This window comes from Cryptomeria japonica, chromosome 4 (genome assembly GCF_030272615.1).
Source record: "Cryptomeria japonica chromosome 4, Sugi_1.0, whole genome shotgun sequence".
Lineage (NCBI taxonomy): Eukaryota > Viridiplantae > Streptophyta > Pinopsida > Cupressales > Cupressaceae > Cryptomeria > Cryptomeria japonica.
Genome location: NC_081408.1, coordinates 752,886,150 through 752,958,238, shown reverse-complemented (window position 1 = coordinate 752,958,238; position 72,089 = coordinate 752,886,150).

The following is a 72,089-nucleotide window of genomic DNA, read 5'->3' as shown; positions in this document are numbered from 1 at the left end:
TCTCTCATCAAAAAGGAAAGTTAAGTAACCTAGATGATGCCTTCTAAATTCAATTTTCGTACATCTTAGAAAACTCACTTTTTAGGGTGACTCAACCACCACATGGGAGTTGTCACATGCCTAAAATTACTGCTAACCCTTAGGTATACCTTATGGGCTTTAGGAAACACCTTTAAACTATCCCTAGGAGTCCATTTAACCCCTTTTAAACCCATCTAAAGTTAACTTTCGGGTCAAACCTAAGTTGACCACCCCAAATATTCTCTACCCAAGGAAAATATAGAACCACATTAAATTATTTGAAAAAGCTATGGTTAAAACAACTCCCTCCAAGAGAGAATTCAAAAATCAAGACATAGATCAACACATGTCAAGTGACACAATAAAAAATACTCTTACAAAATTATAGATGAAATTTTGTCTCTTGTTGGATTTACACAATTTAATAAATTCAATTTAACACACATGCCACATTCACTTTCACAAATCAAATACGATACAAACGGGGTGTTGTCTCTCCAAATAGACAAACCCTGGTTTTATGAATGTACATAGGTCTAGGTTTGGTTCTCAATAATGTCTCCATGGTCACATGGATAATTTTCTTATGCAACTCAATTACACATTAGTAATTTCAAATAACCTCATATAATATAAAACACATGAATAAGATTACACATCAAACACTCTGCATACAATATACATTTAAACAAATCAATACATCTTACATCCAAATAAATCCACATAAGCAATTATCATAATCCCCATAATTTTAATCCATACATAAAATATTCATCCTATTTCTATCATCATAGTAAAGTCTTGCAATTCCAATAATGACAAATATCATCTCAAATCTATCCTATTCTAGAATCATATAAAGTTCTATATCATAAAGCATATAAATGAAGCATCAACATTCATCAATGTTATCCAAATCATGGAATCATATAAGTTCTAAATCCATAATTCATAAAAATAAAGCATCCATAATAATCTCAACATAAAAAGCACTTAAATTCTAGAATGAGTTGGAGTAGGGCCTCACACCCTCCCCCTCTAGGCATGAACTTCCTCCTGGAGTTCATCAAAAAGATGATGGTACTGTGACCTTATACATGTTGTGTCCTCCCATGAAGCTGTAACCTCATCATAGCAATCCCACTGGACCCTAACCTGGTCCAACACTCAACCTTGAAGGGCCAACATCTGGAGTGCCAAAATGCAAATGGGCTCCAAAGCTAGCTACTCATCCGACTGCACTTGCAAGGCATCCCAATCTAGAATATGAGACTCATCATAGATATACTTCCTCAAAACTGATACATGAAACACATCATTGATGTGTGATAGGTAATACTAAATGGTAAGCAACTGGTCCTATCCTCTCAAGGATCTCAAATGGTTCTACAATGTGAGGTGCAAGCTTAGAACCCTTTTCATAATGGATTGGACTCTTATGCGGTCGCACTCTCAAGAAGACTCTTTCTCCAACCAAGTAGGTATGATCTATCCTCTTTGCATCTACATATTTCTTTTGTCTATCATGTGCCTCTCTAAGATGCTACCTAATCAAATCCACCTGATGTTCCATATCCCAAACTATCTCAGGACCAAGAGAAACTCTTTCCTCTATGCGGTCCCAACTCAACGGTCTCCTACAAGGCCTGTTGTATAATGCTTGATAGGGTGGCATCCCCAAAGAAGTGTGATGCCCATTCTTATAGGAAAAATCCACTAAGGGAAGGTACTCTTCCCATCTAGTCTGATGATCCATGACATACATGCAAACCATATCCTCTAACACCTAGTTAACCCTCTCTGTCTAACCATCCATTTCTGGATGATAGGCTATACTGAAGTTGAGCTTAGTGCCCATAGCTACCTGTAATGCTTTCCAAAAGGAAAAAGTGAAGAGGGAATCCCTATCAAAAATAATCTTGCATGGAATGCAATGAAGTCTGACAATGTCTAGCAAGAACACCTGTGCTACTGTTGGTGCTGTGAAGGTAGTCTTAACTGGTGAAAAGTGGGCCACTTTGGTCAACTTGTCAATTGTCACCAAGATGGCATCATGGCGACGAGATGACATAGGGAGACCAATGATGAAATCCATGGATATAGTATCCCACTTCCACTCTAGTATAGCATGAGACTGGAGTGACCCACTTGGATGGCGGTGCTCCGCCTTGACTCTCTGACACTCAAGGCATTGGGCTACTAAGTCAGCAATGAGCTGCCACACTCCTGGCCAATTATATAATTGTCTCAAGTCAGCATGCATCTTCTTAACTCTGGGATGAGCTACATAAAGAGCTCTATGAGCCTCTGTGACAATGAACTCTCGTAATCCCCCAGAAGAAGGTGCATAGATGCACCCTCTATGGCATAATAGTCCATCGAACTCCAAGGAGTAATCCACATATTTCCCATCTAGAGTTTCCTGAGATCGTATCACTTGATAGACCTCTAAATACCATCCATCCTCTAGCAACTGCTGCAATATATGATCTCTAAAATCCATGCCCATAGATATGGTGTATACCTCATGACGTCTCCTACTCAAAGCATCTACAACTATGTTTTCTTTCCCTTTGATGTAGTGAACGTCAAAATCATACTCGCACAAGAACTCCATCAATGTCCTCTGACGTGCATTAAGGTTTGTCTAAGTGAATATGTACTGAAGACTCTGATGGTCTGAATGAAGCGCAAAATGATGACACAAAAGGAAGTGTCTCCACCTCACAAGTGCATGCACTACTATTGCAAGCTCTAGGTCATGAGTAGGGTAGTTAAGCTCATGAGTCTTAAGTTTCCTAGACTCAAAAGCTATAGCCCTACCATCCTGCATAAGGACTGCTCCTAAACCCTCTAGGGAAGCATTTGTGCAAACCATGAAGTTAGCTAAGGGATCTGGTACTATAAGGATAGGTGTGCTAGTAAGTGCCTTTTTGATTTTCTGAAAGGCCATCTCGCACGTCTCTGCCCACTCAAATTTCTTCCCTTTACGCTGAAGAGAAGTAATAGGATGTGTGACTCTAGAGAATCCCTCAACAAAGTATCATTAATAACCCGCTAAACCCATGAAGCTCCTAACCTTTGTCACACTGGTTGGCACTGGCTAATCCATAATAGCTCTGATCTTGGATGGGTCTACTGAGATCCCATCACTAGAAATAACGTTCCCAAGGTACTTGATCTCTGAATGAAAGAAAGCACACTTTGACAAACTACTGAACAACTAATTGTCCCTCAAACACTGCAAAACCTGCCTTAGGTGCTCCTCATGCTACTTCTCATTCTGAGAATATATCAATCTATCATCAACAAACATAATCATGAAATGATCAACAAATGTAAGGATTACCCCATTCATGAGGCTCATAAAATGGTTGGAGCATTCGTAAGACCGAATGGAACCACAGTGAACTCATAGTGGACATATCTAGTGCGAAAAGCAGTCTTGTGGATATTGCTTTCCACTATCCTCAAATGATGGTATTCTGACTTTAGATCAATTTTGGAAAATACTTGGGCACCCTGAAGTTGTTTAAATAAATCATCAATTGTGGGCAAACGATATCGGTTCTTGATGTTTACTTTGTTCAACTGACGATAATCCATGCATAATCAAATAGATCCGTCCTTCTTCTTTACGAAGATGACTAGTGCACCCCAAGGGGTTACACTAGGATGAATGTGACCCTTCTCTAAGAGTTCCTCAAGCTGCATCTTGAGCTCATTAAGCTCATTTGTGGTCATCCTATAAGGTGCTCTTGAAATTGGCTTAGCTCCTGGTACAAGGTCTATGTGAAAGTCAATCTCTCTATGAGGTGACATTCCAGGTAGCTCTGAAGGAAACACATCTAAATATCCCTTAAGGATAGGATGGTCATCAATCGATGTTTCCTTTTCATCCTCTTCCTCTCTATCACTGATGGTGATGGAAAATAACTAACATCCCTTTTGTATGCTCCACTTAACCTACATTGCATAAATCATACGAAGAGACACGGGTCTCTAAATCCTTTTGATTACTATGGGTGAACCCTAATCATTGTGACACTCGATCACTTTCAGGTGGCAATCCATCTTGGCTCTGTGGGCATAAAGCCAATCCATGCCAAGTATGATGCCATATGATCCAAGTGGTGTAACTCTAAGGTCTACTAAGGTGGTGGTATTGCCAATCTGAAGCTGACATGCCCTAACCTCTGATTCCACTGACACTCTAGCCCCTGAAGCTAACTCCACTTCCCAACTGACACCTTGTCTAGTTGCCACTAGCACGCAATGCTCCACAACCAATGGAGATATAAAGGAGTTAGTAGCTCCTAAATCAAATAATATAGATACACTATTAGCTCTAATCATACCTGCAGCCTCAATGACTGTGGCTTGGTGCTCTGCCTAGTAGTTGTCAACTGCTGCGAAGACTCTATGGGACCTGCCCATATCTCCAATTGTAGGCTTTGATGCTACCATCCTCTGATTCCTTGCCATCTGACCCTGAAGACACTCTCTCACCATGTGGCCCATGGCTCTACACATGAAATAAGCACTATGTGCCTGAAACTAGATGCCCTGAGGCCTAGAAAAGGACTGTCCCCGTATCCTACTAGAATCACTCTACCTGCCCCTAGAGGACTACTGAGTCCTCGTCGGAGGTGTGTAAGGAACCTGAGATTTCTGATCTCACCTCTGACCCTGAGACTACCATTTCTTGGGCTTTGCACCCTGTTGACTCTACGGAGGCCTCTGCCTCTGGTTCTACTGTGACTGTTGCGGAGGAGGGGGTTTGGGAAACCTCGGTGTGTGCCTATTATTACCCTTTGAATGGGGTTTCTGAAATGTGTACGTCAGGGGTATTCGGTTCTGAAACTGACCCCTTGTATCTTGTGGCCTGACCTAAATCTCCTCTACTATCAAACCCTTCTCTAGTGAAACCTGAGGGCTCTTTGGAGTGGACATCCTCACTGGTCCTGCTATGCCGACATTCAGCCCTCTGAAAAAATGATTGATGAGAAGCTTCTCGTCTTTCAAGTAGTCCATGTATGGAAAGAGCTCGAAGAATTGGAGGTGGTCCTAGTAGGTGCATAGACTCAGGCTCATTCCTACCCTGACCCTCTATAGGAATAGGAGGTGGACTCCTAATCTATTCCCTATCTATCGATCTATGACTCCCCAAGTTCTGATTTCCAACATGATGATCCTTGGCTAGAAACCTATCCTGGACTATACCAATCAGGCTCTCGAGTGCTTCTAAGATGTTTCAGTTTGAGTCAACTGGCTGTTCAGGAGGAGCCTCTAGGTTCACTTCCTCCCTATCTACCTCTTCGCATGCTATGCATACATGCCTAGGTCCCCTTCTGCGTTTGTGAGCTTGTCGCATAGTCAGAGGCATCCTTAAGAGAAAATAAAATAAAATAAATAAAATAATAATTTTTTTGGAAAAATATTTAACTAATTAAATTTAAATATCATAGAAAATTAATATAATAAAATTAATTAAAGAGAAACATAATGCAGAAAGGTTTCTCGTGTTGGAAACCTTGCTCTGATACTAAAATGTCATGCCCAAACTTTTGGGCACGAACGGGATAAATTTTTTTTGTTTTAAATCTCAAGTTGCTATAATCTGAGATAAATTATTTAACCTTAGATTAATGACAGAAATCAAAATTTAAATAGCATCTAAATAAAAAAAATATTAATTAAATTTGCTAGGCTATTTGACTTTAGATTTTATATTCTGCAATAAGTAAATGATTGACAGAGAACCAATAAAATTAAATAGAAACTATAGACTATGATATTATTTACATTTCTAGATTTTAATTTTTGCAAATAAGTAGATCGCAGAATTAAACAAACCTTAACAACAACTTTATTTATCTAGAATCATTTAAATTTATCCTTAGAGATATGCAAATATGAAATAAATTGAACATTTATTTTCAAAGTAACATGCATGCAATCATTAAACATTTAAGAACATTACAAGCTAAAACCCAATAGAATTATTTCATTTATGCAATAATAAATTAACAAAAATAATGCATTTATTTAAGGCATTTTTAAAATACAATATAGACATTATTACAAGAGGGTGAAATACCCAAACTAGTCTCTCATTTGTATTAAATGAGGACTCAAATTAAAATAAATACATTTTCTTTTTAAAGTAATTATAAGATATAGTTTCCCTTTACATTTCTGTAACTTAAAATATGAAATATTCCATTCCCCAAATCTTTTTCTACAAACAATGAATCCAACAACTTCTACTTGTCTTTATTTTTCTTCCAACAACCTACAATTAAATCATTGGCTATGACCATGGAGTGCTCACCTCCCAGCCTAGGCTTACTAGAAGCCACCCCTGAGCTTGGAGAACCAAGCCCTAGATAGGTTACAAACATGAAAACACAACAAGCTGGTGAAAACAATCACAACAACATATTCCCAACCAAGGCTACACTTCACCACGCAATGTGATGTCTTTACACGGATGGTAGTGGACCAAATACCCTGAGGAGACTACAAGTATGGTAAAACACAAAGCCACCTCATGTCAAAAAAAGATATATCATAAGTATAATACCCCATATCCTTATGCCCCCCAAGGAATTCATACCTTATTTCCCTCATTATGACCCACAAATGCATAAACAAGCCATGTAGCAAGGGTCACATAAATATCCCTTGAGATCACTCTCATAACGAGAGTCTCTCACTCGAGGCCTATCAAACTTCTACCATCCACAAGACCATCCTCTCTCCCAAGAGTAGGAGGCCTTGGTTACTCCCAAAACATAGAATGCATACAAGGAATCAAAGACATAACGCGTAATAATTTTCACAAAATAAAATGCAAGAGAACAACTTTTTGCACACAACAATCTTTCTAAAATAACATGCAACATGAAAGAAAACAAGAAGAAGTTAAACCAACCTTCAATCTGCCCAAAGGTATGCTAGTCTAGTTGAGGATGAGTGGCCTAATTCCACAATCCTTGTTTCTCTACACTTAGCCAAATTCCTATAGCAAATATTTTCCTTTCAAAATTGCATTGTCTCCAAAAATGGAGCATGGGTGATTACCCACAAAATCTCTCTTTCTTTCCTAAGAAGACCTCAGTGAGAGTTCTCACAGGTTTCTAAAATTGAAAATGGAAAAAGTCCGAAAAAGATCGAAAGGGATCTCTCATCAAAAAGGAAAGTTAGCTAGCCTAGATGATGCCTTCTTGTAGATGTCTAAAAATGGTCAACACTTGTGGAGTCATACTTTAACATTTGTGCATTGCCTTATTTTGGGGTTCTTGTGTCACATTAACATTTCTTCTATTTTGCACACTTTGTCTTTATCATTTGTGAGCATCGAGTCCTTCTGCATTCCTCAGTTTTATCGCTTTCAAATTAGGTCTTGTCGATAGCAATCTTCAGTCATGATTTTGGTTGATCTTATCTTGTCGCATCATGGTTCGTGCTCATTTATCATCATTTTGGACATCGTCAATCCTAATCGATGATAGAATTAGGGTTTTTTCCTCTTGTCAATCTTTCGATCATCTTTATCTTGTTAGCAATCATTTGCGATTATCAACTTGTCAATCTCGTCATTTTGTGATCGATTCATCATTGATCCTTGTCCTTGTCAATCTTGTCATTTTGCGATCGATTCATCATTGATCCTTGTTCTTTTCAATCATGTCAATTTGGATTGATTAGTCATTGTTCCTCATCAATTGGCGCCTATCAATTTGATCTCCTTGCCAATCTTGGTCAATTTTTCATTGATTTTTGTCAACCAATCTCAATCATTTATTAACATTGGTCCTTTGTCAATTAGAATCATGATCGCACCTACATTAATTTCTTGTTGTCTTGACCTGATTCCTTGTCCTCTTATTTCTGGGGTTTTATGATTTGTTCATTTAATCCTTTTCTTCTTCTTTGTGGGTTAAATAAATCCATTTATTTAGTCCTAGGTCTCTTTCATGAATTAATTAATGGATGAAAACCTATTAATTAATTCACCTAATTTCTATTTCATCTCTTTCCTCAATTTTCTAATTTGCCAATTTCTCCTAATTCTTAATTTCTATTTCTCCTATTTTCTTTAATTTTTCTAATATTTCCCCTAATTTCATTCGCTCATTTTCTCCTATGTTTATGTTTCCATTTGTTGCAATCATGGAGGCTGTTTTCTCTCTTCCCTTTTGTCATGGGAATGGCATTTCAATCTTGTCATAATTTGTCATACACCTTGCATAGAAAATGTCACACATTTTCATAATTTTCTCATTCTTGATTTGAATTTCCTTTCAAATCTCTTCATGATAATCTTGTCCTCTCTCCAATTTGTCTATAAATTGGATGATTTTCTTCAATGAAAGGGGAATCAATCACATTTTCGAGTAACCTTATGCTGTGAATTTCATCTCTCAACAACTTGCTTCCCACTTGCATTTTGCATTAGTAGGTGAGATCCACATCAAATTTGAAGGTGAAAGAAGAACAATGGAGCCACATGAAGGAGATATCTGCATCGGTTTGCTTCAATTTCATTTGATTTGAATATCTTGTCTTTATGTCTTCATTGATTGGATTAGGATTACTTTCATAGCAGCTTTAGGTTTTGTGGTTGTCCTAATTGCTATTGTTTTGATGATTTTTAATTTCCTGATCTACATTTTCTAGTGAACCCAATGTGAACTAACCCCTTAACCATGTTTTGACTGCTTTTGAGCTGTTTGCAAGTGAAAAACTCAAGAAACAGGGCAACTCAGAGCTCTCTGGATACTTCTGTGCCTATGTTGAAGTTTTTTGCTCCTGTGTTTGAGTTTTCTGCGCTTGTGTTGAAGTTTTCTGTGCCTGTGTTAATAATTTTGCACCTGTGTTGAAGTTTTATGCACTTGTGTTGATTGGTTCTGCACCTGTGTTGAGGCATTCTGCACCTATGCAAGGCTAGAAATGGAGGTGAAATCAGATGTTTTTACTTACAAATTTGTTTGTTTTCATTTTGTTTCTTGTATTCTGGTTTTTCTTTGGTACTAATTCTCTGTGCAACATCTTGGTGTTACATGTGACAAAGACTAAAAATGCAACTACTAACAAATCTTATGTAGGACACGGTCAAAGGCTCTCATTAAAACATCTTGCTTGTGATTTTTAAAGTAGTTGCACATTTTATTTCTTAAAGGTTAATGAACACCATGCATGCTTTGTCTGTTTTTAATTTGATTGCATGTTTTAACCCTTAGAACTAGGCCTGCCTCCCGATTCACCTGGCACTTTGCACAAGCATTTGTGAGAGGGAATGACCCAAAGTGGTGATGAGCTAAAGCCAAGCTCTTCCAAACCACTCTAAATAACTATGGATGCAACAAAAGTTGTAGACAACAGGTGCTGGAATGGTATTGCGATGATTTATTCACCGGATATCACCCGAATGGATGCCCTTACTAGAATCTCTTGTTTTTAGATGCCAAAATCCTTCTATCTATTGGCTTAGGCATTGTGATATGCGCATGCTGAAGACACCTCTCATGTACTCCTTAGTTAGAGATAGCAAGTTCTTGGGAAGTGATACCCCTTGAACTCAAAGCTTGGTATGCCTGAGAAGTGAGTGCATTGTAAGGGGGAGCCAGTGCTACCAAGCATCTAGCTATCCGACTAAGTGTTGTATTTTATGGTTAGAGGATTCAATAGATATTGCCCTTGCCAGCCATAGGATTTATTGTGAATGTGCTTGATTGTCTTGAGTCAAAGTCAAACAAACATTTTGTCTTCCATGATTGTCAAAGGTTAAATCAAAAACAAACTTTCAAAAGTGCTCATAGTCAACTTGGGTTTTCAAAATCAACAACCTTCAATTCAAAACAAAATCCAAACAAAAGTCCAAATTTTTCCAAGTATTCATCCAACATTTGAACATGGCTTATCAAAACATTGAATATCTTTGTTTCAAAATTCATGTCACTTTAGGCTAGGTTTTGCATAGTCCAACTTAGGTCCTAGGGCATATTGTCATCTCCCTTCAGTTTAGTCCTTTTCATTGCAAGCATCCTCATTTTGCACTTAGGTTTAGATTCATTTCCTTAAGTTTGCATTTCATTGTCATATCCAAGCTAGATTTCCATTTATGTGACATTCGTGCATTATCCTTGTCATTCTAAAATTAGGTCTTGCCTAGGTTGCATTTTTCATATTCCAAGTCATTGGTCTTCGCATATCCTTGTCATTGTATTGTCATCTTGTCTTGGCTTCATCTTGTCATATCATATCCTTAGATCATTTTCATGTCATATCCCAAGTCATTGTCATAATCATTGCCTTCTTGCATTTAGTCTCAAAAAATTGGTTTGTCAAACTTAAAAAATCAAAACTTTGGATGATACCCTAAGTTGTTGTTAGGGAGTCTTGACCTTGTCTAAAATTTGTCCTTTCATTAATATCATTTTTGTCAAACCTAGCTTAGTATCCAAGCATATAGGTGAGACATTGTCAATTTGTCCTATTGTCATTTGGTCCTTTTTCCTTTAAGGTCTTGGCTTCATTTCAAGTTCCCAAGGTTGAGTCTTTAGGTTTGCATTCCAAAAAGTTTGTCCAAATCTTGAAAAATAACAAAAACATAGGTTGCATTCTTGCCATAGATGGCATTTTCATCTAATTAGGTTTCATTTAGTTGCATATCATACATCAACCTTTTAAAATCAAAAAAATACCCAAAATATTGCATTTGCATAGTGACATGCCTGTTGAAACAAGGTCAAAATCTAACATATCAACCCATTGACAATGTATCAAACTCACAGTTTCAACCTAGTCAAACATTACAAATTGAAGGTTCATCAAACACATCATTACCACAATATGGAATGGTTCGAATTGGACCACCTCCATTATATGAGCCAGTGTTTATATCCATGAAACTGGGATATGGGAGTGTTCCACCAATGCCAAGGGAAAATGCACCTTTTGACTAGAATCAACTGAACCTGCAACATGAAATTCAAACTCAAACATTACATGAGGAACAAACTCTTTCACAAGGATTTGGTTCAGATCAAGGCATTCAACAAGAAATAAATCCAAATGTTTTACTAGATTCTTCATCATATTTTGATGCTTCTGATGATGTTGATATGCCCCTTAAAGATCCAAAGGTGACAAAAAGGATGGATAAATTCTTGAACAAGGTCTTTAAGATGTTTCCACAAAAATATCTTGATATGATGAGTAATGTGACCTCCTCAAATGAGCAAACTAATGTGTAAAAACAACAAGGCAGTGATCTATTAAGTTTCTCTCCACATCCAAATGAAGAAAATGTGCAACAGGAACCTCAACACACATTCTTGAGTAAGCATGCTTCAACAACTTTGACAGTGACTATTCCACAAAAGTCAACATTCGAAACAATAAATAATCCATTGTTTAATGTAACACCTTTAACATGAGATCAAATGATGGCCACACAAATGTTGACAGGTGTCCCTCAACAAGAAGTGATTCCTTGAATACCTAAAAGTGGATCCAAATCTAAGATGGAAGAAAGCTTTACGACTGGAATGCCTGATCTTACGAATGTTCAAAACAATTCTACAATGCAACAAAGTTCATATGTCCCATCAAGTTCAATACAGTTGCCAAATACTCAAGTACCCATCATGCAAAATATTGTGATAGATCCTTCGATAGTGGCAACACAAAGAGCCACAAATAGTGGTGTGCACCAACAACAAGTGTTGCAACAATTGAGGAATGCACCAAAGGCACAATCGAATGCACAAACAAGCAATGCACAACAACAACAATATCGCATTCAACAACAAGTTGCAGTGTCTTTTGCACCATTACAAGTCAATTCAAACTTGCAACCACCACAATGGATTGGACAAACAACACAAGAAGTAAATGCAAGTGCCATACCCCATCTAAAGGAGAAACAAAAAAAACCTCCCAAACAAAGCTTTTTGCAAATGATGGGATTTACATCAGGACAACAACAATTGGCACAAAGTTAGCAAATTCTGATTCGTCAGCATCAATAGCAACATGTGCCTTAATATGTGCTAGGAAAAACAAGTTATCATACATCACAACCACAACTGATGTCCATACAATATCAACAACACCCTCAATTGCAATATCAACCAAGGCTACAAATGATGATCCCATCACGAGAAGCACAACAAAAGGGTCAATTTCAAGGCATGGCACAACCACAGCAACAAGAGTTGTATCAATAACTTTATATGCCAGAGACACCAAAGACAGCAATTTTAGAGCATCAACAGCCAATGGAGAGCACGATGTATCGACAAAGAGTACACCCAAGAATGAATGATGAACTTCCAAAATCTTTGCTATCTGACACAATTGCACAATAGCTTGAGAAGTTGCAATGAAAAATCGACGCATTCCAAACCAAAGGGACAAAGAAATTATACATAGATCAAGATTTATGTCGTAATCCATTTGACAAGGGCTTATACATGCCTCCCTTTCCTAATCATTTTGAGGCACCTAGTTTTGAGAAATATAAAGGGATAGGCAATCCAAAAGACCATATTCGAGTATTTTTCATAGCATGTACTAAAGTGAGCTACAAGGAAACATATCTGATGTGCTTATTTGCACAAAGTCTCATAGGACAAGCCATGGATTGGTATTCACATTTGCTAGGGAACATAAAGAGATGGCTGGAATTGGCTCAAAAGTTTATATCCCACTTCACATTCAACATTGACAATGAAGTGAACATGTTAGATTTATGCAACACAAAGCAAAAGCAAGGTGAACCATTAGTGACTTTCTTACAAAGATGGTGAAGCTTGTACAGTCATTCTTCCCTAGATATACTGAAGAATAACAAGTGAACATATTTATTCAAAATTTGGTCCTAGAAATGATGTATGAGCTCAAACTGAAAAGTCCTAGTACCATTGAGAAGCTCATTAAGAAAGGGATGAACATTTAAAATGCTCTTGTACCTAAGGGACTCATTAAGCTCAACAAAGATAGTGACAACACAAATAATTCAGGGGACAAAAATAGATTTTGGTACAAAAACAAGAATGTCACTAATGATGGAGTTGTCGATGCAAGAGTAGTGAATGCAAATCAACCCAAGTTCATGATAAAGAAATTGAGTGCTCCTAATATGTCAGCTATGCAATGAAATTAGACACAAGCAAGTAATGTTATTCAACAGCCGCAATACCAACAGTATAATCAACAACAAGGTCAGCAACAAAACCAGCAACAAAAACCTTTTAGATCAAGGGATGAGCCTCCTCGACAATTTACACCATTGGGAGAGCCTATTGAATTAGTAATGAAACAATTGATACAAGCAAATTTTATCAAGTTACCAAATGTCAAGGAAGAACCATTGGTAAAGCCGCATTGGTGGAATGATAATGCATATTATGAATACCATTGGTCAAAAGGACATAAAACCGCATCATGTTTTCAATTGAAACATATGATTCAAGACTTGTTAGATCAAGGAGTAATTGAGGTAGACCCACCCAATGCAACCTCTAACACTGATCATACAATTTTCAAAACTCCTTTGCTTGATCATGACAAGGGCCAAGCATCTTCTTCAAACTCTACCCAAACAATGAATCTTAATTATGCAAATACTAGTTATAACAATGTCATCAATAGTTTGCGAGCGTCAAATGTGTATGTTTCCACCATAAGAATAAAGGGACAAGGTCCTTCTTGCACAGTCGCCACTTGTCGATCCAAAATAGTCCTGAAAGGAGCTCCTGCAATTCCTCCCAAATCAACTCCTACGAGTTAGTATAATCTCCTAGATCATCTGCGAAAGACACCTGCACAAATATCAATTCTTGAGTTGTTGAAAATGTCCCATATGCATCACGCAGTCCTAGATAAAGCTTTAACTGAGTCCACCATCCTGACAAACATTGATGTTGACCAGTTTCAAGCCTGAATTAGACATCTCATTGTTTCCCAACACGTTGCCTTTTCTGATAATGATATTTCCCCTGATAAGCTCCCTCATAATGATCCTTTACATCTTGAAGTCTTTTTCCATAATTGCAAGATCCAATGAGTCTTGATAGATGGCAGAGCAGGTCTTAACATCTCTACCTTGAGAGTAGTAATTGGTATTGGTTATACAAAAAAAGGAAAAAGTTCAAAAAAGATCAAAAGGGATCTCTCATCAAAAAGGAAAGTTAACTAACCTAGATGATGCCTTCTAAATTCAATTTTCGCACATCTTAGAAAACTCACTTTTTAGGGTGACTCAATAGCCACATGGGAGTTGTCACATGCCTAAAATTACTCCTAACCCTTAGGTATACCTTATGGGCTCTAGGAAACACCTTTAAACTACCCCTAGGAGTCCATTTAACCCCTTTTAAACCCATCTAAAGTTAACTTTCGGGTCAAACCTAAGTTGACCACCCCAAAGATTCTCTACTCAAGGAAAATATAGAACCACATTCAATTATTTGAAAAAGATATGGTTAAAAAAACTCCCTCCAAGAGATAATTCAAAAATCAAGACATAGATCAACACATGTGTCAAGTGACACAATAAAAAATACTTTTACAAAATTACACATGAAATTTTGTCTGTTGTTGGATTTACACAATTTAATAAATTCAATTTAACACACATGCCACATTCACTTTCACAAATAAAATATGATACAAATGAGGTGTTGTCTCTCCAAATAGACAAACCCTGGTTTTACGAATGTACATAGGTCTAGGTTTGGTTCTCCATAATGTTTCCATGGTCGCATGGATAATTTTCCTGTGCATCTCAATTACACATTAGTAATTTCAAATAGCCTCATATAATATAAAACACATGAATAAGATTACACATCAAACACTTTGCATACAATATACATTTAAACAAATCAATACATCTTACATCCAATTAAATCCACATAAGCAATTATCATAATCCCCATAATTTTAATCCATAAGTAAAACATGCATCCTATTTCTATCATCATAGTAAAGTCCTGCAATTCCAATAATGACAAATATCATCTCAAATCTATCCTATTCTAGAATCATATAAAGTTCTATATCATAAAGCATATAAATGAAGCATCAACATTCATCAACATTATCCAAATCGTGGAATCATATAAGTTCTAAATCCATAATTAATAAAAATAAAGCATCCATAATAGTCTCAACATGAAAATCACTGAAATGCTAGAATGAGTCAGGGTAGGGCCTCACACCCTCCCCCTCTAGGCATGAACATACTCCTGGAGTTCATCAAAAAGATGAGGGTATTGTGACCTCATATGTGTTGCGTCCTCCCATGAAGTCATAACCTCATCATAGTAATCCCACTAGATCCTAACCTAGTCTAGCTCTTGACCTTGAAGGGCCAACATCTGAAGTGCCAAAATGAGAATGGGCTCCAAAGCTAGTTGCCCGTCCGACTCCACCTACAAGGCATCCCAATCTAGAATATGAGACTCTTCATAGATATACTTCCTCAAAACTAATACATGAAACACATTGTGGATGCATGAAAGGCTAAGTGGTAATACTAAATGGTAGGCAATTGGTCCTATCCTCTTAAGGATCTCAAATGGTCCTACAAAGTGAGGTGTGAGATTAGAACCCTTTCTATAATGGATTGGACTCTTATACAGTTGCACTGTCAAGAAGACTCTATCTCCAACCAAGTAGCTACGATCTATCCTCTTCACATCTGCATATTTCTTCTATCTATCATGTGCCTCTCTATGATTCTCCCTAATCAAATCCACCTGCTATTCCATATCCTGAACTATCTCAGGACCAAGGGCAACTTTGTCCTCTATACGGTCCCAACTCAATGGTGTCCTACAAGGCCTACCGTAAAATGCTTGATAGGGTGGCATCCCCAAAGAAGTGTGATGCCCATTGTTATAGGCAAACTCCACTAAGGGAAGGTACTCTTCCCATCTGGTCTAATGATCCATGATGTACATGCAAAGCATATCCTCTAACACATAGTTAACCCTCTCTATCTGACCATCCGTTTCTGGATGATAGGCTGTACTGAAGTTGAGCTTAGTGCCCATAGCTACCTGTAATGCCTTCCAAGAGGAAGAAGTAAAGATGGAATCCCTATCAGATATAATCTTGCATGGAACGCCATGAAGTCTGACAATGTCTTGCAACAACACCTATGCTACTACTGGTGCTGTGAAGGTAGTCCAAACTGGTGAAAAGTGGGCCACTTTGGTCAACTTGTCAACTATCACCAAGATGGCATCCTGGCGATGAGATGACATAGGGAGACCAATGATGAAATCCATGGATATAGTATCCCACTTCCACTCTAGTATAGCATGAAACTGGAGCAACCCACCTAGATGGCGGTGATCCGCCTTGAATCTCTGACACTCAAGGCATCAGGCTAGTAACTCAATAATGAGCTACTGCATTCCTCACCAATGATATAACCATCTCAAGTCAGCATGCATCTTCTTAACTCTAAGATGTGCTGCATAAGGAGCTCTATGAGCCTCCGTGACAATGAACTCTCACAATCCCCCAAAAGAAGGTACATAGATGCACCCTCTATAGCGTAATAGTCCATTGGACTTCAAGGATTAATCCACATATTTCCCTTCTAGAGTTTCCTGAGATTGTATCACTTGACAAACCTCTAAATACCATCCATCCTCTAGCAACTGCTGTAATATACGATCTCTCAAATCCGTGCCAATAGATATGGTGTATACCTCATGACATCTCCTACTCAAAGCATCTGCAACTACGTTTTCTTTCCCTTTTATGTAGTAAACATCAAAATCATACTCGCACAAGAACTCCATCCATCTCCTCTAATGTGTATTAAGGTTCGGCTGAGTGAATATGTACTAAAGGCTCTAATGGTCTGAATAAAGCTCAACATGATGACCCAAAATGAAGTGTCTCCACCTCACAAGTGCATGCACTACTACTGCAAGCTCCAGCTCATGAGTATTAAGTTTCCTAGACTCAAAAGCTATAGCCCTACCATCCTACATAAGGACTGCTCCTAAACCCTCTAGGGAAGCATCTCTATAAACCATGAAGTCAACGGAGAGATCTGGTACTACAAGGATAGGTGCGCTAGTAAGTGCCTTTTTGAGTTCCTGAAAGGCCCTCTTGCACTTCTGTGTCCACTCAAATTTCTTCCCTTTATGCTAAAGAGAAGTAATATGATGTGTGACTCTAGAGAATCCCTCAACAAGGTGTCTGTAATAACCTGCTAAGCCCATGAAGCTCCTGTCCTGTCACACTAGTCGGTGCTAGCCAATCCATAATAGCTCTGATCTTGGATGGGTCTACTAAGATCCCATCACCAGAAATAACGTGCCAAGGTACTTGACCTCTGAATGAAAGAAAGCACACTTTGACAAACTGCCAAACAACTAATTGTCCCTCAAATATTGTAAAACCTACCTTAGGTACTCCTCATGCTCCTTCTCATTTTGAGAATATATCAATATGTCATCAAGGAACACAATCATGAAATGGTCAAGAAATGTACGGAATACCCCATTCATGAGGCTCATGAAAATGGCTGGAGCATTCGTAAGACTGAATTGAACCACAATGAACTCATAGTGGCCATATCTAGTGTGAAAAGCGGTCTTGTGGATATCGCTTTCCACAATCCTCAACTGATGGTATCTTGACTTCATATCAATTTTGGAAAATACTTGGGTACCCTGAAGTTGGTCGAATAAATCATCTATTCTGGGCAAAGGATATCAGTTCTTGATGGTTACTTTGTTCAACTGACAATAATCCATGCATAATCGAAGAGATCCATCCTTCTTCTTCACAAAGATGACTAGTGTACCCCAAGGGCATACTCTAGGATGAATGTGACCCTTCTCTAGGAGTTCCTCAAGCTACATCTTGAGCTCATTAAGCTCATTTGTGGTCATCCTATAAGGTGCTCTTGAAACTGGCTCAACTCCTAGTATAAGGTCTATATGAAAGTCAATCTTTCTACAGGGCGGCATTCCAGGTAGCTCTAAAGGATACATGTCTGAATATCCCTTAAGGATAGGATGGTCATCAATTGATGTTTCCTTTTCATCCTCTTCCTCTCTATCACTAATGGTTATGGCAAATAGATGACATCCCTTTTGCATGCTCCGCTTAAGCTGCATTGTGAAAATCATACGAAGAGACATAGGTCTCTGAATCCCTGTGATTACTATGGGTGAACCTTGATCTTCCTCAGACTCGATCACTTTCAGGTGGCAATCCATCTTGGCTCTATGGGCATAAAGCCAATCCATGCCAAGTAAGCTGCCATATGATACAAGTGGTGTAACTCTAAGGTCTACTAAGGTGGTGGTATTGCCAATCTGAAGTTGACATGCCCTAACCTCTGATTCCACTTACACTCTAGCCCCTAAAGCTAACTCTCCACTTCCCAATTGACACCTTGTCTAGTTGCCACTAGCCCGCAATGCTCCACAACAAATATAGATATAAAGGAGTCAGTAGCTCCTGAATCAAAATAATATAGATACACTATTACCTCTTATCATACCTATAGCCTCAATGACTGTGGCTTGGTGCTCTGCCTTGCAGTTGTCAACTGCTGCAAAGACTCTATGGGACCTTCCCATATCTCCAACTATAGGCTCTGATGCTACCATCCTCTAATTCCCTGCCATCTGACCCTGAGGACACTCTCTCACCATGTGCCCCATGGCTCTACACATGAAACAAGCACCGCATGCTTGAAACTGGATGCCCTGAGGCCTAGAAAAAGACTGTCCCCCTGTCCTGCTAGAACCATTGTACCCACCCCTTGAGGACTACTGAGTCCTTATCGGAGGTGTGTAAGGAACCTGAGATTGCTGATCTCACCTCTGACCCTGAGACTGCCATTGCTTGGGCTTTGTGCCTTGCTGACTCTGCGAAGGCCTCTACCTTTGGTTCTATTGTGATTGTTGCAAAGGAGGGGGTTTGGAGAACCCTGGTGTGTGCCTATTATTACCCTTCCAATGGGGTTTCTGAAACCCATATGTCTAGGGTATTTGGTTCTAGAACTAATCCCTTGTATCCTGTGGCTTGGCCTGAATCTCCTCTGCTATCAGACCCTTCTCCACGACAACCCGAAGGCTCTCTGGAGCAAACATCCTCTTTGGTCCTGCTATGCCGACATTCAGCCCTCTAATAAAACGATTGATGAGAAGCTTCTCATCTTTCAGGTAGTCCACGCATGACAAGAGCTCAAAGAACTTTCTCTCATACTGGTTCACTAAGAGACCCTTCTACTAGAGGTCATGGAACTTGTCTATCTTACACTATCTGTAATGCTCTGACAAGTACCTCTCCTTGAACCTCTCTATAAAAATCTCCCATGTGAGGGTATCAGCAACTAAACCACACTTGTATTCCTACACGTGCCTTTAGATTTCTCTTGTAAGAGTGCAATGTAGAGCACCTATCAAGGCTGAATAGCCAAGCCTCAACTTCTACCCCGTTGGTAGATCCCCCAAAAGATGGTGGTTGGAGGCACATAACCTCCCTTATAAGATCCCCTAGTTCCCGATGTGCTCTCTCATAATATACTAGCTCTGCCACTAAAGGTGGTCCTGGTAGGTGCATAGACTCAGGCTCATTCCCACCCTAACTCTCTATGAGAATAGGAGGTGGAATCCTGCTCCATTCCCTATATGTCGATCTATGACTCTCCGAGTTCTGATTTCCAACATGATGATCCCTGGCTCCAAACCTATCCAGACTATACCAATCAGGTTCTCGAATGCTTCTAAGATGTTTCAGTTTGGGTCAACTGGCTGTTCGGGAGGAGCTTTTGGGTTCACTTCTAGAACTGATTCCTCAATATCTACATCTTCACGTGCTATGCGTACACGCCTAGGTCCCCTTCCGCGTTTGCGAGCTTGTCACATAGTTGAAGGCATCCTGAAGAGAAAATAAAATAAATTAAATTAAATAACTAATTTTTTGGAAAAATATTTAATTAATTAAATTTAAATGTCATAGAAAATTAATATAATAAAATTAATTAAAGTGAAATGTAATGGAGAAAGGTTCCTAGTGTTGGAAACCTTGCTCTGATACAAAAATGTCATGCCCAAACTTTTGGGCACGAACAGGATAAATTGTTGCTATAATATGAGATAAATTATTTAACCTTAGATTAATGACAGAAATCAAAATTTAAACAACATCTAAATAAAAAAAATATTTATTAAATTTGCTAGGCTATTTGACTTTAGATTTTGTATTCTGCAATAAGTAAATGATTGATAGAGAATCAATAAATTTAAACAACAACTATAGACTATGATATTATTTAAATTTCTAGATTTTAATTTCTGTAAATAAGTAGATGGCAGAATTAAATAAACCTTAACAACAACTTTATTTATCTAGAATCATTCGAATTTATCCTTAGAGATATGCAAATAAGAAATAAACTGAACATTTATTTTCAAAGTAACATGCATGCAATCATTAAACTTTTAAGAAGATTACAAGCTAAAACCCAATAGAATCATTTCATTTATGCGATAATAAATTAACAGAAATAATGCATTTATTTAAGGCATTTTTAAAATACAATATAGACATTATTACAAGAGGGTGAAATACCCAAACTAGTCTCTCATTTGTATTAAATGAGGACTCAAATTAAAATAAATACATTTTCTATATAAAGTAATTATGACATATAGTTTCCCTTTACATTTCTGCAACTTAAAATATGAAATATTCCATTCCCCAAATCTTTTTCTGCAAACAATGAATCCAACAACTTCTACTTGTCTTTTTTTTTCTTCCAACAACCTGCCATAAAATCATTGGCTATGACCATGTAGTGGTCACCTCCCAGCCTAGGCTTACTAGAAGCCACCCCCAAGCTTGGAGAACCAAGCCCTATACAAGTTACACACATGCAAACACAATGAGCAGGGGAAAACAATCACAACAACATATTCCCAACCAAGGCTACACTTCACTACGCAATGTGATGTCTTTACACAGGTGGTAGTGGACCAAATACCTTGAGGAGACTGTAAGTATGGTAAAACAAAAAGCCACTTCATTGAAAACAAAGATATATAATAAGTATAATACCCCACATCCTTATACCCCCAAGGAAGTCATGCCTTATTTCCCTCCTTATGACCCCCAAATGCATAAACAAGCCTTGCAACAAGGGTCACATAAATATCCCTTGAGATCACTCTCATAATGAGAGCCTCTCACTCGAGGGCTGTCAGACTTCTACCACCCACAAGACCATCCTCTCTCCCAAGTGTAGGAGGCCTTGGTTACTCCAAAAACACAGAAAGCATACAAGGAATCAAAGACATAACGCGTAATAATTTTCACAAAATAAAATGCAAGAAAACAACTTTTTCCACACAACAATCTTTCCAAAATAACATGCAACTAGAAAGAAAATATGAAGAAGTTAAACCAACCTTCAATCTACCCAAAGGTATGCTAGTCTAGTTAAGGATGAGCAGCCTAATTCCACAATCCTTGTTTCTCTATACTTAGCCAAATTCCTATACCAAATCTTTTCCTTTCAAAATTGCATTGTCTCCAAAAATGGAGAGTGGGTGATTACCTGCAAAATCTCTCATTCTTGCCTAAGAAGACCTTAGTGAGAGTTCTCACAGGTTTCTAAAATTGAAAAAGGAAAAAGTCCGAAAAAGATCAAAAGGGATCTCTCATCAAAAAGGAAATTTAACTAACCTAGATGATGCCTTCTAAATTCAATTTTCGCCTAAAATTACTCCTAACCCTTAAGTATACCTTATGAGCTTTAGGAAACACCTTTAAGCTACCCCTAGGAGTCCATTTAACCCCTTTTAAACCCATCTAAAGTTAACTTTCAGGTCAAACCTAAGTTGACCACCCCAAAGATTCTCTACCCAAGGAAAATATAGAACCACATTTAATTATTTGAAAATGCTATGGTTAAAACAACTCCCTCCAAGAGACAATTCAAAAATCAAGACATAGATCAACACATGTGTCAAGTGACACAATAAAAAATACTTTTACAAAATTACACATGAAATTTTGTCTCTTGATGGATTTACACAATTTAATAAATTCAATTTAACACACATGCCACATTCACTTTCACAAATAAAATACAATACAAATGGGGTGTTGTCTCTCCAAATAGACAAACCCTGGTTTTACGAATGTACATAGGTCTAGGTTTGGTTCTCCATAATGTTTCCATGGTCACGTGGATAATTTTCCTGCTCATCTCAATTACACATTAGTAATTTCAAATAACCTCATATAATATAAAACACATGAATAAGAATGCACATCAAACACTTTGCATAAAATATACATTTAAACAAATCAATATATCTTACATCCAAATAAATCCACATAAGCAATTATCATTATCCCCATAATTTTAATCCATACATAAAACATGCATCCTATTTCTATCATCATAGTAAAGTCCTGCAATTCCAATAATGACAAATATCATCTCAAATCTATCCTATTCTAGAATCATATAATGTTCTATATCATAAAGCATATAAATGAAGCATCAACATTCATTAACGTTATCCAAATCATGGAATCATATAAGTTCTAAATCCATAATGCATAAAAATAAAGCATCCATAATAGTCTAAACATGAAAATCACTGAAATGCTAGAATGAGTTGGGGTAGGGCCTCACAACTCTTGGCATCAAACTTACCAATATAATTACCTCTTTTGATAAAACATTTGTTGGCATTGCATGAAGATTACATTGATGAAGTATAGTGTTGTCATTAATGTCAATAGAAATTGGTAATGAAGATGTATTGTAACAGGTAGCGATGTAGTAAAGTAGTTGGTAGTGAAGTTGTGATGGAAACCAGTATTACTTTTGAAGAAAAGAGATCAATGGGTAACCCTAACCCATTGATAAGAAAAACTCTAACTGATGGAGCTTGGAGAATCAGTAGTATTGTTCTATGATCAAATGATGATCAGAGAAGAAGGTTCCACATATGCATGATGCACATGATAAGTTTCAAAGTGGATTTGGCACGTAGAGATAACCATTTTATATTGGGAATGAACAACTACATAGCATGAAGTGAATAATGTGTGATGAGTTACAGGATCCAATGTGCAGTGATCATGGAGTGATCTAGGATTGGTCAAAGTTGTCTTGAACAATGTGCAGATGATTGCTATGTAATCTAATAGTCTAGATTGAACCGATATGTTTGTAATCTCTATGATATCTTAGATTTTGTGTTGTGTTACCAACCTATTGTATTTGTTTTTAAGGTCGATGAGTTGTTTGTAAATTGTGTTGGCAAATTTGTTAAGTGTGATTTGTTGTTGCCAAACTAGAAGGAGTACCTATAAAATGTTGTGAAGGCAGATAGGAGCATGAAAGGATCTAATTAAGTAGAGCAATGCTATTACCAGATCAGCAAAGACCCTATTATTCTTTAACCATTACAATAGTTAAACTCCCTAACTCTGTAAGCTTTAACAAAATTCTTGTTCAATTCCTCTAACCAAGTGATCCATTAGCTTGGATTTCAAATCCTCCACTGATGTTACCCCTAATAGGGTATTGCCTTTAATAGGGTATAGTAATCAATCCCTTAACTGAGTGGTCCTTAACCAGATCTATTTTCTTAACAGGACATTTTTGTAGAGCTACTAACAAGGCTTGGCTCCTAACAGGGTGAACTTCAGAAGAGTTCATAATACTTGAGGGTATTCATCCTCACCATGGTTTTTTCCATTTGGGTTTCCACATGAAAAATCATTGTATCAAGGGGTGAATGATTTTGTGTGTGTTTTTTATATGGTTAATATGTATAACTAGTAAATCCACTTAGACATGTTTAGATGACCAGAAGTGATTTGAAATGTGCTATTAAAGATGTTAGTGAAGTGGTTTGATGTTTTGGTTAAAAGGTATTTGAGTTTTAGATCTATTACACTGTATCATTGATATTTTAGTCAACCAGTAAAGCTCAACAGTGCAGTTGCAATTTTAGATACAGAGTCTTAACTGGTTAATTTTTGCAGGTTGTTTATGAGTTTGATTTAATTTTGGTGAAGATTTATATATTTTCTATCTATTGATTCACCCCCCCTCTCAGTAGTTAACCAGATCATTATAGTTTCATCATATTGTCAACTAGTATCAAAGTTGTCCAAGTCCTCTTGTGTTTAAGCCTAACAAATTGAGGAATTGATCTAGGAGAACATGATGAAGAAAGAAGGTCAGAAGTTCAATAGAGAAAACCACACAATCTGGAGTGATAGGATGAAAATCTATATCAAGATTCTAGGAAGTCGGTACTGGGAACATGTTACTAAATATAACTTGCCTACTGGGATTTTGACAGATGATCAAAGGAGCAACATGAGAATAATCAAGCATTGGAGCCCATCATCAATTCCTTGCCTGATTCAGAATATATTGATGTTCATGGATTGGAGACTACATATGACATATGGAAAAAACTTGAAGAGATCTATAGCAGTGATGAACATGTTAAGATTTTCAAGGAAGAGAGTTTGAGAGGAAAATTTGATGATATGCAGATGACTGAAGGTGAAAATATTCAATAGTATGTTCAGAGAATCAAAGAGATAGTCGATCAAATCAATTGTGCTAGAGGTACAGTGGAGGATACCACTATGGTTAGCAAGGTGTTGAGAACCCTTCTACTAGTCTACACTATTCATGTTGCAGCCATTCAAGAACCTAAATCTATTGATAAGACAAAGGTAAGTCTAGACTCTATCATTAGCAAACCAACTGCTTTTGAATTAAATGGTTATGATGGAAGTGTTCAGAAATTAGAATCTGCATTTAGAGCCTCACCCTCAACCCCACCAGTAAGGAAAATCAGATAAGTGAGATACAGTCATGAGTCTAGATCCAATAGAGAGGTAGATGATGAAGATGGTCTGATTGAGCTTGAAGAATTGTTGGCCAAGTGGTTACCCAAAGGTGCCAGTAAGTACATAGGTAAATTAAAGTTGAAGTGTTTTGCATGTAACTAGATTGGACATATTGTTGCTAACTGTCCAAATGGAGACAATGAGGAGAAACATGAGAAGTATAGGAAGTATAAATGCAAAGGTAAGAGAAATTGTCTCATCGTAGTAGATGGAGGAATTATAGATGAAGAATCTGAGGAAGATGCAAATGAGGACATTTTCTTTGTTGCTATTAAAGATGAGATATTAGATCAGAAGGCTTTAGTCTCTCACATGGATAATTCTAATGACTAGATTATAGATAGTGGTTGTTCACACCACATGACCAGTGAAGGGAGTAAGTTTCTTACTTTGAAGGAATTTGATGGAGGTGTTGTGAGATTTGGGAATGACTCACCCTGCTTGGTGAAAGGAAAGGGATCCATCTCTCTTAACGTTAAGAGTAGTGCAGATGATGTCTACTGGGTTGAAGGATTGAAACATAATCTTTTGAGTGTTTCTCAACTCAATGACAGAGGTTACCCACTAGAATTCAAGAATGGAATGTGCAAGATCTATGAGAGTAAAGGTGAACGAATTGCAACCGATAAATAGACAAAAGGTAACTTATTTCACCTAAATTCTAAAGTCAATAGTTTCTTAATTGCAAAAGTTGATGATAGTTGGCTTTGGCATCGAAGATTTTTTCATATAAACTTTGATAACATTATAAGAGTCAATAAGTCCAAATTGGTAAGAGGTTTTCCATAGTTGGACAAACCGGGGAATGCTTTGTGCAAGGAATGTTAGTTAGGAAAGACGACATTCTCAATCTTCAAGGGCAAATCTTTCTCAACTGAACATTTGCTAGATTTGGTTCATATCGACCTTTGTAGACCAATGAGGACTAGGAGTATTCAACGTGATCAATATTTCATGATCTTTACTGATGATTGTTCAAGGATGATGTGATAGACTTAAAAAGCACTAAGAGGGGGGGGGTGAATCAGTGATAGCAAAAACAATAACACTTTAATCCCAAACTAGTAAAAACATTTAACTAGTTTCCTTAAGATTATGCATGAAATCCAAAGTGTTATAAAAACATTCATAGAAAGTAAAACATTCACCATAGCACAAGAAATTATATGTGGAAAACCCAACTAAGAAAACCCACAGTGAGATGGAACTCACAAGTTAACTGTTTGCAGTAATAGGTTAAAGTCTACAAAGTGCTCTGTTGGGAGTGAATCTTGTTAAAGATCCCAAAGCCCTATTAGGAGCTATACCTGGTTAAAGGTAACCTTAGTGGAGGATTTAGATCCAAGTTAATTAATCACCTTGCTAGAGGATTTGAATAATGAATCTTGTTAGAGCTTACCCGGTTAGGGGATTTAACTACTGTAGTGATTAGAAAACAACAGGTGGTATGATCTAGAAGTAGTACATTCTTCTTATATAGATTCTTTTCTGCTCACTCGATATTGCATTCATCGACATACTCTGAATCTTCTTCAACAAATCACATCAACTCAAACTCATAACATCACTTGTGTCTCTCTCATTAAAATAACTAATCATGATGCATTTTTATAGACATTAGATTTCATGTTGGCTTCAAGAACCTCAACACAATTTCCTAGGTTCACTATATCTGGACAATCTTTCATAACACGTCACGGATCACTACCAAAAATATCAGTTGGTGGTAACACATCACGACTAGTTATAACTCATCACACAATCAGGTAAAACCAGTTAGAACACTGATACCAGTTTAGTGTTCACCACATCAAACTCATACTAATTGTCTTCATGCACCTCCTTGTTGCTCTCCGCTGCATCTTGAAACTGATAACAATGAATTTTACCATAAAGGATTGTCTTTCCTGCATATACCAGTTTAGACACCTTCATACCGGTTGGACTTACTTATACATATGATGTCGATTTGCAATAGATAGACTTAGGAGTAGTACCGGTTTGACTCAACTAAGATGACTATGATAAATATGAACATATGTGTGTGTATGTGTGCCATCAATGACAACACATAAATTCATCAATAAAAAGATCATCATCAAGCCAAATCCAACAATCTCCCCCTTTGGCATTGATGGTAACACTTTGAAATTTTTTAGACAACTAAGTGTGCTTACAATAATGTACAAACCCCCCCTTAACAGTACATACAAAATTTTACAACACATACATATTTCTACTCCCCCTTTGACAACAATGCCAAATTAAAAAGAAAAATACATACATACATCAAAATTTGGTACCAAAAAGTGCATATATAAAAATATAAGAGTTATTACAATGGAAATCATAAGAAAATGTCACTGAAATGAAACTTTAATTGCTTGAGATTATTATGCCATGTCTCTAACAATGTTTCAGTGATCTCAACACTTGTCAAAACTTGTGTGGTAAAGTCTTCCATAGCATCCACTATGCTCATCTAAGGTGTAGCCAAAACTGCTTTAGAGTCCTTATATGCCCTTTGTAGAAGTTCAACTTTGGGTATCAACTAGTTCTTGAGTTCCTTCAAGGATTTGAGCCTCTTAACCTATTCAAAATCATAAATATCTAATAGATATTGCAAAGCATCAACCGATTTGCAAAAATCTAAAACTAAATCCTATATAGGGTTATATGCATCACTTATCTGCTCTAGTTCTTTCTCTATTTCTTCACACATTTGCTTCAAATAAGAATAGAAGAAAGAAACTTTAGATACATTAGCCAAAATTTTATCTCCTTTTTCTATAGTGGTTCTCAAAAGATCATTATTCACAGACAAAGTAGTCTTGCCTTTATCAATATCAAACATCAGTTGCACTCCCCTCTTCTTCCTATAATCTTTTTTAGCTAAGGCATGATCTCCCTCTTCAAGTGATTTCAGTTGGTTAGTAGCATCAGTAACTAGCTATCCAAGCTTGGCTATAGGGGTAGACAATATACCAGTGTCAGTCTCCAGTAAGAGAATTGACAAAATGTCAACAACAGTTTGAATTATTTCTACTTCTTTTCTCTGCTCTTTCAATCTTTTCTTTTGAGCTCTAGATTGCATAACAGAAGCAATCTCCATAAGTTTAGATGCACTCAATTTGTCAACATCAATTGGACCCTATAGACTAATTGAGTCATCATCATCATCATCAGCTTTCTACTTCTCCTTTGCTTTTTCCTTTTCATTCTTTTTCTCTATCGACTTTTCCTCTATTTTATCTTTCTCTTTCTCTTTCTCTGCCTGATCTTGTAGAGTGGTTGAAGAGATAGGTGGCACTGGTTTCTCAACATTGTGGTCCTTGACCGGTGGTGGTTGAATATCTACACTTTGATTTCTATAACCGAGGCTTCATCTACTTCCAGTTTTTTAGTAATATTTGGTTGTTGATCAGTTTCATTAACCAGTTCAGTGTCATTACCTGTTAGATCAATAGTATCATCAATATCTTCAACTTCATCTACTGAGAATATGACCGATGTGGAACTTGTGTCATCCTTGTTTTTGACAAGATAGACAACATCCAATGTTATTATATCTTCTATTTCTAGTTCCGATTGAGATCCAGTCTCAGTCTAACCAGGTTTATTATCATAGCTTTTTAGGAGTGCATTCATCCTTTGAATATTTTGAGCTATACAATGAGTATCAACTTCTACAGATTGAAACTTTCCATCTAATAACTTTAGTTTCCTTGATTTAGAATGAAATTGTCCTTTGTATTGAGAAAGTAATGTGAATAATTCATCTCGAGACAACTCAGGAAAATATTGAAAAATGATTCTATCAATAATTTCTTGATCTCGATCTATAGAAATTTTCCATTTATTTTCAAGAATTGAATATAAAGAATTAGAAATGTCCTTCTTAATAGCTTGTGGCAACCAATTATTTTGACATAAGTATTTGATTACCTCTTTTACCACTTCTTGTTTCTGACCTTCATCAAATGAATCAAAATATTCTTTTACATGATCAAGTCATTTTCTCTCTAATTTTTTCATACTTCTTTCAAAATTACTCATTGGTTTGAATGTAGTAACATTAATAAGAGTACTTTTAGAAATGTCTCCAACTAGTTTAGATTTATTACCAGTCAATTTTGTCTTCTTTGTTTCTTATTCAGTCTCAATATCCTCAGATTCTACTTGCAAAATAAGATGTCTTCCTCTCTTCTTTGTTGCAGTCTACTTCTTTGCATATACTTTTTGTACTGGTTCTTTCTTGATTTGTACACTTCTTGTTACTCTTGTACTAGTGGATACAGAAGTTGACTGATCAACTTTCTTCTTTTTCTCCTTTGTAGCACTGGGTTGAGCAGGTGCAATCCTTTCCTGATACATACCCAATATTTTATTCTATGTATCCTTTGGATATTCCAAAAGGTTGTTGGCATAACTAATTAATAAGTCATAGATCATTTCTTTCATTTCTTCTTCTCTAGGCTCAAGTGCCTCCATAAGGCAAAATTTAGTAGTCATAGTGAAACAAATGTCTTTTTCAAAGTGTTTCACCACTTCATCTGATAGCCTTAATCTCATACTTATCTTCTTTTGAAATTCATTGAAATACCTGTTCATGGCAACAAGAAATATGTTCTTCATAGCCTTAATGCTATTTTTTATTTGGGTTGTAACCGCTATGTCATTTGACCATTGAATATCACAACCTCCTAGAATGAAATTCTGAAAGTAAAAAAATAAACCAATCAACAATTGACCATATTTAAACTTTTGACTATTATCATTCTTAATTTATTCTAAATTCAACATCAATTGACTTCTCATTGCCTCACATGAATCATAATTTGCACTCTATGATCATCCTGTCAGTGGCATGCACAACAACAGATGGCACACTATTCATGCTTCTAGAATGGAATATCCAGTAGCCAATAACCATTGTTGCAAATCTGACCCCTTGATCTACAATGTTGTTGACAAAAATTACATGGCCGTTTGTAGTGGTCTTAGTCAATGCAATAACAATCTCTTTTGAGATCATCCTTAATTTTGGTGCTTCATCAATTTTGTAGAAACCAGTTACGACATGAATAGCCTCCTTTGTGATAGTTGAGACCTATCAAGATACATATTACCTCCATCTTCTCGGCTAAGGATAATCTTGACATATTCCTCCTTGAATTCTTCTAGAAAGTATATCACATTATGAAAACCTTTTTCATGAAACCTAATAAATTCAGGTTTGATTTTTCCATTCTTATCACACAAGGATTTAAGTTGGGAATAGATTGCTAATGACCCTAGGTCCTCAATTTTGCAATCTATGTAACTAGACAAATCTCCTTTTATCAAAACACCATCAGGATCTTGAGACAATGGACTATAAGATTATATTTTATCCTATCCCATAGACTCCATAGCTTCTAGAGTGATAAAAAGACTTTCTGTAGGTGCAGGTGATGATGCCATTTCAAGAAAATCTAATTTACGAGAGAAGATTGATTAAAATACCTTATTCCCTTCGTGCTGCTAGGGTTTCCAGTTAATCTCTTGCTTGCACACCTGATTCACCTTCCTTCACTTCAAATCTGATTCAACTTTTAAAACTAGAGCACAAATCTGTTCTCAATCTACTAACAATGCTCTATTTCACTCTACAAGTTCTCACAAAATGCTTCTTCAAATGCTATTAGGGTCAAAAGGACTTAGTGAAATTTCCTTTTAATAACTTACCCACTACATTTATTATACTACCAACAGGGTAACAAACCCTAATTACCACTTAACAAGATTGCCTCTACCGGTAGGTATATTAACCGATTGGTGATACTTATTAAACCGATTGTTAATGTTATGAAAAAAAAATCTTTACAACTCAAAATGCAAAATGTTCTTACCATATTTTCTTCAAGGGATCTAGAAGTAGATTTATCGATATGCTCCCCTTAGGCTTGTTGAAAATCTTAGTTTACCGGTGTATCATTCTCAACACTTGGTGAAGGGTTTGATTCTTTTGCTAGCTTGTCCTCACTTTTCTTCTTCTAAATTCTATTCATTTCCACTCTGGTTTCTTCAACATCGACCTTGTTCTTTCGTTTCTGATCTTCAGAGTGATTTACTAGTTGGTTCTTCTTATTTCTACAGAACTTAGCCATGTGTCCCAGTTTATGACAATGATAGCAGGCCATCCTAGATGCTCTTCACGGTCCTGCATTACCTCTTCTAGTCCTTCTTCTATAGTTTATAGCCACATGTCTATAGTTATTGCAAATTGTGCATATCACATTTACCACTTTCTCCATCTCATAGGGACTAAACCGGTTGACATAGGGTTTTTGTGAGTTCATGTTCCTCTAGTTGTCATAAGTTCTCCACTTGCCGATAGGCCTTGGATTCATGTGAGGTGTTGGGTTGTTTTCTCCATACTTGCATTCCATTGATCTATGTCCATACATGTTGCATGTGTAACAATGACCTTCAAATCTTATAGACACAAATATAGTATAAAATTATAGCCTGTGTTCACATTAGGTCTTCTTCTACACATATTAACAGTATGTCTAGGCTTAAGATAGTTAAAAAAAATGGGTTTGTAAGCCTTCTTACCTATAGGATTCTTGACCTTAGGAGCAGTTTTACCTTCATTCATGTTGCTCTTGGCACTAGAAGATTCTCCCTTTTTAGATGTATTGTATCCTAATCTATATGTGTCACCTTTCATTCTCTGAGATTGGATCTGTTCATCCAGCATAAAGGATCTTTTATTGAATTTGTCAAGCTTCTCATTGGCCTCAGTGAGATCTTAGGTAAGTTCTTCATTATGCTTCACAAGAGTTTCTCTAAGAGACATTTCCATCTCTAGATCTTCCTCTAAAGCTTCTTTATCTTCCTTCTCCTCTTGCCATTGTTCATGCAAAGCTACATTCTCCTGCTTGATCTTCAAGATCTCATGATCTTTCTCCTTGATCAGGTCTTCAGCTACCCTTCTTGCTTCAAGGTCTTGACTCATATAGATTGTAAGAGCTTCAAGTTCTCTCCTTAGGTTGAGTTTTTCACCGTTCAATTTCTCCACTTCTTCAGCCAGTGCATCAATGTTGGTCTCATCTAAAGAGATGTTCTCAGAGATCTCCAATAATTGTTTAGTCAGTTCTCTTCTCCTTACTTGTGAAGCTTTGAATCTACCTCTTAGGGTTTCTAGCTTATCCCTAGTTGCATAAAGTACTCTAGCCATCTCTCTATAACTCATATCCCCCATGGTGACTTTAGTGTTTTCTTCCAAGTGGTTAGGCCTTAAATGAGTTTGGTTTTGATACCAATTGATAGACTTATAAAGCATTGAGAGGGGGGGTGAATCAGTGATAGCAAAAAAAATAACACTTTAATCCCAGACTGGTAAAAACATTTAACTAGTTTCCTTAAGATTATCCATGCAATCGAAAGTGTTATAACAATATTCACAGAGAGGAAAAAATTCACCATAACACAATAAATTATACATGGAAAACCCAACTAGGAAAAACCACGATGAGATGGAACTCACAAGTTAACTATCTGTAGTAATAGGTAACCGACTGGTTAAGGTCTACAAACTGCTTTGTTGGGAGCGAATCCTGTTAAAGATCCCAAATCCCTATTAGGAGCTATACCTGGTTAAAGGTAACCTCAGTGGAGGATTTAGATCCAAGTTAATGAATCACCTTGTTAGAGGATTTGAACCATGAAGCTTGTTAGAGCTTACCCGATTAGGGGACTTAACTGTTGTAGTGATTAGAAAACAACTGGTGGTATGATCTAGAAGTAGCACATTCTGCTTGTATAGATCCTTTTCTGCTCACTCAATATTGGATCACTGACATACTCTAAATCTCCTTCAACAAATCACATCAACTCAAACTCATAACATCACTTGTGTCTCTCTCATCAAAATAACTAATCAAATTGCCTTTTTATAGACATTAGATTTCATGTTGGCTTTAAGAACCTCAACATAATTTCCTAGGTTCAGTGTATCTGGACAATCTTTCATAACATGTCATAGATCACTGCCAAAAATGTTAGTTGGTGGTAACACATCATGACCGTTGATAACTCATCACACAATCAGGGAAAACTAGTTAGAACACCGATATATGTTTAGTGTTCACCACATCAAACTCATATACCAATTATCTTCATGTGCCTCCTTGTCGCTCTCCACTATATCTTGAAACTACTAACAATGAATTTGACCAAAAATGATTGTCTTTCCTGCATATATCAGTTTAGACACCTTCATACTAGTTGGACTTACTTATACATATGATACTGGTTTGCAATACATAGACTTAGGAGTAGTACCAGTTTGACTCAACTAAGATGACTATGAAAAATATGAACATATGTGTGTGTGTATATGTGCCATCAATGACAATACATAAATTAATCAATACAAAAATCATCATCAAGCCAAATCCAACATGATGTGGGTAACATTCTTGAAGGACAAAACAAAAGCTATGAGCAAGTTTAAGGCATTCATAGCCTTAGTTGGAAATGAAAGTGGAAGAAAGCTTAAGTGCGTAAGAAATGATAAAGGTGGTGACTTTACTTCAGAGGAATTCACTAGATACTATGAAGACAATGGAATTAAGAGGAAAATTTTTGCACCTAGGACACCACAATAGAATGGTATTGCAGAGAGGAACAATCAATCAGTAGTTGAAGCTGCAAGGACTATGCTAACTCAAGGAGGTGTAGCTAAGACATTCTGGAGAGAAGTTGTCAACATAACTATTTAAACAATGAAGCGGATATTGGTTAAAAGAGGTAAGGATAAAGCCCCTTATGAATACTAGTATGGTACATCACCTAATGTCAGTTACTTTAAGATTTTTGGTAGTAGATGTTTTATTAAAAAAGGTGATTATATTAGTAAGTTTGATGCTGAGTGATGAAGGCATATTTCTTGGTTACTCCATGAAGAGCAAAGCTTACAAGTGTTACAACAACCAGATTAAGAAGATCATTAAAAGTGTTAATGTCTAAGTGGATTAGTTTCCTAAATATTTAGGAGAAACTAGTAAGGAGAAGGAGGAAGAAGAACCTTACATTTTGATTGTGGAACTAGAAGCGGTAAAGCCAAAAATTGGTGAACTGAATACTGATGCACTAATTCAACCGAAACAAGTAGGTCCTATAGAAGATGAATAAAGTGAAGAAGAAGAAACTGCAGACCATGATCATGTTATTCAAAGGTATGTTAGACTCAATCATAATCCTAACCAAATTATTGGTGATGTTGGTTCTCAAAATTGAAAAATGGCGGGTTTACACTGCTACAGGGTAGAGAGCAATTTGATTCCTTCAAATATCTATGGAGAGCCACATCCAACTCATCAATACCTATCAGGCTTGGACTAATAGTAACAAGGACATAAATTCCTTCTGCACTTTAGGCTTTGCAAAACTAGGGATGGTGATCCCTTCAGTGAATTTCCTACTCTCTACAACGATACTTAGGAATTTACTGAAAACAAAGTAGATTATCTCATGAAAAGACTCAATAGAGTGGGAGAATCATCAAGGATGGCTAGTCCTTCAGTGATCCTCAACCTCAAACTGGAATATGAGATGGGGAGAGACAAGTTTTAAAAAATACATAAAACATAAAAGATATTCTTATGTTTATAAAAGGTGCTCTAAGAACTCATGAGGAAGATAAAAAAAAAATTGAAAAACCTCAAGACATTTTCTAGAAAATACCAGTGCCTTGTTCATTTGGGTTATAGATCCCTTGAAAATTATTACTAAAATATGGTAAAATTTCAACTAATAGCTGAGTTAGCCTTAAAGAATACTGCCTTACAATATTTCTCTACCTATAATCCTTCACCTGAACTACTTATCAAATCCTGTTACGAGTCTTATCTATTGGTATTTTGGATATGTTGATATGGTTTTGTCATTGATGTCAACACTTGTCAACATCTGTCAATAGTTATCAGCACCTGGAGATCTTTGGTTATGTTAACCTGCAAATCAATGACTTATGTACAGTCACTGATATCTGGTTCACTAGTAGGATATATTGCTCACCGACACTTGTAATGACTTGGAGATTACTTGGTTATGTCAAAGACATTGTTTAGACACTTGGCTTTGGTGATTTGTTTATTGGTTTGATCGGGTTTGCATATTTGTTGTTACCCACAAATAGGTCCAGGTTATGCACCGACAAGCATATCTATTCCAGATCAGCATGGCACATCATGAAGATGATTTGTTATTATTGTAAATGCATTGAGCCGGCATGATGCATTGGATATTCATTCATTTTATTGTAATATCTTTAGTGAGCCGACCTACTCAATTGGTCTTAGGTTATGGTATAAAAGTAAGATCTCATTTGTGAGGTTGATATAGGAAGCATAGGATTGGAAAAAGGATTGTAATAAGGTATATGTGAATATTAGCAGAGCTATACATGCAAACATCATTCAAGATTGATGGAAGGTTTGAAGAAGGCATATCAGAGCTAAACCAGTACTGAATCTAGCATATGAAGATGCTATTCTAAGCAATACATTATCATTGGATTTAACCATCCAATTGTAGTCAGTGTGACTCCCATTTTGTGTTTAAACAGTGAGCTCTAGGCAGCTAGCCTTTCTGCATGTGCTGACTCCATATTGTACACACATACTATCTACAGTAGTATCATCTGATTGTGGGTAAGGCTTCCCACCGTGGTTTTCCCCTTACAGAGTTTCCACATACAAATATTGGTGTTATGTGTTGTGTGTTGTTCACCAAAAGTGATAACCCAAGTATACCTACAATCCTTCTATGAAATGGCCAATTTTAGTCTATGAAACACATCAGGGCTTGGACAACATAACATAGGACCCTAATTGATCCTCCTGCACTTCAGGTTCTGCTAGACCTAGGAGGGGACACCCTTTTGATGCATTAAATACAACAATCACAAACATAAGACTGCATCAACAATAAGCAGACAAACCATTCCACAAGATCACCAAATTAGGAACACACTATAGATTGGCTAGATTTGTATAAATCATAAATGAAAACAGAGCTTGGAATGAGAAGAACACACCCCTAAACATAAAGGGAAATAGATTTGTCTATTAAAATATATATCTAAAACCATCCCCAAATCTATCAAAGACTAGTGCCTTGTTCATTAGGCAATAGAGTCACACACAAAACTACAAAATGTCAATCACAGCTACAAATTTGTTTTCCTTACAAAATATCCCTGCATTAATACCTTATACTAATGCATTACTCAAATCCATTCACAAAATTATCAAATCTGGGACACATTCCATTATTCATGATTGATTACAGAGTTTAAAACCTTCCTTGAAGGATACCCACAAACAATCACACAACCTCCTTGAAATTGACAAATTTCATCCTCCTTGAGGATTAAATTCATAATAATGAAAAAACATATCACAGAGACAATCTTATGGGAAATTACTCATGCCTTACACAAGCAAAGTCTCCAACTAGAAGACACATCTTGAATGATGCACTCAAATCCTCTGTACTCTGAAACAAACCAAAGAATTTTACAAATTTGGGTCAAGAATTTTAGAACTAGAAGCCATGAAAGCTAGAGCACTTCCTCCAAAATTTTGGAACCCTTACAAAATGAGAAGAATTGGGAATAAAAAGAGGAGGGAAGAAAATCAAATCTACAACTAAAATTGCCAAATATCTCCTCTCTAATTGAATTTCAATCCCATGGAAACTGCTCTCGAAATATCCCACATTTGTCAAAATTAACTACCTGACCGGATTCCTCATTCCAAGAGCTTTTCGACAATATATAACACTTCATATTTTGGCCAAAAATGAGACCCTGGGTGAATTAATCCTCAACATGTGCACATCATTTAAATTTTTGAATTATTTAATATAGTTGAAACTATATCTTTTATTGATCTTAATTTTGATTTTTGCTCTGATTGTACTTTGACACCTTGCCATGTGGCAGGATCTGATTGGTCGATGGGGTCTACTAGGCACCATGTGGGATGACACCTCATCACTCCGCCACGTGTCTGCATGCTCATCATCCATCTAGGCTCATCTCTGCACCATGTCATCGCCACCTCACCGGGTCCCGCCTGCTAGATCGCTGACTAGACCTGCCACCTGTCTTTCGCCATTTTGTGGCCTTTATTTGGCATGCATCTTCACTCCAAGAAACTGCGCAAGCTGTCGATCTGCTCCAAACTTGCTCACTCTTTGACATGCTGCATTTTTGCCTTAACTGGCGAGCAACTTTCCTTCTTGAAATAGTGCAGACCATCTAATCTCCTGAAACATGCATGATCTTTACCTTTTTTGCCATTTCATAGGGTGTAACTCGTGTGCATCTTCGGCCCGCAAAATCATGTGCTTCATCGGATCCTCTGCAACCTGCTCACTGGTTAAGACGACCCTTCTCTACAAAATTCACTTGTTTACCTTGGGAAGCATGCCTATGTGGGGTCTACCTGGTCACCGCTCAGTCACCTCCTCCATCGCCTTGGGATCCGCACCTATGCATGGGCCCACCTTGGGCACCCATAGGCATCATCCATCAAAATCCCAGAGGCTTTGACATTATAGATATGTGTGGATTTGGTTATAAATACCAAAAAATTACCCTCCACAGTCAATGTGGGACAAAATGTTTTAGCCTGGGAACACATTTTCTGAAGCTTTTCTATGACTTTTAATGGCACCATTCTTTTGCCAAGATGTCATTGCTTGAGATGCCTTTTAAAAAACCTTTCATATAATCCACGCAAGAAGGAACATTGGGCATGTAGCTATTAATTCATTGTTTGGAAGATTTCACTGCACTTTGCAAACACCATTCATGCCACAGACAAGGAGGAACTTCCATTGCAATTGCTTAAAATTTTATATGCTTAGAAACCCATGCAGGGAGGGCATTTTAACCTTCCAAATTTGCATTAAAAGAAGTTTGGAATGGCATTCATTTGCTACGAAGGAGAAAACATTGGTCCTTAACACCATGTTATGACTGCTTGCTGGCATTTTCACCTAGACATCCACATGAGGAGGGGATGGTTTGGCTAGAGCTGTAGAAACTCATTTACACCTGCCAAATCTACATTTGAACTTTGTTTTAAAAAAAGCATTGCCTTCTAATGACCATGTAGGGAGGATGTTGGCCATCGTTGAATTTGGGGAAACACCCATTTGCTTGCATTTGACTGCAACCCCTCTGTCACCACATGATCTGCCATGCTCCTCCTCCAATCTCCATGTGCCATTGGAGGTCCTTTGCATACCATGTGAACTGCACATAGGGGAGGGTTATGGCTTTATACTAGCCAATTGCATTTTTTTGTGTTTTAATTGCTGTTGAATTTTAATGCTTCAATTTGCACTCTTCTACACTCCACACTAAACTCCACGCACACTGCATTTCCTTCAAAAGACTCCAGCTGTTGCTCAAAAACCACGCAGAGGGAGAAGATGGTTTTACCCTAGCCAATTGCATTTTGTTGAAGGACTTGTCTTTTACTTGTTGCATGGGAGAAGCTTTAGTTATTGATTGCAGTTGCTTAAAAGTTCCCATGCTTTTACAATGCCATGTGAGGGAGGAGAGATTATAAGAATTGCCACTGTTTGAATGTTTTTACTGCTCCCTTTTCCCAAACCACGCACACACCTCCCTCCTTTCACTATTTGCCAATGATTTAGGAATAAAAACCAAGCATGTTGGCTTCCCACCTATTTTGAGGTCAGCACCTCCTTTTCCACACTAGGACAAAGAAAATTATCCCTTACAACAAAGGAGGAAAAGTTATGTAATACAAATTCATGATGTACCAAACCTCAAAAATGGTTTTTTTTTATGGTGGAATGCTTTTAAAGAACTTTTCTCTGAAATTTGGTATTACTCCTTTGTCCATTATGTTTCTTGCCTATGAAATACCTTACTCCCTACGCTCTTCTTTTATACTTACATCATATGACATATGATTGAATATAGCAATTTGAATCTTGCTTAAAAGACACATAAAGCGGCAAGTCGGGTCGAGCCCCAAAGTGGGTCTGACTAAAAAATTTTTTGTTTTCATACAACTGACCCCTAGAATGCTTCAAACACCTTAAAATTACCTCTATAAATGATCGGCATCATTTTCGGATCATTGAACCGCATTTTGTAACCTTCAGGCGATTACGCCACATTTTCGCATTTAATCGCGAAGACGTAATTTTCAAACCTGTCAAAACACCTTTCTGGAGCTCGCCATCTGACAGGCATGTACTCTAATATGCAAGCATGAAATATACCAAATGGTTTCTCATGAAGAGTCTTGAGTGAAGAGATATTAATCGGCGAAAATGACAAATTGGCTTTGTCGACACTGCAGACCTGATGAAGTCAATGTTCTAGCAACACATGACACCTTTCTCAAAAATATCAAACGACCTCTGTAGACCCTCAAATTTGAAACATAGGTACCTTAAAGTATGTATTAAAACTTAGAATTATCATTTCGATCACTAGACTGACAAGATGCAAATGGTGCGCTCATGAAAATGGCTACATTAACTGATATAACACTGAAGGTGCAGAAGACTGAAAATGATGGCTAAATGAACCCTTTTGAAAACCAATCAAACGGATTGATAGAGGCTTTAAATTTGAAAAGGAGCTCATTATTTATACCAGTAATAACCCAGAGAAAACATTATGGCATGACGCTTACTGAGGCAACTTTTACACTTGTGCGAAACAGGGCTCCGACTAGCTGTCGAAACAGGGACTTGCCAAAACACACAAACTGCAAACGGATTTGGCTTCAAAAGCTGAGCAAATGGATTTGTCAAGACTTGAAATTTTGTAAACTAACTCACATTTATGCATATAATTGAATCCACTTTTAATTTCTTCATGAAAATCAACAAGGAAAAAGATGTAATCGCTCAAAGTAGGCTACTCAATAAAATCTGCATTTGTGCCTAAAATGCACTTTCAGCTCACCCCTTGAAATGGGTACCTGATAAACTTCTCCAAACTGAATTTTGAAAGTTTCACATCACTGAATAGGCCAAATGAAAGGTGTAGGACATGAATCCCGAGCCTTACCCTCTGAAAATCAACTGGCTCAATTTTACCCCCTTGCTAACTAGGCCATTCAAACTGACTTATTTGGAGATGCAAAGCAAAAATTTGAAGTGGGCCTCAAAACTTGACCCAAAATTAATGAGTCCCAACATTGTGGATGTTATTGTCTTTCTGTTTCATGCATTAATCTTTACCGGTACTGCAATTAACTAATAAAACTATCTACCAACATTAAGTTTGGTTAAGTTTGTTTTGATTTATATTTATTAGATAGCTGATTCACCCCCCCTCTCAGTTGTCTCCGGGACCTAACAATTGGTATCAGAGTCTAGTCCTCTTTTTGTAGAATTTTAACAGCTTGAGGAGATCCAATGTCTTCTAACTATTTCAGGAAGGACAATCCAAAACTTGATGGAACTAACTATGGCATATGGAAGATCGGGATGGAGACACATTTGAATTGCATTGGAAAGGACATATGGGAGGTTACAAAGAATGGTTATGTTGCTCCTACTCAAGGTCAACCTAATCCACTAACCTTGGCTAAAGATGAGGAAAATGACTGCAAAGCAAGAGAAGAACTTTTGAGCGTATTGTCAGATCAACAAATCATGGGATTATCAGATAGATCTACTACTAAAGCTATTTGGGACAAATTGGAAACATTGAGTGAAGGTGATACCACAGTCAAAATTTCAAAACTTGAATGTTTTTGGATCAGGTATGAAAATCTAAAAATGGAAGAAGATGAAAGGATTTCTCCTTTTATGGAAAGCATAAATGAAATTGTTTTGGGTATACAATATTGTGGAGGAACCTTAACTGAAGATGAGATTGTTTCTAAAGTTATAAGAGCATTGCCACCGGCATATAAAATGAAAGTTACTACTATAAATGAATTGAGAACAATGCCTAATACATCAGTATCTAGAGACACTTTGGTTGGAAAACTTTCAGCTTTTGAACTTGAGGAATTTTGTCTTGTTGCTACTATAAAGACAGATTTAGCTTTCAAGGCATCAACATCATCATCATCATCATTATTTGAAAAATCTGATTGGAAAGCCTTTTATGCAAGAGAACTAGAAGAAAGAAGGAAGGAGAATGAATAACTGGAAGAACTTGAAGCACTATTTGCAAGAAAAATGCCTAAAGGTCCAATTGGAAGTAAGGATGAAGGTAAAGCACCCTTTAAATGTTTTAACTGCAATAAAGTTGGTCACATGGCATCTAGGTTTCCTGATAGACATGCAAGATTGAAAGAAGATGCTAAAAGAACATATAAGCCTAACCCTGAATATCAGAGATATAGATTCAAGAAAAATAGAGACAAATCTTGTTACTATATTGATGAAGGAGTTACTAATGATTCTAATGAGGAACTGACAGACAATGGATGGGCTTTTGTTGCTATAACAGAAGATCAACTAGCACCTATTGTTCAACTGGTAGAGTAAGCCCTGGCAACTAAAATTGAAGATAAGGATGTGTTATCACTGATTAAAAATGGGCTTTTCTTTTCCCATGATTGGCTATGTTTTGTTGAATTTTTGAATAGGGTGTCGTTCCAAATGCTTCAGCTTTGTTCTAGACCTCAAGGGTTTAAGGGTTTGTGATTTTAGATCCTCTTGTGTTCATTTTAAACCCTCTAGTTTCTAATCTTTTGTTACTTTATTCACTTAAGTAATGGGTCGTGGGGTCGTAGGAAGTGTCCCCCCCTTATTGTTTGCCTAGGCGGTTATGTTAATTAATCAAAAATTTTATGCCTTGTATGTTTTTCTTCTAAAGTTGTCGGGCCCAGTAACTAGTGCGCATCTCGCGGATGGATCCATGGCTCGCGTTATTTTGCTAGGCGAAGTTGCATGTAGTTTAAAACCAGCGAAGTTGCGAAAATCACATGGCATGCCACATAGACAGTCCAGCTGGTTGTTGACAGCGAGTAAGATGGCGACACATGGCACAAGTCACAACAGTCAGTGGGTCAGGATTAAAGGCTAAAAGGCAGGCCGTAGAGGTGAGTCAGGTCGCAGGTGGAGATGACCTGGCAGATATAGTTGTTAATAAGAAAGTGGGACCCCTTGGTTTCCTTTTGGTGTATCACAGAGTGACAAGTCAGCTTCGAAAGTGACGGGGCGCCAGGTGTTCACAATGAGTCAGCGGGCCCACCCCTCCCGAGAGCCTTTTCAGAGGATTAAAAGCCGATCAGCTTCAGAGATGATCCAATGGCCCATGCTATTTCGCAAGGGTAAGATGCTCGATCTTTATACCCCGTGAAATAGCGAGAGTGAACGAGAGTCGTCCACGTGTCATGATGATGACCTGGAGGATGTAGCTGTTAAGAAGAAAGTGGGGCCCCATGGTTTCCTTTTGGCATATCATAGAGTGACAAGTCAGCTCCGAAAGTGATGGGGCACCAAGTGTTCACAATGAGTCAGTGTGCCCACCCCTCCTGAGAGCCTTTTCAGAGGATTAAAAGCCGATCAGCTTCAAAGATGATCCAACGGCTCGCACTATTTTGCAAGGGTAAGATGCTTGATCTTTATACCTTGCGAAATAGCGAGAGTGAGCGAGAGCCATCCACGTGTCATGATGACACGTGGTCTAAGAAGAAAGTGTGGGCCCACCAAGGTGGAACTGGTGGTATAAAAGAAAGACACACGGCCAGTGTCAAGTGGAATGCAAAGGGAATTTTAAGGCCAATGGTTGGATGCCACATGGTATTATATAGCCAATAGAAAAGCGGGACCCAGAGAAAAGCCAAACCCGTTAGTTAATCTAATGCTCGATCAAGTTTCTTTTGACCGAACGGTTGGCGTTATTTCGCAGGACTAAGTTGCCTGATAGTTATGCTTTGCGAAGTTGCGAAAGAGCAAAATGAAACACTTGCAAGAATGTTGTGACCCATTGGAGCGAAAAATATGAATTCTCGTATGAATTCAATTTTGAAAGGACGGTCGGAGCATGCGGAATCAATGTTATAGTTAAGGCCCTGAGTACAAATATTTGATTTCCTATCAACTGGGTGAAGATATCTTTTAATGGATTTTGTAGAAGAGCAGATGCAGAGTTATTTTCCACAGATACAGAGCAAGTTGGTTCAGTTGCAGAGCAAATTCCTTCAAGAAAAGAACAGGTTCTCTCATATTTTTGTGCAGCAATTCTTGTGTAGTGTTTTAAATAGGATAATTGATTCGTCACAGAATTGTCTAAGAGTGGTGTTCATTTCTTGCATTTTCAAAATGGCTCCTAAATGAGAATTTTCTGGCAAAGTTAACTATTTAGAAAGGAGTGTTTGTGATGATTTTTTAGAATAGTTGATGTTGTCAACTAATCAAGCATCAAAGGCAAAAGAGTTAGTGCCCAAGGCTCCTCGTCTAAAGATAGGAGAAGGATTATATGACAAGGGTAATTGGTTGAGAGACCCACAGGTTGGACTGTCTGGGTTGGGGTTGTTTAAAGTTGGATTCGGAATGAGAAATTCTCCTACCCCGCAAAACAGTATCTAGGAATTAGATGTCAAGAAATTAGTAGTCCCAGGGGTATTCATGGACACAGATTTGCTGACCCAAATTGTGTTCAACTATGATCCAGTCACAAGAAGCATTCAGGATGTAAATGGGAAAACCCTTGTTGAAATTAATGCTAAAGAGTTTAGGACAAAATTTGGGCTTAATGAGTTCATGAACTTCCTAGAACCTATAAATTTCACATCATTAGCCCAAATCTACGATGCACAGAGGAGTCATCTTAGGAATGGGCCTCTCAAGGAATTTTTTGTAAAAATAGGAGGGTTAACAGTTGTAGGACCCAACACACAAGAGCCCTTTTCATTAAGTATGTTCACCCTGAGGGCTAAAGGAATGTATTGGGCACTTTGCCAAGTTTTGGGAGAAGATGCTAAAGCAAATATGCCAAATCATTACTTGTTAATGATTGCCCAGATTTTGAATCCTTCTCTTGCAATCACATTTGATTATGCCTCTTTTATTGCTGATGCTATCCATGGAGGGTTAATAGGAATCAAGAATGGAAAGGTGGGTAGGCCTTTCGGATGGTACTCACTCCTAATGCATCTTTTTCTCTTCAAAGGTGGTGATTATTTTGCCAGTGGACTGGACCTGGTTAAGGAGAAGGAAGGAGAAAAAATGCTAGTACAATTGTGGAGTATTGTGTTATCATTGGATAGAGAGGATCCTAGTTTTTTGAAGTTTGATAAATATTTTGCATCTAAAATAAGGACTCTCCTCTGCTCTGAGAACCCAAGAATCCCCAAGGTTCTTCTGGAATTCATAAGACCAAAAGAATTCACAGAGAACATAAAAATTGTTCATAACTGGGGTGACATTTATTTATATCCAGTTTCCACAGTTTTCAGAGTTTTTGGTTTTAGAGGCACCCCATTTTTGTTACCTTACCACGTCCCTCTCAAAGTAGGAATCACAGAGATTCTTAGACAAATTGGTGGCTTACAAGAGGCAGAGTTGATAGGCAGGGGTAAAGGAACTATTTTCCCTATAGCTACCATAGCCCACCAATTTGTAATAACAAAGGCAGGTTGGAAATCTTTGAGGATTTCCTCAAGCCTTGTCATTTGTCCACTACAGTGTCCAGGTGTGTTGATCCCAAAGACTTCTTCAATGGCATGTTTAGGAAGAAGGTAGCATGCAGAGGTAAGCCTCATCAGTTCCAGTTTCCTGAATACCTCATCAGAAATGAGTTTGATCTAGATGAGCAGGAGCTAAGGAAAGAAAAGTGGGTGGCTTATAAGAAAGCCTTGGACTTTGTGCATCAGTTTGATGCTAGCTATGACCCATTGTCTAGCTTTTTCCCACTAGAAGAGAAAATAAAGTTTTTGATTGTTTGCTTTGAAGATGTGATGCAGACACTGAAGGAGAAGAGGGAAGCTGTAATCAAGAGCAACCCTGAGAAGGCAAGAATAATCGTAAGTAGGTCAGCTTCCAGCAAGGTAATCCCTCCTGGTGATTACACATTGCATAAGAAATCTAGTTATAGTGTGCTGATGCCTACAACAAGGGAGCCCTCTACCTCCAAAGGAAAGAAGAAGATACAAGATGTCATTGACATCCAAGAGAGCCCAAAGAAGCAAAGGGTGGGAAAAGAAGTGCAATCAGATACACCTTTGTATTCCCCATCCCAATCCCCTATCCATATAGGAAATGAGTAAGCAGCAGCTGAGCAACTCTTACAATTGGGTAGTCTAGGGGAAATTGCATACACTTATGATGAAGTGGAGGAAGTGATGCCAGAAAAACCTATTGCTGCTGAACTGGATATCACCTCCATTGAACTTAAAGGCCAGGAGTGGGATCCTGAAATAAAGCAGGCAAGTAGTGCCTTTCTAGCTGATAATGATTTTGTCACATCAGAAGCATTTATGCAGTTTGTATGTAAACAACACATAGATAAATATAATGCTAGATGTGAAACAAGAAAGGCTGAGCAGCCCAATAAAGATCTAGCCCTGGTGGAAGAGGAAATAAAGCAAGAGATGATGGAAGAATTCAAAGCCATCACCCCTGAGCAGGGAAGAGATATGGTAGCACAAGCTGGAGTGCTTATCTTACCTGAATGGGATATTGCAGATGCCCTGGTATTAGATGCAGTAAGAAAAGAGACTAAACCTATGGAGGGGGTTACTTTCAATAAGGATAATGCTGCACTTGTCATGTGGTCTCTCAAGAGAAATGAGAGTAAGAAAAGCAAAGACACCCCAGGGTCAAGTTACCTTGGTGGAATGATGGTGAAGAGAGTGCAGAGTACAGGGGGAGTGGAGGCTGCTAGCACTGTGCTAGAAACTGCAAAATTTAGTGTTGCAGTAGCAGAGAAGGAAGCCAAAGAGAAAGAGGCCCTCCAAATCAAGCTGGAAATAGTTCTGAAGGCTTATAACAATGCTAAGGAGGAGGTAAGAGGTAAGGATAACATCATTGCCAAGTTTCAGAGCCAGTTGACTGGACAATACCATCAAGGTGAGTCTTCAACATTGATGATTTCCTCTTCTCTTGAAAGGCCTCCACCTTTGAGCCCTATCATTGAGTTTCCACCATCTCCAACACCCTCCAGCTCTCAGATGATTGAAATTACTCCTCAAGAATTGGAAAGTTTGAAATAGGCTCAGGCCTTATATGCAAAGAAGTATGAGGAGAGGGTAAGAGCTACAATTTCCAGTTTTGCAGATACAATAAATGCCTCATTGCTCTACAACAATGTAGGTAAAAGTATGGATATATGGAATGAGCTCAGGAGAGAAAAGGCCATTTTGACACCTATCTTTGATAGATGGAGGCCTAGGGAGCAAGATTTAGAGTTTATGTGTGTATCCTGCGATGAGGCAAGGGCCAATCCCATCATCAAATCCACTTCTGATGTCGCTAAAGTCTTAGTACAATTAGCAACAGAGGTGGATAATGTGGATAGAAAGGTTAATTTGTGCAAGAAGGAGTACACTGATCAAGTTTTTGAGTTGCTCCCAGGAATTTTTGCTAGCCCGGATCAATTAAAGGACAAACAAATGTGGCTTAAGGAGATAGAAGCTAAATTGTCAGCAAGAGCTAAAGGAATTATTGATCTTGATAATGCTTCTTTCTTTGTTGTGACAATGCAAGAGATAGAGAAAATTAAGTCACATTATGGTTTTCTCAATTCAGAAGTCAACAAAATGAGAAATTCTTGGAAAAGGTTGACTAAGACTAAAGATCAAGTGATTAATTTCTCATGGCCGACAGAAGAAGTGTATAATGAGTGGACAATTAAATATACCACCCACGATCCGGAGTAGTTGGAGAGCACCCCTGAAAAGATAGAAGAGGTTGCAACCGAACAACCTATTGAAGAAACTACAGAGGCTAAAAAGAGCTTGTAACTGCTTTTGCAAAAAGCTTGTAACCTCTTTATTTTGAAAGAAATGATTGTAACAAACTCTCCTCGAGAAGTCCGAAGCTTTGCGCATCCATGTTGTTATAAATGGATACCAAGACTAGAGGAAAAGAGATCGCAAAAAATTATAAGAAAACGCTACAGAAATTTATCTGAGCTTTTCTAAGTCTAAAGGAGAATCAAAATTTCTTGTAATATTTCTTGAACTAAATATCAATATACAGACCATCGGTTTTGAGTAAAGCTTTGTGTTGTGTTGTCTTCAAGTTTGTTCACAAATTTGTTTACTGTTTTCATTTTCAATAATCCAGGGTTGTTCTTTTTGAATGGAATTGCAAAGCAATTTTAGTATAAGTGTTCGTTAGCTTTTCTCTTTAGGAGGGAAATTAAAGATGTGGGGATCACTCATACCAGTAAACTCTTTGGAAGGAATTTTGAATTTTTGATGACCATAGCTTAGTTTGGAATGCTTGAATTCTTGTAGGTGTCAGGCATATACAAGGATTAATAAAAACCAAGCCGACAGGAAGCATGAAGATGTCTTGTTTGAGGAGTTTTATTTGAGTTTAGATGACTCTGTGACCCTAGATAAGGCACTGGTATTAATTGAAGTTGTTTATTGCATGCTTTGTTGATCGAAATGCTGAATTTAAGTACAATTTCCATTCTTTGTTTTCAGTTGTTTTCAAGGTGAATAGATCCGCTAGTTTTCTGGACTGGTTTGTTGTGGGTTTATGTTAGAAAGTGTGAATTTAATTGACAAAGGTATACCCACCTAGGCTTTGAGTAAGTCTGAAGTGTAGAAGGTTCAATCAAACCTTGTCATATGTTGTCTTGAGAATTTCCTTATCTTTAATGTCTCTTCTGCACCGAGTTTAAACATATTATTCTAAAGATGTTAAAGGGAATTAGATTTTGAAGACAATAGGATGAATGGATCATTGATTCCGGATGTTCACATCATATGACTGGTGATAAAAGTAAATTCTCAACCTTTTAGGAATACAATGGAGGTCTAGTAAGATTTGGAGATGATAAAGCTTGTTTGATCAAAGGAAAAGGGACTATATATTTTTATGGTAAGCACAACACTGATAATGTTTACCATGTTGAAGGTTTGAAGCATAATATTTTGAGTGTTGGTCAATTAATTGAAAAAAGTTTTCAGTTACAATTCAAGAATGGTAAATGCAAAATCATGAACATAACTAGTTTGGAAATTGCAACCGGTAATCAAACTAGAGGTAATATCTTTCATTTGAATAACAATGAAAAGACATGCTTGATTGCACACACACATGAAAGTTGGTTATGGCCTAAGAGACTTTTTCATGTAAATTTTGATTGCGTTGTTAGAATCAGTACAACTAAGGCAGTAACGTATTTTCCTAGGATTGTTAAACCTCACAATCCGGTATGTAAGGAATGTCAAATTGGAAAGGAAGTTAGAGCATCTTTTAAGAGTATACCAGATAAATCCAATAATGCTCTTGACATCATTCATACTAATTTATGTGGTCCAACAAGAACTAGAAGCTTACAAGGAGATAGGTATTTTATGCTAATCATTGATGACTATTCTAGAATGTGTTGGGTTACTTTTCTCAAGGAGAAATCATAAGCTTTTGGGAAATTCAAATTATTTAAGGTAATGGTAGAAAATGAAACCGGTAAGAAAATCAAATTCTTGAGATCAGATCAAGGAGGCGAATTCACATCTAAGGAATTTAATACATTCTATGAAGTGAATGGGATCATAAGACAATTATCAGCACCCCAGACACCCCAATAGAATGGAGTTGTGGAAAGAAAGAACAAAACTATTTTGGATGCAGCTAGAAGCATGATATTAGAAGAAAACCTACCTCATGTATATTGGAGAGAAGTAGTGAATACAATAGTCTATACATTCAACAGAGTTCACATCAAAGGTGAAACTGGTAAGACCCCTCATGAACTATGGTTTTGTAATACTCCTACTCTTAAATATTTCAAAATATTTGGAAGTAAATGCTACATGAGAAGAGATGAGTATATTGGAAAATTTGATCCTAGAAGTGATGAAGGAATATTTCTTGGTTATTCATCTAAGAGCAAGGCATATAGATGTTTTAATTAGACATTGCAGAAAATTGTTGAAAGTGCAAATGTGAAGATTGATGAACAGTTTAGAGGAAATTGAAGGTACATGGACTCTGAACCAACAATAGAAATAATATCAAATGAACCTATAATGAGTACACCGGTACAGAATGTTGATCTAGTTACACTAGCATTATCTGAGGATTCAAGAGTGACTGAGGAACAACAACAAGTAAAAACACCCCGGTATGTAAGATTGAACCATTCTAAAGATCAGATAATTGGGAACAAGTATTAAGGTGTTATAACTAGAGGAAGATTGGCAAATGAAGAGGTATGTCTTATTTCTCAAATTGAACCAACATTAATTAATTAGGCATGTGAAGATAAACACTGGATTAAAGCTATGGAAGATGAATTGGAATAAATTGAAAAGAATAACACATGGACATTAGTTCCTTGGCCTAAAGACAAAAATGTAATTGGAACTAAATGGGTATTTAGAAATAAACTTAATGAAGATGGAAAGGTAATAAGAAATAAAGCAAGACTAGTGTGTAAGGGATATTCTCAGAAAGAAGGAGTTGATTATAATGAAACCTTTGCACCGGTAGCTAGAATTGAGGCAGTTAGATTATTCTTGGCTTTTGCAGCACACAAGAAATATAAAGTATATCAAATGGATGTTAAATGTGCATTTCTGAATGGAGATCTTGAAGAGGAAGTTTATATTGAAAAAATTGATGGATTTTCTTTGACAAATGACAAAGACATGGTTTGCAGGTTAAGGAAAGCTTTGTATGGACTAAAGCAAGCTCCTAGAGCTTGGTATGCTAGATTGGATAAATATCTTTTGAAGATCAGTTACACTAAAGGTAATGTTGACAACAATCTATATTACAAAGTTACTAATGATGACATCTTGGTTATAGAAGTTTTTGTTGATGATATAATCTTTGGAGGAGAAGATGGATTGTGTAAAGAATTTTCTAAAAAGATGCAAGAAGAATTTGAAATGTCTATGATTGGAGAGATAAAATTCTTTTTAGGATTGCATATTTCATAGACTGATAAAGGTATATTCATAAATCAATCAAATTACTTGAAGGAATTACTTAAGAAATTTTGCATGGAAAACTCTAAACTGGTAAGCACACCTATGACTGCAACTAATAAAGTATCATTGAAGGATGAATCAGCACCTATTAATCTGACTAGATACAAGTCTATGATAAGAGGTTTACTGTATTTGACACAAACAAGACCTGATATTATGAATGCATTATGTATTGTTTCAAGATTTCAAAGTAATCCTAAAGAAAATCATGAATCAGCAGTGAAAAGAATTTTTTGGTACCTACAAGGCACTACAAATCTTGGATTATGGTATCCTAGAGATGAAAACTTTGACTTATGTGCATACACATATGCAAATTGGCCAGGAGATGTAGATGATAGAAAAAGTACCATTGGTGGAGCATTTTTTCTTGGTAGCTAATTAATTTCTTGGTTGAGCAAGAAACAAAGTTGCACATCTTTATCAACAACAGAATCGAAATATGTTGCAGCAACAACTAATTGCACACAGATATTATAGATCAAGCAAATGTTGAAGGATATAAAGGTAAAATGTAAGGAACTTATAACTATCTACTATGATAATTTGGTAGCAATTGATATATCTAAGGACTCAATATTTCACTCAAAGACTAAACATGTTTCTATCAAATTCAATTTTCCTAAAGAGAACATTGAAGCAAAAGAAGTGAAGTTAGTTTATGTGAATAGTAAAGAGCAGATTGCAGATATTTTTACTAAGCCTTTGCCTAAGGAATCTTTTGAGTATCTTAGAGAGTAGCTTGGGGTTATACCCCCACCGGTAAAGACTTAGACAGTTGTTGTTTGTCATCAACCAACAGAATTAATAGAGAAATCTTTTACTTTGGCTTTGATGAGGAGAGCTACTTCTCAAGGGGAGTAGTTGGTATTTTGTATGAACTATTTGAATCTATTTTTTGTATAGCTTTTGCATTTGATGTCAAAGGGGGAGAGATTTTTATGAAAAAACACATTATCCTTTGAAGGAGAGATTGTTATTTTGGGGAGAGATTGTTACTCTCTGTATTTTGATTTCTGGTTAATGATCTCTTTGGGAGATTGTTGGATTTTGGTTTTTGGCATTTCTGTTTTGGCACTTTGATGGTTTTTCCATCTTGTGGTTCCATCAATGCTAAAGTGGGAGATTGTTGGTATTTTGGATATGTTGATATGGTTTTTTCATTGATGTCAACACTTGCCAACATCTATCAACACTTATCAGCACTTGGAGACCTTTGGTTATGTTCACCAGCAAATCAATTACTTATGCACAACAACCGATATTTGGTTCACTAGCAGGATATATTGTTCACCAGTACTTGGAATGACTTGGAGATTACTTGGTTATGTCAAAGACATTGTTTGGACACTTGGCTTTGGTGATTTGTTCATTGGTTTGATCGGGTTTGCATATTTGTTGTTACCAACAAATAGGTCCAGGTTATGCACCAACAAGCATATCTATTCTAGATTGGCACGACACGTCATGAAGATGATTTTTTATTATTGTAAATGCATTGAGCTGACATGATGCATTGGATATTGATTCATTTTATTATAATATCTTTAGTGAGCTGACCTACTCAATTGGTCTTAGGTTATGGTATAAAAATAAGATCTCATTTTTGAGATTGATATAGGAAGGATAGGATTACAAGGTATATGCGAATATCAGCAGAGCTATACACGCAAACATCATTCAAGATTGAAGGAAGGTTTTAAGAAGGCATATCAGAGCTAAACTGGTACTGAATCTAGCACATGAAGATGCTATTTTGAGCAGTACATTATCATTGGATTTAACCATCCAATTGTAGTTAGTGTGACTCCCATTTTGTGTTTGAGTAGTGAGCTCTAGGCAGCTGGTCATTCTGCATGTGCAGACTCCATATTGTACACACATACTATCTACAGTAGTATCATTTGATTGTGGGTAAGGCTTCCCACCATGATTTTTCCCCTTACAGAGTTTCCACGTACAAATATTGGTGTTATGTGTTGTGGATGTTATTGTCTTTCTATTTCATGCATTAATCTTTACTAGTACTACAATTAACTGATAAAACTGTCTACCAGCATAAAGTTTGGTTTAACGGTATTATGCATTAAGTTTGGTTAAGTTTTTTTTGATTTATATTTATTAGACAACTAATTCACCCCCCATCTTAGTTGTCTCTGGGACCTAACATTATCTCTCTATAATCTCATTCAAGAATTTTAATTAACCCCTTAGATTAAAGCACTGAATGAAAGAATACATACATTATAACAATGCAACAAACAAACGAAACCCTTGATCCCATTTGCTTAAAAGAAAATAAAATCACACACAAGAGAGTAAAGACTAGGAAATACATCTACATTAATTTTATAAGCTACCTTCTACCAGATAACAATTAACAAATTCAAATATAGGATAACCCATTTGAAAAGAAAACTTGCAGCTATTTTATTATATCTTTCTCTACAAAATGACATTATAGCCTCTGCTATTTCCTATGACTTCCTAGAACTATCTAGAACCTAACCTTGCATAATAGAACTAATTTTTACAAAGATCCTTCTCATAAAATTAAGAACCCTAACTAATGGCCATGATTTCCTTTTTATAGAATAAGGGAGAGACAAGCTTCAGGCTAGAAGACACTTGTCAATAGGACCAAGCCTTAGAGGCTGTACACAATTCCATTACAAAATATTCCTTATCTGCATGCTAGCACCTATGATGAGGTAGAACCAAAATCTCCAACTGATTATTGGTAGAAACATAAATACTTGAGTCTAACCGATATCACCCAGACACTTCCGGATGGACCCTAAGATGATCAGTTTGTTCCATAGCATTTCTCCTCCTGAAAAGGTAAACACATCCCAACATGAAACAAAACTTTCACCCAAATTAGAGGAAAATATCAAGCCTTTATGCCCTGGATCAGAGAAAATGGAAAGAGGAACTTAGGGGTGTTAGGTCCTAGAAGGACAACTAAGAGGAGGGGGTGAATTAGTTGTCAACTAGTTATATAAAATTTGTAATCCTATTTACCAGATATAATAGTTAAACCTTAATGCTGATAAATCAAACTTAAGTGCCGGTGTAATAGTTAAATAGATTTAGCAGTACTGGTAAAACTTAATGTGAAAGACAGAAAGAGAAACAACATCCACAACACATAACATAGAGATTTTGACATGGAAACCCAGTGAGGGCAAAACAACGGTGGGAAACCTTACCCACAATCAGATGATACTACTGCAGATATTATGTGTATACAAATAGGGTCTACACATGCAGAAAGGCCAACTACCTAGAGGTCACTACTCAATGACAAAAGGGAAGTCTCACTGACTTATAGAATGGATGGTTAAATCCAAGATAATGTATTGCACAAGATAGCATCAATAATGCTTGATTTAGTACCGGTTTAGGCTCAAAACTTCTTCATAACCTTTCCTTCAACCTTCGAATGATGTCTACTTGATTCACATAGGGATCTGCTCTTCAATATTCACTTATATTAACTCCATATCCATGTGTGTGTTCATGATCAAATGATCTTACATTTATACAAAGCCAAGGACCAAATGAGTAGGTTGGCTTACAAAATATATTACAATGAAAAACAATTACAAATAAGATACCACATGTCAGCTCAATACAATAACCAATCAATAAACTATTTCCATGATGTGCAATGCTGATTTGGACATGAAACCTATGCTGGTGAATAATTAAGATCTATCTACCAGTAAAGGCAAATGTGTCAACTTGATTAGACCAATATCCAAAACACCAAAACTAAGTTTCCAATCAATGTCTTCAATATAGCCAGAAGATCTCCAAATAATAACAAGTCTTCATCGTTGCCGGTGAATAAAATATCCTACCAAATAACCTATTGGTGAATGCATAACAGTCTGTTAGTGAATGCACAACCAAAATACCAGAATACCAAAACATCAATGTAGATCTCCAAAAATGAAAAGTGTTGACATCAATGACAAAACCAGTGCAACACATGACAAGGTCATCCATAATGCCAACAATCTCCCCCTTTGGAATTGATGTTAGCACAAGATGGAAAAACCATCTAAGTGCCAAAGCGGAAATGCCAAAAACCAAAAACCAAAAATCCCTAGAAGAGATCAATACTAGAAATCAAAATACAAATGCAGAGAGTAGAAATCTTTCCCCCAATGAATGATCTCTCCCTAAAGGATAATGTTGTTTTTCCATAGATATCTCTCCCCCTTTGACATCAAATGCCAAAGCAGTCAAGCTTCATGAAATGAAACACTCAGCCAACTACTCCCCTTGAGAAGTAGCTCTCCTCCATCAAAGCCAGAAAATAGATTTTTTGATAAGTCCTACTGATTTGATGCCAAAACTTTAAAATCTAAGTCTCTATCAAAAGGGAAATTACCCCAAGATTCTCTCTAAGATATTCAAATGTATCCTTAGCCAGAGGCTTTGTAAAGACATCTGCAATTTTCTCTTTAGTATTCACATAAACCAATTTTACTTCATTTTCTTCCACATTCTCTTTCAGAAAATTGTACTTAATAGAAACATGCTTTATCTTAGAGTGAAATACCAAATTCTTTGATATATCAATTGCTATTGTATTATCACAATAGATGATTATCGGTTCTTTGAATTTTATCCTTATATCTTTCAACATTTGATTTAACCATAATACCCGACTACAATTAGTTGCTTCCGCCACATATTCTGATTTTGCAGTGGATAAAGAAGTACATGTCTATTTTTTGCTTATCCAAGAAATTAGTCTGCTACCAAGAAAGAAAGCTCCTCTAGTAGTGCTTTTTCTATTTTTTTGTCATCAACATCACCTGCCCAATTTGCATTAGTGTATGCACATAAATCAAAGTTTTCATCTTTAGGATACCATAAACCAACATTTTCTATCCCTTGTAAGTACCAGAAAATCCTTTTAATTGTTGTTTCATGATTTTCTCTAGGATTACCTTGAAATCTACATACAATACATACTGCATTTATTATATCAGGTCTTGTTTATGTCAAATACAGTAAACCTCCAATTATATATTTGTACCTTGTTACATTAACCGGAGCAGATTCATCTTGCAAGGTCATTTTATTAGTTGTAGTCATAGGAGTACTTACCGGTTTGGAATTTTCCATACCAAATTTCTTCAAAAGTTCCTTCAAGTATTTTGTTTGACTAATGAATAGCCCTTTATCAATCTATGAAATCTACAAGCCTAAAAAGAATTTTATCTCTCCAATCATAGACATTTCAAATTCTTCTTGCATCATCTTAGGAAAATCCTTGCATAGACCATCTTCACCTCCAACAATGATATCATCCACATATATTTCAATAACCAAAATGTCATCATTGGTAACCTTGTAATGCAAGTTACTATCAACATTACCTTTTGTGTAACCAAGCTTTAGAAGATATTTATCCAATCTAAAATACCAAGCTCTGGGTGCTTGTTTCAAGGCTTACAAAACTTTCCTTAACCTGCAAACCATATCTTTATCTGCCAAAGAAAATCCATCAGGTTGTTCAATGTAAACTTCTTCCTCAAGATTTCCATTCAAAATGCACATTTAACATCCATTTGATAAACCTTGTAATTCTTGTAAGCTGCAAAAGCTAGAAACAGTCTAACTTCCTCAATTCTAGCTACTGAAGCAAAGGTTTCATTATAATCAATTCCTTCTTTTTGAGAATATCCTTTACACACTAACCTTGCTTTTTTCTGATTACTTCACCATCTTCATTAAGTTTATTCCTATATACCCATTTACTTCCAATTACATTTTTGTCTTTAGGCCAGGGAACCAATATCCATGTATTATTCTTTTCAATTTGTTCTAATTCATCTTCCATTGCTTTAATCCAAAGCACATCTTGACATGCTTCAATAACATATGCTAGTTCAATTTGAGAAATTAAACATACCTCTTCATTTGCCAGTCTTCCTCTAGTCATAACACAATGATTCTTATTTCCAATTATTTGATTCTTTGAATGATTCAATCTTACATATCCGGGTTTCTTTTGATTTGTACTTACATGTTGCTGATCTTCTGTCACTGTTGAATTTTTTGATGATGTCGGTGTGACAGGGTCTTCATTATGTACTAGTGGGATATCTGCTGGTTCATTTATGATCATCTCTTTTGCCAGTTCAGGAGATCTAGAATCTCCTCTAAAGTACTCATCAATTTTCACATTAGTGCTTTCAATGATTCTCTAAAATCTCTTATTATAACATCTATATGCCTTGCTTTTAGATGAGTAACCAAGAAATATACCTTCATCACTTTTAGGATCAAATTTCCCAACATATTCATCTCTTCTAATGTAACATTTACTTCAAAAAATTCTAAAATATTTAAGAGTAGGAACATGACCAAACCATAACTCATAAGGGGTCTTACCAGTTTCACTTTTAATGTGAACGCTATTGAAAGTGTAACCCATTGTGCTTACTGCATCTCTCCAATACATGTGAGGTAGATTAGCTTCCATCAACATAGTTCTTGCCCCATCCAAGATAGTTTTGTTCTTCCTTTCCACAACTCCATTTTATTGAGGTGTCCAAGGTGCTGATAGATGTCTCTTAATTCCATTCACATCACAAAATGCATTAAATTCCCTAGATGTAAATTCACCTCCTTGATATGATCTTAAGCATTTGATTCTCTTACAGGTTTCATTCTCTACCATTGCTTTTAATATCTTGAATTTCCCAAAAGCTTCTGATTTCTCCCTGAGAAAAGTAACCCAACACATTTTGGAATAATCATGAATGATTAGCATAAAATATCTATCTCCTTGTAAACTTATTGTTCTTGCTAGACCACATAAACTAGTATGGATTAAATCAAGTGTACCATTAGATTTCTCTGTAATTCTCTTAAAAGATGTTCTAACTTGCTTTCCAATTTGACATTCCTTACATACTGGATTATGAGGTTTCACAATCCTAGGTAAATCTCTTACTGCCTTAGTTGAACTAATTTTCACAATGCAATCAAAATTTACATGACAAAGTCTCTTATGCCATAACCAACTTTCATCAATATGAGCAATCAAACATGTCTTATCTCCAAAATTCAAGTGAATGATATTACCTTTAGTCTGATTACTAGTTGCAATCTCTAATCCAGTTCTATTTGTGATTTTGCATTTACTATTCTTGAACTGTAACTGAAATCCTTTCTCAACTAGGTGACCAACACTCAAAAGATTATTCTTTAAACCTTCTACATAGTAAACATTGTCAGTAGTATGCTTACCATCCAAAGATATAGTTCCTTTTCCTTTGATTGAACATGCTTTATCATCTCCAAATCTTACTTGACCTCTATTAATCTCTTGAAAAGATGTAAATTTACTTTTATCTCTAGTCATATGATGTGAGCATCCAGAATCAATTATCCATTCATCCTTCTCTTCAATTTTTTCTGCCAATGCCTGCTCTACTAGTATGATAGTAGGTGTCTGTGAATCTTCCTTAATAGTGAGAAAAGCCCATCTGCCATCTGGATCTTCATCTGAGTAATCTGTAACACCTTCATCTGCATAATAGCATGATTTATCTTTGTTCTTCTTAAATCTGAATCTCTGATAATAAGGTTTAGCCTTGTATTTTCTTTTTGCTTCATCTCTTAGTCTATCATGCCGGTCTAGACATCTAGATGCAATACGACCAATTTTATTGCAATTAAAATATTTAAAGGGTACTTTACCTTCATACTTACTCCCTATTGGACCTCTAGGCATTTTCCTAGCAAATAGAGCTTCTAATTCCTCAAGTTCTTCATTCTCCTTTCTCATTTCTTCAAGTTCTCTTGCATAGAGTGCTTTCCAATTAGTTTTTTCAAATGATGATGCTGCTGGTGATGATGCTTTGAAGGCCAAATCAGTTTTAGAAATAGCAACAGGACCAAATTCTTCAAGTTCAAAAGCTGAAAGTTTACCAGCCAATGTATCTCTAGAAACTAAAGTGTTAGGCATAGTTCTCAATTCATTAGCAGTCACTTTCATTTTATATTCTAGTGGCAATTCTCTCAAAACTTTAGATACAATTTCATCTTCACTTAAGGTTCCACCACAACATTGTATTCCCAAAACAATTTCATTAACTCTTTCCATAAAAGTAGAAATTCTTTCTTCTTCTTCCATTTTTAGATTTTCATAGCTGACCTAGAAGCACTCTAGTTTTACAATTTTGATAGTGGTATGACCTTCATTCAATGTCTCCAATTTGTCCCAAATAGCCTTAGTAGTAGATCGGTCTGATAATCCCATGATTTGTTGTTTTGACAATGCGTTCAAAAGTGCTTCTCTTGTCTTGCAATCATTCTCTTGATCCCTTGCCAAAGTGGGTGGATGAGGTTGACCTAGAGTAGCACCAACATAGCCATTCTATGTAACATCCCATATGTCTCATCCAATGCAGTTCAAGTATATCTCCATCCTGATCTTCCATATATCATAGTTAGTTTCATCAAGCTTCAAACTATCCTTCCTGAAAACATTAGATGCCATAGGATCTCCTCAAGCTGTTAGGCTTCTACAAAAGAGGACAAAGCTCTGATACCAATTATTAGGTCCCAGAAGGACAACTGAGAGGGGAGAGTGAATCAGTTGTCAACCAGTTATATAAAATTTGCAATCCAATTTACTAGATATAACAATTAAACCTTAATGTCAGTAAACCAAACTTAAGTACCAGTGTAATAGTTAAACAGATTTAGTAGTATCGATAAAAATTAATGTAAAAGAAAGAAAGAGAAACAACATCCACAATACATAACATAGATATCTTGACATGGAAACTTGATGAGGGAAAAACCACAGTGGGAAACCTTACCCACAATCAGATGATACTACTGCAAATAGTATGTGTATACAAATAGGGTCTGCACATGCAGAAAGGTCGACCATCTAGAGCTCACTCCTCAATGACAAAAGGGAAGTCAGACTGACTTACAGAATGGATGGTTAAATCCAAGATAATTTATTGCACAAGATAGCATCAACAATGCTTGATTCTGATGAATAATGATGAATAGTAGATACCCTAACCTGTACTGAGAGGGCGGTGAATCAGTACAGACAAAAACTTTCTCAACAACTTATCAAGTCAAATTAATACCAACAGTTTGTCATCATTACTGAACTTAACCATGGCAATACTATTTAAACATAGTAAGACTTTAGACACCATAAACTGATAAGTTTGAACACTTCAAATACATTTAATACTTGATAATAACTTCACCCATAAACATATGCATGTGATATAATAGTAACACCACAACCTATTAACTCTACATGCATAATCTTTCAAACAAAGAATACATAATCATCACATGAAAAAGGCACAACTCATAACACATAGATTTTTCATGTGGAAACCCAAATGGGAAAAACTAGGGTGGGGATGAATACCCACAAGCTTGTTTTTGAACTCTTTTGAAGCTCGCTCTGTTAGGAGCCTAGTCCTATTAAAGACTTTACAATAAGGTCTACTAGGAACTGATACTATTAGAGATCACCTAGTTAAGGGATGGCTATATACCCTATTAAAGGTTGAAACCCTGTTAAAGGTTACCTCGCTAGAGGATTTGAAGAACTCAATGATCTTGAGTCACCTAGTTAAAGGTTTTACAATAAGCCTGCTAAAGCTACCCATTAAAGGGATTTTCCAACTGTTGAAATGATTACAAGACAATAGGTAAAACTCTAATCTAGTAACAACACTACATGCTAAGGCATATCCTTTTAAGTTCCTCTACTCTGCAATCACACTCTACAGTTTTCCTCTTACTAGTCTGGCAAGTATCTCATCACTCGAATACACACACACAACTTTTGCCAACAAATTTACAATAACAAACATCATCGATCTTATAGACAATAGTTAGGTCAGTAGCATAAACCCTAAACCCTAAGCATCTTAGGTTTACAACACAGACGGTCTAATCCTAACTGTCCAAACACATTGCATAGAGTATAACAATTTCAAATAGATCACAAGACAATCTGCATCATTCATTCATCACCACACATGGGAATCAATAACCCATCACACTCTCTTCTCATACCGCCAAGAAGAGTGATCATTCCTGAGGTAGACTTTTAATGTAGTCGATCTTCTCATGCAAGGTCCTCAAGAAAACCCTTCATGTGCACAAAGCTAACATGGCACCTCGATCTCATTCACATTTCTTAGCTAGCTCATCACAGAGTATCATTGGTGGCATCGCATAGGCTAGACTGCCAGACCGGTAACCCTAGAGATGAGACTACCAACTGGTAGTCACACTTAGTGAAATCCTGACACCGGTTCGCTGTATCTCTTCATACCTCTTCATACTGGTTTCCTTGAACTTATTAACATCAATGAAAACATACATTATCATCATGTCAACATGTCGGTTCATCATATGCCAATAATATCCAACAATCTCACCCTTTGGCATTGATGGTAATACTTAGTGTAACACTACAACTGTAATCATCATAGACCAGTGTATCTGCATTAACATATATCTTCTCCCCATACATCATATATCTTCTCCCCCTTTGACAACAATGCTAAAGTGGAGGCACAAGCTCCCATACTCCACTATGTTGCTCCCTCTATGGAGTAGCATCCTTCAACACATCAATCCTAAAAGATTTGTCACTATAATGCTTGACTAATGTGGAGCACACAACTTTAGTTGACTTCATGAAGGGGCAGAACCCCTAATTCACCTCTCAAATAGGTAAATGTAGTCTTCGGTAAGGGATTAGTGAATATATCTACTAGCTGCTCCTTATTGGAAACATGTTGTAGTGCAACCTCCTTATTCTAAACTTTCTCTCTCAAGAAGTCATATTTAAGCTAAATGTGCTTAGTTCTAGCATGCAATACCGGATTCTTGGAAATATTTATTGCACTTGTGTTGTCACAAAATATATTCAGCAGTTCAAATACAGGTACTTTGAAACCTTCCAATATATGTTTCATCCAGATTGCTTGAGTGCAATTCATAAATGCTGCCACATATTTTGCTTCAGCTATAGATTGGGAAATACAACTTTGCTTCTTACTTGTCCATGATACTAGTCTTCCACTGAGAAAGAATGCTCCACTGGTTGTGCTCTTCCGGTCGTCCACATTACCTGCCCAATCGGCATCAATATATACTTTGAGATTATAGTCACCATTATATGGATACCACAATCCATAGTCAACTGTTCCTTTCAAATATCTAAGAATCCTCTTGACAACTACCAAGTGGGATTCTCTTGGACTTTTCTGAAAATGAGCTACTATGCCCACTGCATGAGCAATATCTGGTTTGTTGTGCACCACATAGTGCATCTTACCGATCATTAACTGATGCTCTTTCTCATTCACCAATGCTGAATCATCTTCCTTAGTTAGTTTACAGCTGGTCACCATCGATGTACCAACTAGTTTGCTTTCCTCCATGCCAAAGGTCTTCAATACCTCTTTGACATACTTGGACTGGGTAATAAAGATACCCTCTTTCATTTGCTGAATCTGTAAACCAATGAAGAACTTTATCTCTCCAATCAAAGACATCTCAAACTCTTTCTTCATTTCATCTGCAAATGCATGACTCATTTTATCATCTACTCCAAAGATTATGTCATCTACAAATACTTCACAGATCATAATCCGATCACCTTCAGATTTTAAGTAGATGTTGCTATCCTCACTTGTTCTCTGAAATCAAATCTTCACAAGATGAGAGTGAAATCTTTCATACCATGCCCTAGGTGCTTGTTTTAATCCATACAGGGCTTTGTGTAATCTACACACCATGTCACTATCTTCTGATAAGGCAAACCTTTATGGTTTCTCTATATACACTTCCTCTTCTAGGATTCCATTCAGAAAATAAGACTTCACATCCACCTGATAAACCTTAAATCCCTTAAATGCTACAAATGCAAGTAGCATTCGGGCACCTTCTAGTCTAGCCACAGGAGCAAAGTTTCTCCATAGTCTTCTCCCTCCTCCTGAGCATATCCTTTGCATACAAGCCTAGCCTTGTTCCTTACAACTGTGCCTTCTTCATTTAGCTTATTCCTGAAGACCCATTTGGTACCTATGACATTTTTATGAACTAGTCTAGGAACCAAAGACCATGTTGTATTCTTCTCTATTTGGTCTAGCTCCTCTTCCATTTCTTTAATCTAGTCTTCATCTGTAAGAGCTTCTCTTGAAGTCTTGGGTTCAAATTTAGAAATGACACAAGAGTTCTCCTTTACTCTTCTTCTTGTGAGTATCCTTGCATCTTTATCTCCTATGATTTGCTTCGGATCATGATGCAACTTCACATATCTATGAATGACTCTAGCCTGATTTGCTAGCTTTTCTTCTTCTCCTTCACTTACTTCTTCTTCTTCTCTTACTGCAGCTTCTACCAGTACAGGAACACTGACATCTTTACAAGTTTCTTTCTTAGCCAGTTCCCAGAAGGCTATACCCGATTCATCTTCCACTTCTTCGCTGCATGTTTCCTTAGGTTCCTCAGGGGATTCATCAACCATGACATTGATACTTTCAATGATTTTCTGAGTTCTATTGTTGGAGCACTTGAGAGCTTTTATTTTTGTGGAATATCCTAGAAATATTCCTTCATCACATTTTGCATCAAACTTGCTCAAATGCTCAGCTTTCTTGATATAGCATTTACTACCAAACACTTTAAATTAACTCATAGTGGGAGTTTTCCTGGTCCAATACTCATAAGGGGTTTTATCTTTTCCTTTCTTGATAAGTACCCAATTCATGGTATAGACTACAGTGCTCACCGATTCTCTCCAAAAAGTGTGAGCAACCTTTCCTTGGATCAACATTGTTCTAGCTGCTTCAACTACAGTCCTATTATTTCTTTCTGTTATTCCATTCTATTGTGGTGTCCTTGGGGAAAATAACTACCTCTTGCTACCGTTATCTTCATAGTATTTGTTGAATTCATCAGAAGTGAATTCTCCTCCTTGATCAGTTCTTAGGCATTTTATCTTTTACCACTTTCTTTCTCTACTAATGCTGTGAAGGCTTTGAACTTTCCAAATGCTTCAAACTTGTCTTTCAAGAATGTGACCCACATCATTCTTGAGCAGTCATCAGTAAGAATCATAAAATATCTATCTCCCTAAATACTTCTAGTTTTCATAGGACCACACAAATCATTATACACAAGGTCAAGTAAATTTTCTACTCAAAAAGACTTACCTTTAAAAGTTGAGGAAGACATCTTCCCAAGTTGACATTCTCTGCACAAAGAATTCTCAGGTTTGTTCAGCAAAGGTAATCCTCTTACCACCTTGATCTTACTAGCTTTAACAATATTGTCAAAGTTCATATGACAAAGTCTCCTATGCCATATCCAATTATCATCAAGCTTAGCCATTAGACACTGACTTATCTTGGCATTCAACTGAAATAGGTTACCTTTGGTCTTCTTACCAATGGCAATAAGTTCACCACTCTTCCCAATTATACTCTAGACTCTGCCTTTGAATTCTAGAATGAGTCCTTTATCATTTAGCTGAGCAATACTCAATAGGTTATGCTTAAGACCTTCTACCCAGTAAACGTCATCTGCACTGCTCTTTCCATTCAGTGAGATGGATCGTTTACCTTTCACCAAGCATGGTGCATCATTACCAAATCTGACAACAACTCCATCATATTCTTCCAGAGAAAGAAACTTTCTCTGGTCACTAGTCATGTGGTGAGAACAACCACTATCAATTATCCACTCATTAGAGTTGTCAATGTGAGAGACAAGTACTTTCTTATCTGACACTTCTTCCTTTACTGCTACCAACACTATATCTTCACTCTCTTCATCCTCTGATTCTTCATCAGTGACACCTTCATCCATGTCATGCCCAAACTTTTGGGCACAAACGGAATAATTTTTTTTTATTTTAAATACATAACCTAATACAACTAAATTTGCTAAATAACGCAATAACAAGTTTAGTCTTAACTATGTTTTGAACTAATCTAATAACTAAATCAGTTTAGTGAAAATAAATTCTAAATTTAAAAACGGAATATTAATTTTCTGAAGAGTTATTATTATCCCTCCAAATAATAAATAAATAAATTCATTTAAACAATTGCTCTCAATTAACTTGACATGAGATATTATCAATCCCAAGTAATCTTTTAATTACTCGATGCATTAGTTATATCAAAACTAGCATTTAGACTATTAAAACTTAACTTTAAATGAGTGATAAATAAAATGCATTTAAAATTCGCCTAGGGGTTAAAATGACCCTTTTATAGCATTTGCTTTGTTAACTCATAATGTTGACCAAATAATAAATTCACTAAGGTCAAAATACTAGCAAGGCACTAATTAATACATATTAATAAAATTAAACCCTTTAGTTTTCCATTTAAACCCATTAAAATATATATAACTATGATGTATAAGCTTTTATACATCATATATGTAATATATAACTATAATCCTAAGTTAGGGAATGCCTTAACTAGATTCACTACAATATATTCTTATCTTAAAATATACACCTACTAGTACCCATATGAATACATTAACTTAGGTGATGCAATTGTAAACTATTAATATTTTAAAAAAATACATGGGATACCCTATTCAAAATTTGAATAGGTTTTTCCCCCCTTTATTTATTTTTATTTACTAACTCCATTTTTATTCATTTGCAACCCTAAATTTAAGTTACATCTTCCACACCTTTATTCTTTTTAACCCATTTTGATTTTGCCCTAACCCAAAATTGGGTTAGGGCATGTGTGTTTGTGTGTGAGTATTTTTTTTTTGTGTAGGGAAAGGGAGGCGGCGGCCATGGAGGGAGGAGAGGAGAGGCTAAAGCGCTCATGCTGGGTAGAAGGCCAAGCGGATGCGTAGGGGGAGGAGAGCCAAAAGTGGCGGCCGCTATGGTACCCCACAGGGAGTGACCGCCGTCCACTAATAGTGGCGGCTGCCGCCCACTGTGGGTTACCACAGTGGCGGTCACTATCATTGGGGCTCACTCACAATGGCGGGCTTCACCCTACCCATTGCGGATGGCCCACAGCTAGCCGCATCCGCTCACTGTGGTGCCTGCAAGGGGAAGGAGAGGGACCTGATCCGGCAGGGTAGGGTTTCTTGGCCCTCCACCTAGGTCTGCAATATGATATTTTTTTTTATTAAATTTTTTTTATTGTTTTTATTTTGTAAAATAGGATATATATATATATATTTTAATATCAGGTTGTATTTATAATATAACAAAAAAAATCAGAGAACTAACATAAGGTAAATGCCTCTTTATTTCCTGCTTAGAATAGTCTACTTTAGTTTCATTTATATATATATATATATGCTTATAAATACATATTTATACCTATACACTCCTGAGCATTCTGTTCATTTATTTTTATTTTTTTACACCTCTTTATAACATGCATAAAGTAATACATTATTAATAGCATGATAATAAGGGCAATATTTTCATTTTCTATTATATCAATATTTAGGTTTTCAATTCTGTTACATATGAAATATTAAATCCAAACTAATCATTTCCTCTGCTAATTAAATCTGTAAATATTCTCTTTTTTTTTCTTTCTTTTAAAAGAAACTTAACAACAAGTTTTCACACAAACAGATTTAAAATAATGCAATGTAACTTTCTTTTGACAACTAGTTGCTAACTTTAGAGATAGGGTATAAAATCTAGATTTTTCTATGCAGTAATTAAAATGACAAAATGTAATAAATCAGATATAATTTCTACTAGTAAATGAAATGATAGAATGTAGTAAATTCTAACAACAACTATTTTAGCCTAGGAAACATTAAGAATCAATTTAGAGGTATGCATATTAACCCTATTTAACCATTTATTGAATTTCAATCTATCTCACATAGGCCCAAATGCTTGCTTTTCCTATTTCCAAAATTTCATTTTGCATGAAGGAAAAAAGTGAACTTTTATATTCCAATATAAAAGGAATGCATCAAAACATCATTTTAGTAACTATAGGGACTTAATAAAAGAATATACATTTCAGTTTGCAAAAGTAACCTAATAGAATAAAGCACTTCTTAATAGCATATTTATAATAGGATGTAGTTAACATTACAAATGGGTATGAAACCCAACTAGTCTCTTTTTTTTGAATGAGGACTTGAATATAAAAATGGATACATTCTTTTTTTTTGAAAAATAAATACAATATTTAACTTTCCTTTACATAGCTACAACTTAAATACATCATCTCTTTTCCTAATCTTTTCTGCAACTCAAGTAAAAACCAACAACTTCTATCTTTCTTTTTCCTTCCCATCCCAAGCAACTTGCAAATAAAACATAAGGCTTGACCATGGAGTGCTCACCTCCCAGCCTAGGCTTACTAGAAACCAACCCCGAGCTTGGAGAGCCAAGCACTAGATGGATCACACACATACAACCACAACAAGCAAGGGGTAAACACACAACAAACAATTTTCCCAACCAAGGCTGCACTTGACCACAACTTGTGATGATTTTCCAAGGGTGGAAGTGGACCAAATACCATTGGGGAGACTACAAGCATGGAACATCTCAAGCCACCTCATAGAAACCAAATACAACACAAATACATCCCCACATCCTTATGCCCCCCAAAGGCATATAAGCCATATCATCTCTCCTTATGACCCCCAAATGCATAAACAAGGCTATGCAGCAAGGGTCACAAAAGAAAACCCTTGAGATCACTCTCCTTAAAGGAGAGCCTCTCACCCAAGGCTGTCAAACTTCTTCCACCCCAAGACCATCCTACTCTCCCAAGAGTAGAAGGCCTTGGACACTCCCAATACAAGAAAAAACATAAAAAGAAATAAAGGGGAAATCACATTTTCTTTCACAAGTAAATTACAAATAAACAACTCTTTCATACAAGCATTTCTTCAAACATGCATATACAACATAAACAAAAATAGAGTAAGAACCAACCTTAATCTGCCTAAAGGTTTTGATAGATCTAGTTGGGGATGAGCAGCCCAAATCGACACAATCCTTTCACCAACACTTAGCCAAAATTCTATCCTACAACTATTCTTCAAAATTGCATAATCTCCAACAATGGAGAGTGGGTGATTAACTCACTAAGTCCCTAATCCTTGCCTAAGAAGGCCTCTCTCACTCTTCCCAACCCCTTGGATTGAGTGAGAGTTCCCATTGGTTGGTCTTCCCAACCTCTTACATGTTGCTAAAATTGGAAAGAGAAAAGGTAAGAGAGGATGGGGAAGAGAGTTTGACACCAAAAAGGAAGGTTGTCTATCCTAGGAGGAACCTTCTAAGTTGAATTTTCGCTCACCTTGGAAAAACCACTTTTTGAGGTGACTAAAAAGTCACATGGAAGTAGTCACATGTTTAAAAATACCCCTAACCCATAGGTATACCCTTTGGACCTTTGGAAAACCCCTAAACCTAACCCTAGGAGTCCATTTGACCCCTTAGAAACCCAACTGAAGTTAACCTACGGGTCAAACCTAAGTTGACCACTCTCAAGACTCCTTACCCAAGGCAAATTTGGGACCACACTCAAATTTTTGGAATGGGCTTTGGTAGAAACAAACTCCCTCCAAGAGACAAGTCAAAATCAATGACACTAATCAACACATGTCAAGTGACACAATAAAATACATTATAAAACTTACACATGGAATTTGTCTCTTGTTGGATTTACACAAATTAACAAAATCAGTTTAACACACATGCATCATTTACTTTCACAAATAAAATACAATACAAATAGGGTATTGTCTCTCCAAATAGACAACCCCTGACTTTACAAACGTACATAGGTCTAGGTTTGGTTCTCCATAATATTTCCATGGTCACATGGATAATTTTCTTGTGCATCTCAATTTACACATTAGTAATTCCAAATAACCACATATATTACTAAACACATGAATTTGAATACACATCAAACACTCTGCATACAATTGACATTAATAAAACAATATCTCATATATCCCAATTAATCCACATAAGCAATTATCTTGATTCTCATAATTTGATCCATTCATAACACACGCATCCTATTTCTATTATCATAATAAAGTCCTACAAATACAATCATGACATACATCATCTCAAAGTAATTCTATTCTAGCATCATATAAAGTTTCATATCCATAATGCATAAAAATGAAGCATCAATATACATCAATGTTATCCAAATCATGGAATCATATAAGTTCTAAATCCATAATGCATAAAAGTAAAGCATCCATAATAGTCTCAACATGAAAATAAGAGAAATGCTAGGATGAGTCGGGGTAGGGCCTCACAATCCACAACAATGAGACAATTTCTTCTTTTTCATCCTTTATACTTTCTAAATCTCTCTGATTTATCCTTATTATTACTATTAGGACAATTAACATCTATATGTCCTATCTTGTTGTAGGAAAAACATTTCAAAGGAAGTTTACCTCTATATTTTCTAGTTCCCTTCAGAAGCCTTTTAGCAAGAAGAGCTTCAAACTCCATCAGAATCTCTTCATCATCCATATCTCTACATTGTCTGGATTCATAACTGGTACTAGTTTCTTTTCCTTTTCTGGATGGTGTAGCAAATGCTTTAAAGGCCGACTTAGTCTTTTGAACATTACTATCATAGTTATTCAACTCATATGTAGTTAACTTTGCAATAATAGAATCTAAGGATACTTTGGTTTTATCAATAGACCTTAGTTCCTAGATAGCAACAACTCTGATTTCATAGATTGGTAACAATGATCTAAGGACTTTACTTACAACAGTGGTATCATCAATGGTTCCACCAATGTTTTTGATATCTCCTACCACAGTCTTAATCCTTATGCCACATTGTTGAATGATCTCACCTTCAACCATCCTCATGTCCTCAAATTTACCTCTAAGGCTCTCTTCCTTAGCTTTCTTTACATGCTCATCACCACCATAAATGATTTCCAGTGCATCCCATACATCCTTAGGTGTGTCCTTGTCTTGTATATCAATAAACTCAATATCTGACAGGCTGTTGATAAGGGCTTCCATGACTTACCCATTTTCCTAAATCTCTCTCTTCTAATCATCAGTCAGAGTGCTAGTGGGAATCACATAGGCATTCTCAACATAGCTCCAGTGTTGACCACCCATACTCTTGATGTAAATCTTCATTTTGTCCTTCCATATCTTGAAGTTATCTATGTTGAACTTACGACCTTCCCTCTTCATCATTAAAGTAGGATCTTTTACCTCAAGCAGTTAAGCTTATAGCACTGAGGACCTGGAGGTGCTTTGATACTAATTGATGAATAATGATGAACAACAAATACCCTAACCAGTACTGAGAGGGTGAATCAATACAAACAAAAAATCTCTCAACAACTTATCAAGTTAAAGAAATACCAATAGGTTGTCATCATTACTGAACTTAACCATGGCAATACCAGTTAAACACAATAAGACTTCAGACACCATAAACTGATAAGTCCGAACACTTCAAATATACCTGATAATAACTTCACCCATAAACATATGCATGTGATATACTAGTAATACCACAACCTATTAACTCTGCATGCATAATCTTTTAAACAAAGAATACATCATCATCACATGAAAAATACACAACTCATAACATAGATTTTTCACATGGAAACCCAAATGGGAAAAACCATGGTGGGCATGAATACCCACAAGCTTGGTTTTGAACTCTTTTGAAGCTTTCTCTGTTAGGAGCCTAGTCCTATTAAAGACTTCACAATAAGGTTTTACTAGGAACCAATCCTGTTAGAGATCACTCAGTTAAGGGATGGCTATATACCCTGTTAAAGGTTACCCTGCTAGAGGATTTGAAGAACTCAATGATCTTGAGTCACCTAGTTAAAGGTTTTACAATAAGCCTGTTAAAGCTACCCGGTAAAGGGATTTTCCAACTATTGAAATGATTAGAAGACAATAGGTAAAACTCTGATCTGATAACAACACTACATGCTAAGGCAGATCCTTTTCAGTTCCTCTACTCTGCAATCACACTCTGCAATTTTCTTGTTACTAGTCTGGCAAGTATCTCATCACTCAGATACACACACACAACTTTTTCCAACAACTTTACAATAAAAAACATCATCAACCTTATAGACAACAATTAGGTTGGTAGCATAAACACTAAACCCTAAGCATCTTAGGTTTACAACATAGGCAGTCCAATCCTGACCATCGAAACACATTGCATAGAGTATAAAAATTTCAAACAGATCACAAGATGGGAATCAGTAACCCATCACACTCTCTTCTCATTCCACCAAGAAGAGTGATCATTCCCAAGGTAAACTTTTAATGCAGTCGATCTTCTCATGCAAGATCCTCAAGGAAACCCTTCACATGGACAAAGATGACGTGGCACCTTGATCTCATTCACATTTCTTAGCTAACTCATGATAGAGTATCACCAGTTGCATTGCACAGCCTGGACTACCAAACTAGTAACCCTAGAGCTGAGACTACCAACCGGTAGTCACACTTAGTGAAACCTTGACATTAGTTCACTGCATCTCTTCATACCTCTTCATACTAGTTCACCAACTTCTTTTAATCTACATACTAGTTTCGTTGAACTTATTGACATCAAGGACAACATACATTATCATCATGTCAACATGTTGGTTCATCATATGCCAATAATATCCAATAGATTTAGTACCGGTTTAGGCTCATAACTTCTTCATAACCTTTCCTTCAACCTTCGAATGATGTCTGCTTGATTCACACATGGATCTGCTCTTCAATATTTGTTTATACCAATTCCATATCCATGTGTGTGTTCATGATCAAATGATCTTACATTTATACAAAGCCATGGACCAAATGAGTAGGTCAGCTTACAAAAGATATTACAATGAAAAACAATTACAAATAAGATAAGATACAACATGTTGGCTGAATACAATAACCAATCAATAAACCATTTCCATGACATGCAATGTTGATTTGGACATGAAACATGTGTCAGTGAATAACCAAGACCTATTTGTTGGTAAAGGCAAATGTGTCGACCTGCTTAGACCAATATCCAAAGCACAAAAAGAAAGCTTCCAATCAATGTCTTCGACATAGTCAAATGATCTCCAAATGATAACAAGTCTTCATCATTGCTACTAAACAAAATATCCTATCGGTTAACCTGCTGGTGAGTGTATAATAGTCTACCAGTGAACACACAACCAAAATACCAGAATACCAAAACATCAATGTAGATCTCCAGAAATAACAATTGTGACAAGTGTTGACATCAATGAGAAAACCAATGCAATACATGACAAGGTCATCCATAATACCAATAGGGGGTAGGTAGGATTTGTTGAGAAGGCATTGCAACTTCCATGTTGCTATAGAGGTGACTGGCTGCCGATCCTCACTCAAACAAATCCTTCTTTCAGGTCCCTATGAGATCCTTCTTGGAACACTCTACCAACAAAACATAGAGTAGGAGCAGGGAATATGCCCAGGGTGACCTTTCCTGATAAGGAAAGGCTTTCACACCCCCTCTAGCAATCCCCTAATCTTTCATGACCCCTCTGACAATGGGCAACCTCATACCCAAGAAAAAATTTCCATTCGATATCACAGAGTATATTGCAACTCCATCTACAAACTTGCTCAAACATCATTCCCTTTTGAAGAATGAAACACTGCATTAAGAGAATGAAAAGGCTTCATACTATCCTACCAATTTGATCACTAACTTGCTATATTTATTGTTGAACAATACTTCATCAAGTAGTGTTTGTTCATGAAACATCATCACTCGGGTGTTCTTTATTCAATTTGTCCACTATGGACACTGGAATTCGTGCATATTGCATCTACTTTATTCCTCTATCAAGGTTCATTTG